This window comes from Cinclus cinclus, chromosome 1 (assembly GCF_963662255.1).
Source record: "Cinclus cinclus chromosome 1, bCinCin1.1, whole genome shotgun sequence".
In the NCBI taxonomy this organism is placed as follows: Eukaryota; Metazoa; Chordata; class Aves; order Passeriformes; family Cinclidae; genus Cinclus; species Cinclus cinclus.
The window spans coordinates 77,682,752-77,754,840 of record NC_085046.1 but is presented as its reverse complement, the minus strand read 5'-3'; the positions used below and the strand labels follow the sequence as shown (position 1 = coordinate 77,754,840).

General features: G+C 41.0%; 1 protein-coding gene across 2 annotated transcripts; it reads left to right on the top strand.

Annotated features, from left to right (window-relative positions):
- Window positions 1–20,775: 20,775 nt before the first annotated feature.
- BASP1 (brain abundant membrane attached signal protein 1) lies at window positions 20,776–71,608 on the top strand. Of its 2 annotated transcripts, none has more exons than XM_062499600.1 (2): window positions 20,776–20,918; window positions 70,036–71,608. In XM_062499600.1, exon 2 carries the CDS (start codon window positions 70,045–70,047, stop codon window positions 70,774–70,776), a length of 732 nt encoding a protein of 243 aa, XP_062355584.1. In that variant the 5' UTR covers window positions 20,776–20,918; window positions 70,036–70,044; the 3' UTR covers window positions 70,777–71,608. The 2 variants fall into 2 exon arrangements, with proteins under 2 accessions (XP_062355584.1, XP_062355593.1); XM_062499609.1 differs by lacking the exon at window positions 20,776–20,918 and adding an exon at window positions 26,864–26,975.
- The last annotated feature ends 481 nt before the right edge of the window (window positions 71,609–72,089 follow it).

The window sequence follows — 72,089 nt, the reverse complement described above, 5'->3', positions numbered from 1 at the left end:
AATAATCTGATGACATAAAATTGAAAAATAATCCAAATCCTGCATGTGGGATTGTAGGAGAGACTAAAGGCAAAGGCAGGTGCTGAGAACATGCCACTCTGCAGACAGTGTGTTCTGCTGGTTTCTTTCTCTGCCTCCTGACACAATATTGGCCACAGTACTGGAACCCTTGGGCTGCAGAGCAGATCTGTATCATCAAACAGACTACATTTACTCTTTAATACAATACAGGATCATAGGATAATTCAGGCAGGGAGGATTTCAGGAGATCTATATTTCCATCTTCTGTTACAAGCAGGGGCATCTGTGAGATCAGACCAAATTTTATAAGGCTTTATTCAGTGTGGTCCTGAAATTTTCCAGGAATGGAGAGAGACACTACAACCTCTCTGGGCACCCTATTTGATCCTTTTCCCAGTTCTTTTTCAAGTTCTTTTACAATTTTCCATCCTAAATATCTCTTGTTTCATATTATGCTCACGGAATGTGTTCTCTTACACTCTGCTTTGAAAAGTCTGGATTCACTTCCTTGATTCCCTCATTGCAGGTTCAGGCAGGCTGCTGCTGGGTCCCCTCAAAGCCATCTCTTCTCCAGGCTGAATGAGCATTGAACCTCGGTTTCCCCCACAAGGCAAGACCCTGGGCAGCTCAGTGTCCTCCACTGAACTTGCTCCAGTTTGTTAATGTTGTTCTTGTATTGGATTGTAGCCAAAAGTGGGTGCAGTATTTGAGATGTGCTTTAATACATGCTGAGAAGAGAAGGATAAACCCTCCCCTCGATGTCCTGGCCATTGACACAGCCGAGGGTGCAGCTGGCTGTCCACCCAGCTGGTGCCAGGTCCCTTCTTGCAGAGCTGTTGCCAGTCAGGCTGGCATCATCCTGTGTCCTTGCACCAGGTTGTCTTTCCTGTCCAGGGGCAGCGCTTGGTATTAGCCCTTGACAAATTCAGCTGGTTCCTCCTGTCCCGTTCTTCCAACCTCTATAGCTCCCTATTGATTACACCCCTAAATTCTACACCCCGAATGTATCAAAAATTGCCCCCAAATTTGGCAGTATTTCCCAGCTGGATGAAAGTGCAGTCAGGCTATTGATAAAGCTGTGAAGCAGGACAGGTTGCAGGAAAAGACCCAGAGTACTCCATTTGTAACTGGCTTCCAGATAAAACATGATCCACTAACCCCTACCCTTATGAGCCTCATGAATAAGTTTTTAGATTGATAGCTGCCCATACATCCAAACCATGACATTCTAACTTGGGTACAAGAATATTATGCAGGACTGTGCTGAAAGCCTTGACTAAGTCAAGATGAATGACATGCAGTACACTGCCTTTGCCTAGAAATGGAGATCTTGATCACGGCAGGAAATCAGGTGCGTCAGGCCTAATTCACACTTAGAAAATCCATGCTTAATTTTCCCCCTAAAAAACATTAAAGTGGGACAGATTACCTGTACTTCTTTGGGTTGACCTTTTGCCATTTCTTCTTTTAAAAATACGAACGGTTTTTGCCTGTCTTTAGCCATCAAGCATTTCCTCTTGATCTCCAGGGGTACAGCTCTAGATAGTCCTTGAGAGAGAGGCTTTGCCTGGTAGTGTCCTTGCCCTGTCTTCCCTTCAGACTCTTTGTTTGCATGAACAAAGTTCAGTTGGAACAGAAAGCAGTGTGTTGCTTCGTCTTTCCCTTTTTAGCACAATGGTAAACTTCCATCAAGCAGAGAGGAAACCTAAACTGTGCTGCTGTCAGCACAGACAGCATAGAGGAAAAGAAAGGAAAGAAGTCCTTTACTTGTGTGCCCGTATGCACTTATGGGTAAAATGTCAGTGTGTGGCTGTAGAACTCGGGAAAAGTAGGAGATAGGATGCTGGGTTAGGAAACTGCTGCTGTACGTAAGGTGACAAAATTTCCCATTCTAAACTTCTCCTTCTGAAAAGACTTGAGAAACTTTCTTTATTGGTCTCTACAAATTATTATTTTAAAAAGGCTCTATATTTTCCCTCTATTTATATATGGTCAGAGCATTTGACAGAGGCTTTCCACACTTGAATCATTCAAAATTGGCTCAAAAGATTTTGCTCAGATGTCCAATGTAATCACTTTTGGGCTGAGGTTGAGTGTGGAAAATTGAAGCTAAAAGGAATTTGAATTATGAGCAATGGGAAAAGGGTTAGGGAGGCAGGAGAGCAGCTGGATTTCTAACTACATCACAAAGAGCCTCACAGCTACAACTGCTTTCCTATTCTAATTCCACATGAATGGACACCACATATTTGTATGGATAACACGAGAATGAATTTCAAAGTCGCAAGGGAAAGTGGTCTGCAAACACCAAAACATCAGACAGTGTTTGCCTGTGTGTAACCAATCACTTAGGAGTGGAGAAGGGGAAAAATAAATCTTTTGACGTGGTTGACTCAATAAGTGGATGCAGAAAGTTTATATACAGAAAGTTTGTTCATGAGCTGGAGCAAACGGCATCCTCTAGAAAATTATTTACCAAGGTCGGCTGAGAAATAGGGGTTGAGGATGTGGCACAGCATGCGTTATCTCAGTGTCTATCCATGGACTTGTGAATGGATGATGCCATACTGAAGTGACAATTTACCCTACAAAAAGCCAGATTGGTTTTTGAGAAGGAATAAATAAGTGGGAGGGAAAGCCAACTCGTCTCTGAGTATTTCAGCATAGGCTGAAGCATGCCACTTCAAAATATTCTGGATTCCCTGTGTGAAGAAAGATTCATGAACTCACATAACAGCAAAGCAAGCACTAATGTCTTTGTAAAAGCTGATGCTCCCTGTTCCTCTGGTGGTACGTCTCTCTACACCTAGCAGGCAAAACCTGGTCACATTTAAGTGATCTCTGATGACTAAAACCAGCTGCCTTCCCCTTCTGTCTCAGAAAATCTTAGACTTGCCATTGCTTTAAAAAGCTTCTTGGCAGCTGTTTGGATGAGTTTGAAGGACAGCTTGGAAAGCTGAATTAGAGCATTTTCTGGAACAGCAGTGACAGGCAGCCTCAGACAGTACCTCAGCTAAGTGTGATATGCTCAGTTTTGTGTTTGGGTCCCAGAGACAGGCCAGACTAGAATTTCCCATTGAGCAAAGTGAGAGTCTCATCACTTCCACAGGAGCCTTCGGGAAGTTAATCTTTTCCACTGATACAGACAAAACCTCTCAACACTTTTTATGTAGTGAGACAAATGAAAATGATGTTATAAATAAAACACAAGAACCTACGGACTTAATCCAGTGAGAGTGTTGTAAGAAGATGCCGTGTGCTACCTTTCAGCTAAGCCCAGAGGGCTGCTTTTAGCAACAGGAAGGCAGGAACTTCAGTTTACCCAAGTAGTGACTCTGAGGAAAGAAATGAAAGCAGCACAAAAGCCCAGGTCAGGAAAAAAAGCATGAAGTAAAAGGTGCCATTTCTGTCCAACCTCAGGGAGTTATGATCTAGTGCAGTGGTTCAGTCTTGAAATGTGCTTATTCAAAATATAGATGACTAATTTAAAATATGATCCAGCTGAAATTCAAGCTTTGTGTAGACTAGACATTTAAATATATTTCTAAAGCAATGCAGTGAATTTTAATTAGTGAAATTTTATACAAGCTTTTATAATTATATATGTGTATATAAATATACAAAAATGAAATGCACATGCAAATAAACACAACAAAATCCAAAGCACATCCACTCTTCCAGTAAAATTTAAGGTTTCAAATTTGAACAAAACAGAAACGTCTATTTCTGTTTTGAAAAGAGAGTTCTATATTAAAAAAAAAAGAAAAACAGAGAAGAAGAAAATAAAACTGTTCAACTTTTTCCAGGGAAAACATATTTTCAAATGTGCAGACAGAAATCAATGTACTGAAATGAGCTACAACTCATTTCTAGTGCTGTGCACTTTGGGCATTATTAAGAAAATAACGTGTTGCATACGGAGGAAAAGAAAGTATAATTTGTCATGTTGAAACCAAGGCGTTCCTGAAAAAATATTTTATTCACTTTTCACAGTGTCATTTCCAGAATGAGTTACTCCTGCACCTTCTGAGGCTGCATTACTGATAGGAAAATCAGAGAAAATGGTTGGAGCTATTGGATCCATTCTGGCCCAAGCCAGCTGAATACTCAAGTGCCTGTCAATTTGGAATGGCCATGGCTCAGAAGCAGCTTCAATGCAACATGGTCAGAGCAGCTGTTTGGTCCTCTGTTCCCTCAAACCATAAGCCTCGAGAAAATTCTCAGTTTATTAATGATAGCATTTGTGAAAGCAATTAATGCTGCATTATGTGGATATTTTTGTTGTCTAGGCTGTCAAATCCCATTGTCAGATTACCAAACTGTAGCAGAACACAAATTTTATAATTTCTCTTCTTATATGTTGAAAAGAGCTGAAGAACAATTTGACTGAAGACCTACCACGTTTTCTGTCATTTGGCTTGTGAAAGGTTTGAAGATATTATGTCAATTTCCCTGCAATGAGCACGGCTTATTACCTTTAGGATTAAGATTTCATGAATGCCAACCTCCTTACAGCATGTTTTTTCCATTGGAAGGAATTCAAGGCTCTAAAATGTCACCACCCTTCTACAAATAGTTCATGCAGGACCTGCATTAACTTGTTGCATTTCATCCTTATTTCACAATTTCATATGAAATTATACTGTCTGGAGTTAAATTTATCATTTCTTTGCTATCAAGGACAGTCCTTGAACATGTTTTATGTATAAAAATCCGACATCACTTTTCCAAGAGCAAATATTTCCAAAGAAACCTAGAATTTCCAGAGATAACAGTGACTCATGAGGTCTGAAGCTTTGACTGATGTAAATAAGTAGAGAAATAATAAATGAGGTTATATCATCTCATCAGCTGAAGATGTCTTACCACACAGCCCTGAGAAATTTGCTGAAGACCCATTTTAAGACCTCACTAATGGATCATGCAGTCTATTACAGATGTGCTTTTTTACTCATTCCTTTCTGGGTTTACTTGAAAGCTGCAGCATCTATGGGCCACAAACAAAAGACCAAAATAGTGAAGCAGCTATCTGCTAGCTGCTTGTGCATGATCATAAGCTAGACCAGAACATTTTTCAAGAAAGTTGCTTTAAAGTCATGAGGGTTTCCAAAGTGAAAACAATGGCATGTTCTGGACTAAGACTCTTTCCAGAAACTAAACAGTAAGTTACAAAATAGGCTGGTTTTCAAGCATTTTTAAATGACAACAGTTCAAGATTTTTGTGGTGAAAGCATAACCTTTGAAACTGTTATTTCACAAACAAACGGCAAGCTCTGTCCTTCACACAAACAGAAGATTTGATTGTCTCTTTAAAAACTGTCCCCAAAGCATTTCCTTTGGCTGGTGTGGAATGCTGACTATTCATTAAATCAGGCACAGAAAGAAAATTTGTTGGCCCTTACGAACTTTTGAAGCTTTGGGTGCTAGCAGCTCCTTATCTTGTGAATGGAATTTCCTGCTTATACCTTTCTAGCCTATTTGTTCACTAGAAGCCCTACAAATGTCAACAAAAATAACACTCTGTGTCCCAATACTTTTAAATACAATTGAGAAATCTCACCTATTTTACACTTCTCAAATAGAACTGTATACTATTAATGAAGGTACTATTATGACTTTACTCAGATCTTACTTAATTCTGGTGGTTGCTACCTGGGTTGAAATTATAAAGATGTTGAGGGACTGACTGACCATAACACCATGTTCTTGTAGCATAAAATGCACTTCCAATGGCAGTGACAGCCATCATTTTAGGAAAGACTAAATAATTTTACTTGTTAAAAAATGTCCCTTTCCATGCTCTGAGAGTCTGATTCATATTAAATCTGCTATTTATGTAGAACTGAAGGATAAATTAAACACTCTACTCCCTCAAAAGTTCATTCAAATTGTAAATAGTTGAAATGAGTCTTTTCCCTCTGATCAAAACCAGCCTTAAGGGGATCCTGCTTGATTTTTGGATTGGTAATTGTGCAGAAACATTAAGCTTTCTGATAATGTCATTTCTAGCAATGGCTGCTGCATAGAATGGAGCTGATCTACTGTCTCCAAGGTTATCTGTTACCAGCATTAAATGAGCTGGGCAGATCCCCAGTTTCTAATGGAGCAGGACACAAAGTGCAGCAAATAGTGCTGCTCATCTTATTCCCAGGGAGGCAGTCTGAAAGCTATGCCTGATTTTTCAAAGCACGGACCAGTCACATAACAAATCATTTATTTTACTTAAGGCACTACTGAAGAGGGTTTACACACTGCAGAAAGACAAGAGTCTAGGAAGACCACCCACCATCCTGGACTTAAAACTGCATTGCCTTTGAACTCCTTTGACAGCAGTGGGTGATATTTGCAGCACACAAGTTTGTGGTGCTCTGTGATCCCTGCTAAAAGGCAGGAGCCCATTGGGAAGCTATGAGAATTATGCACTACAGAGCTTCACAGCGTTTGAAGGAAATGATCCTCCGGCTGGCCTTGCTAGATTTGAAGTATCAAGAGAAACAGCTTTGTGCAAGGAAACAAGGAGCTCTGTGAGCAATTGAAGTTACTGTAACAAGTGGAAGTTTGTTTTCCAGATCCCTGTGGCTGGTGTCCAGTGTCTACCACACACACACACATGTTGTGCTACATGTGCACACAGCAACTGCAAAGCACGTGTGCAGTAAAATCAGACCATCCAACATCTGCACAGCACATCTGGTCTTGCTTATGTGAGATGCTGACTTGCTATGTACGTGTGACTTAAGAAAAATATTTTAATGTGCCTTTTATAACTTTTTGCCTCCTGACTCAATTGTCTGTCTAAAGATGTGTCCAAATATTTTCCTAAACCCAAGGCATTCAGGATGCTCATATCAATATTTTCTGATGTTCTTGAGGTGCAAATTGACATAAAAACCTTTCCCTAATGTGGAGCAAAACTAGAGTCCCTCCAGAAACAAGCATGATAGCTTTTCATGTGAGATTTCTGTTGTCAGTGTTGGATAAAACTGCACAATAGGTTCAAAGCCATGAAGGGGATGGGGGAAAACAAAGTTCAGATTTTACATTTCTGTTTGCAAACATTTCATTTTCCATACCGTCCTTCATATGGAACATCAACAGTGGCACTGTCAACACTATCCTGTAACCTGGAGCCCAGAAAGCTCTTTGTCTTGTCAGCAAATAGCAAATGCAGAAAACATGAATTCTCCACAACTGGCATTTGCCTTAAGATTGAGGCAACAAAACCAAAGTAATCTAAAATGCCGTTTCATTGACATTAATGATTCGTAATATTTCAGGGCGTATCTGCTTATTCACACGTACCTTTTCCATTAGGAAGCTGCATTCCTAAGTCCATTAGTAAGGAAACTTGTTTGGCATGAGAAATTCAAGAGGCATACACAAGCCACATACAGTCTTACTTAGAGCTTATTATATGGATTGCAAGTATAATTTTCCTTATTTTTAGCTGAAACACATTTTATAAATGATCAGGCATATAATGAAATCCACACAAATTTTTGAAGGTGGCTCTGGATTCTTACTCAGAAGTTCTACAGACCAAGCCTGTACAGTGTTTCCCATGTGAAAGGAGACAGACAGCCTTTCCTAAGGATGCTTCCTTTCATTGAGTGCATGGCACTCAACTGTTTTGGGTTATGAAGAATTGCTTCATTGTGTTCATTAGCATTTCAAAAGCATTTAGCTTGGCTGGAGCTCTATAAAAGATTACTGTGAACTATATCACTGTATGTATATAGACACTACTGAATACAATAGGAAATAGGATATATTTACATTTTTATGAGAGTTTCCTGAGTTAAGGGAATGTGCTGACTACTTTGAAGCTGAGACCAAGTTCTCTTCTTCTTTTCCTCAGCCTGAATGTTCTTATGTGCAGCATAACTGTAGTATCACAGTGTAGGCAAAGTCATCATTATTTTAACCATTCTTGCATTTTCAAGGGTGCAAATGCAGGTGTGGGTAGAAAACTGAATCTGAGTGCTGGGGCTTGCCTGAAGATTAATTTCACACATGGTCTGTTGTTGTGAAACATGTTACAGGGAAAAACTGCGTTGTACCCTGTCAGATCACAACTACATCTACCGCTGAGTGCAGAAGGGTAAAAGGGACAGGTCCTAGAATTTTATTCACTCCAAAATATGAAGCATTTAACATAGCAAGTTTTGCATAACTTGTTGAAATGAACAGGTAGTTAGCTGGAAACAGGCTTCAAGGTTGAACAACATCAATATAGATACTGTATTCCCTCCTTGCACAACATAAATCCCTGCTGAACAGTAACTAAAAGGCCATGATCAGACAGGAGTAAAGGCATGCCTTGTAGGAAGGATGAGCAGGGAAAAAGAGGGGACAAGCAAAGAAGAAGAGAGTTATCAAGAGTCAGATTTTCCAGTGTTTCAGAATAAAGCTGGAGGAAGTGCTGAGCATGTCCATATGTCAAGAGGAGGAGGGTACACTGAGTCTGTAAGAGCTACCTGACCAAGAAGACATAGAAGATGAGGTTTTCTGAAATTAGTAAAGGTTTCTTGGTTATATGCTCTCACCCTTGTGCTTTTCAACCCTCTAGAAGTCAACAACATGGCAACACCCCAGGAAACCCCTAAACTACACTGTGATAATTTCACAATACACACACTAGAGGCTCAACCACAGGTTGAGCACTACCAGACCTATTGCTAATAAACTGTGAAGATCTAGTGGAAAATGCAGTCATGTTGGCAGCTTGGGCTGCAGTAGCCACAGGATGATAGAGCTCAGGATCTGAAGGAGGGCTGGAAAGAATAGCAGCAGGATTTGGATTTTGTATTTCAGGAAAGCAGACTTGAGTTTATTTTTAGGGAATTGCTAGGCAGAGTGCCCTGGGAAGCAGCCATGAAGAGGAAAAATGCCCAGGAAAGCTGGCTAATTTTTAAAGAAAACTTCAGAGCTCAGGAACAAACCATCCTGTTGGACAGGAAGATTGAGAATTCTGGCAGAAGGCTGGTTTGGCTAAGTCAGGAATTTCTCAATGAACTAAAATACACACAAAGAAAGGAGTGCACAAGAAGTGGGAACAAAGAAAGACAATGGAATAATTGTGTAACAATATTGCTGAGCAATGCATTAGGACAAATTTTATAGAGACAAAATCAGGACGGTCAAAAACAGGAGGTGGGTCTGGAGCTAAAGCTGGCCACAGTCAGAAAGGGCAATATGAGATGTTGCAGGTTAACGTTAGCTAAAAATGAAGCTCAGAGAAAAGGTAGGTCAGTAGATGAATGAGGAGAGGGTCTAGTAACAAACATGGAAATTATTGAAATACTGAAATTATAAATCCTTTTTCCTTTACAGACAAAACCTGTTCTCAGAGCCCTGTGTGTACTAGCATATATTTGGAAAGAGGTGGTGAGTAGGGGAGCACAACACATTAGAAGAAGTATTCAGTTCGTGGGAGGAGATGGATGCTGACAGAGATGGTTGATGTGACTGTGGTACCTCTGTCCAGAGAAAATAACAATCAAGTGAGATAGCTGAGGACTGTGTCCTCTGGACATTTCCAAACCCAAGGACAAGAAGGCAATGAAGGCTAGTCAACAGTTCCAAAGGGTTAATCCTCTTTGCTGGCCAATTACCTTCTCTGACAAAATGACTGACTATGAAAGCAAGGGCAGATTGATAGCTATAATATATCTGACTTCAGTAAAGAACTTGACATCACCTTCTACTGTAACCTAAATCTCTCCTAGAGGCTCAGGAAGTCTGGACTTGACTAGAGTAGAAATTTGGGCTCATAGGATGGAATTCAATGGCTTGAGGTCTGACTGCTAACTTGTGGAGTTCTTCAGAGGGCAGCACTACAATCCACATTATCCTGTGTTTCACCCACAGTCTTAATGATGCAAATTTGTGGATGATGTTAAATTAGGGGGCAGCTACTGACCGCTTAAATGGCAGAACTTTACAACTCTTCACAGGTTTACAGTGACCTGAGAAAATGGGACTCAGTAATGACAAGCACACCTGGGACAGAATAACCCAATGTATCAGGACTAGCAGGGAACTGCCTGGAAGAACAGCAGCCTCACTGATAAAAATCTGGGACTACAGGAGTTATTTGGTGTGACAGCAGATGGCAGATCAAGGGAGGTTACACCTCGTTTTAATCTGCTGCTTGGGAGACCATGGTTGGACTAAGGTGTCTGGCTCTGGGACACACTTCACGAGGGAGATAGTCTTGCAGAAGGTTACCAAGGCGGCAAGAGACACAGAACACATAAGCTGTGAAGTAAAATTTAGGGAGCTGGGCTTGTTTAGTTTTGTAAAGAAGAGACAACAGGGAGATTGAACCGTCTACAACCACACAAAGGGAAGTCATGAAGATGACAAAGTCAGATTTCTTTTTACAGAGTCTCAAACTTTAGAGATTTTCAAGACTTCTCCAGACAAAGCCACGGCTGGCCTAATACAGTATTAATGATTGCCCTGATTTGAGTGAAAATCATAATTATATATTTCCTTGAAGCAGCTCTTGTAATATGCTGTACTGTGTCTCTAGTCTTATAATCTGGCATTTCAAGGAGTTAATTTTGCTACTGGGCTGTGTATCAGGGAAGGATATACAATTCAGATTGTCAAGGAAAACTTCTTGGTAAGGAAGTAATTTCAGTTTATGGTCTTGTTCCTTCTCCTTTATCTCAAAGCAGATATTTTTTAGAGTTGTTTGTTTGGAGAGAGAAGAGGAAATATTATATTCAAGTACTTTATTTTGAAAGGTCTCAGTAATCAATAAAATTGGATTGCACATAAATCCAGAAACTGATAATTAAGCAATCAAACGGAAAGCAACCAGTAGTCAAACTGCTGACATGTAATTTTTCTTTACAATATCAACTTTAGCATACCATGGTAAAAAAGAGTCTAGTCCAGCCTTTCTACCATAACAGAACAGGAGCTTGCAGTGAGTTTTTCCCATGATTCCTTACAGGACAATGACCTTGTAGTGAACTCAACATTCCTGCTGTTGACTGAGGTAAATCTAGTTCTGTCTTCAGCAGCAGGCTGGAAGTGAGGGCAAAACTTCAGCGTCTGTCACTCATCACATGGTATTGGGAGTAAGATGTAGCAGCTTCAAGTGCCTTTGCACTTTGTGCTGAAAGCAGCTCTACAAATGTCGGTGGTTACAGGGAACTGGAAAAGTCAGCCTTCCTTCAAGCTTCCCATTTCTTTGTCTGGTGGGGTATCTTATGGCTTTTGTGACTAAATTACTTCATGGCTATAAAATCAATTGTTGGCTACAGGCTTGTTCCTCCTTAAGAAAGGCTTACTGTGTAACTGGTAATTTTTCAAATAATTTCAAATTTTCAAAATTTCCAAAATGCCATATAAAAGGCTAGCAAATATTTGCTTCTTTAGATAGAAGAAAGCAGTTGAGAAAGCAACATGGGAAAGCTTAAATTTTGTCCTCTACTATTGAGTTTAATCTGTGCTCAGAGGCCTAATTATTTAGGTCAGGATATACTTTTTCTTAAAAACAGGCTTTTAAAAAATAATACGCAAAGAAAGAAGGCAAGAGGATTTGCTTTGTTATGTAACCAACTTCAGCATACAAAATAAAGAGACATTGAGTAAAAGTGGCAGAATAAGAAAACCAGATGTAGATTGTAGACTGAACAAGATTGGAGCTTCAGAATATGCACATGCCTATGCATACATTACACATCACTGCATGAAATCCTCAAAAGTAAGCCTGTTACATCTGTTCTGGAAAACCAATATTCTCTCAGAACATGACTGACCCAAAATGCCATGGTCAGCTTTTCTTTCTATGTGCAACAGTAAGGATTTTTATTTTTAGTATTGGTGGCTTCCATGACAAAAATTGTAGATTAGCTTCTTCCTGAACTGATCTGATAACCCCTCCAATGGCCTTCTTGTCTTCTGCAAGGAGGAAATCATCTGCTCTAGGTGCAGTTCTGGCAGCAGCATTTCCTCCCTGGTGCATCATTTCAGCCATCTGGCTATTTGGGACCAGCAGCAGGAGGTGACTGAGCCAACATTACAGCCATTAGCTACCAATACAAAAGAGGGATACAGCCCCACTAAGTCTGCCTTGTTGCCTCTTAGGCTCTTTCATTCCCACTACAGGAGTATCACCCATGCTTATGCTGTTTATGATCCTCACACCGTGGAGCAGATTAGAGAGCACCTCAGCCTTACTGCTCCACTTGCCTTGGTTAGCACCTACAGCACACGGGTGTGTTTGGCCAGGAAATGTGGCCCCACACTGCAACAGGACAGACTGTGCAGATGGAAGGCTGAAAAGCAAGATGACTGTGGCTTGATTTTTCAGTCAATTTTGACTCAATTTTACTTACATTATTAATTCCTGTAGATCCCTTACACTCCCTGTGCGTTGGTGAAAAATGGTTTAAACCCCTACTTCTGCCAAGGAGCCAAAGTGCTGGTTTGTAAGGGTAGGAAGTGGAGAGAGTGGAGAGAGAGAGTACAAAGAGGAGATAAAACATCTCTTAAACACTATAATTCATTGTTCACTGGCCACTGTTTCATGCCCTCATTTCCCAGTTCACTTTCTCGGTTCAAACAAATAGCTGCCTGAAAGACCTCCTGCTAATGCAGTGGTTACCATATTTGGAGCAAAAACCCTTTAATGATTTGAATAGTAACCTTTGCTTGTTAACAGCTCTGGCCCAAGATTATGGAGCTCATGGAACCCAAGACACCTTTACTAAACTGGCATTTAACTCCAGATGTGGGATTAGCCTTGCTATCCTGACTGGTGAATTAAAACACACAAGTTTGCTTAAGAGAGCAAAGAGCAGTTGGGGTCAATACAAGCTGGAATTTGTGAACTTGACTGACCAGAAGTAAAACCATATTCCTCTTCACAAAATCCCATGTTGAGGAAGTCTAGACTTCCATGGACTGCTGGTCACAGCTCTTCTGGAAGGTGCTTGGGGACTTTTACCATCTTGGAAATGATGGTGTTCCACGAAGAACACTTGCAAAATAGTTGCAGAAAGTTAAAACTTTCCATTCCAACAGGTAGCTTGTCCTCTTAGTTTTGTGTCAGACCTACCAGCAGTGAGGCTTCCTCTAGTGGTTTTGATGAGAAAAGATTATGCCCTCCTTGTCCCATTGGAAAGTAATCAGCTTTTTAACTCACTAAATAGAAGCTGGAGGTGCTGTTTGCATGGTCTGAGTGGTTGTTACTGAAATTAACTGATCATCAGTCAAGGACAGAATGGCAGTGTGGTGGCAACAGCAGCCGTACCTGTCACCAAGGCTGTTTACCAATCTGCAAACAAATAGGAGCTGCTGGGCAAGGAAAAGCATCATCTGCTTCTACTACATGAACTTGTCCAGTTACACTGGTCAGTGAACTGTGGCTGATAAAGCAGGCAATGTCTGATACTTCTGTGCTGGGGTAGTCAGTTATCTGCTTCTCCATCTCCACAGATCCCACTGGCCTTCATCTTTTTCCTTCAGAAGTTTATCAGTAAAGCTTGAACCATTTTGTGTGTGTAAGTAAGTGTTAGATTTATGTACTGTGACAACCTTGATCCTACCATATGTCAGGAATCCCCACATGCTCTTTCATTTGTAGCATCCGCAAGATTCATCCAATAAAGTCAAAAGGTACAGCCTGGCTGCAGACCCTCTGTCATTCAGCTACAAACAGCTGGTAGTGCACATTACAAGGCTTATTTAAAGCTCAAGTACTTTCACCCATCCTCTCTTGTAACTAAACTTGGCATGTAAAAATGTGAAAATAAAAATATCAGTGTAGTATAGCATTTCAAAGAAGCATTCAGGAAGCAGACAGCCTGTCTTGCTCCAACATGGAGAATGCCCTGGCTGAATATATGGCTCATGCTCTGAGAATGTACCTGTATCTCATGTGAAAAGACAGGTCCTCTAGGTGTGAGGTGTGTAACTTACCATGTAGCTGCTCTCATTTGCTCTTGGTAGTCTGAAGCACTGCGTTCCTTGTGCGACCATCTACTGCTGACATGTTGATTTCAGACGAATCTCCACGACTGGCTCTTGATTGGAAGCAAAGAGTAGTGTTTTTGCACACAGAAGTGTTCTCAACAACTCTATGGACATGTTGCTAGTTGAGGAATAACGGGTTAGAGGCACAAGTACAATCTGACTCTTTTTTGGGGAGCCACTTCCTTCTCAGCGTTTACAAATATTTTTAGCTTTAGCCTCAATAACTGTAGTTGTTTGACTCTTCACAAGCCATTTGCAGCTTGCTCTTGGCACAAATAGCACAATAAAGAAACAGCATTAATTCTAGTGCCTCCAAAGTTGAAGGAATAAAGGGGACTGAGCAAGGTGGCTGTATAGGTGTAGGAGAAGGCCTGCTGATCATTTATCAAGGTTTAAACTCTTTTCCATGCCCACTTCACTCACCATAGAACACCTCATTTCAGTCAACTCCTGATCTAGAGATACCCTTCATTATGAGAGGGTGGGAGAGGACAGGCAAGGTACACAAAATAAGTTTACAAGCAGTAGGAAGACAGAAGAAAGAAAACCAAATGATCCTATACATTATCTCCTACAATGAGTCCCCAGGGTTTCCCACAGTCAGCTTCCAGGATGAGAGTGGTGTCAACAGATGTCACAGCAGCAGCAACAGCTGGCTGTCAGGAATATTAGCCCCATCATAAAATATTGTCTATCTTTTTCTTTCTCTGCTTTGACTCTGGGGTAATCTTGGCACTGTTAGGAGGGTTTTAATTATAAGACTGTGATTGCAATAGCACAGATGTAGGTGATCCTCAAGTGGCCCCATGGGAATCCAAAATCTGAGCTGTGGTACTAGTGTCAGGAGTGCCTTCACTAAGGAGCAGTATGCCAGGTAAACAAAATGGCTTAAGCTGGAGTTGCCTCAAGGAACTGCATGTTCCTGTCCTTACGCAGCTAATTGAAGTGCCAGCAGGCCCTTGTGACAAACTGGATAGTGCAGAGCATCAAGCACAGGGCTAATCCACAAGGGAGGAGGAGCCAGGAGCTGAGAGAGGGGCAAGATAAGGAGATAAACCAGACTCACTTGTCCATCCAGAAGCTTAAGTCAGAAGAAGTAGAAGATTAGGTCAGAGATAGCGATGGGACCAAGGACAAGAGTGGTGTAACTGGGATGGGGATTGATGGCTTGGGCTGAGCTGGAATGGGGTACTGGGTCATGGACAGGGGTGGGGGAAGTCCCAGGGGAGTCTTGGCAGGGCAGTCACAGCTAACAGTGCCTTTGGGGCCATGCTGCTGGAGTTCACAACCAGAAGTTCTCTCTCAAAGTAGTAATCCAAAAACTGTGTTTCAGACAGGATAATGTTTTAGTTCAATAAGTAAAGTATGTAAGCATTGTTGCAGAAATCAGAACACCAAGTACTGGAGCAAAGAGTTATACTTTTCTTCTCTGAGGGTATTTGACACTCTTTTCTGCCTTTTATGAGGTGCATCACAGGTAGCTGTCACAACTCTTTGATCATCCAGTCAGGTGTGCATTTGCTCCTGGATTACTGGCATTCTCGTAGCTGAATGAGAACAGAATAAAATACTACTAAAGAAGCCAATTCTGATCACTATCAAGATATTGATATGGTCACTTCAGCTGTTGACTGAAAGACATTTTTGTGGACATAGAAGCCAAAAAGAAAATACCTTATTCAGCTATTTCTTTGGCGAAACTTGCCAGTGAAAATGGAGCAAAGAGTCCAAGATCTAACCTGTAGATGGTTGTGGAGAAGCCTGGAATGAATAAATCATAAGGGAAGCTTATGGTAGTTGAACACATTTGCTTCTTTTGCACATAAGTAACTCTAACTCTTCAGGGTAACTGGGGTAAGAGGCAGAAAAAACACAGATAACCATACTGTCAGAACAGCAAATATATCCATCTTTGGGAAAACTTGCATGCAGACTTCATTGGAGCAGAGAAGCCTTTTAAAATCGATGGTTAGTGCAGGACCTCCTGGGAGGCACATATGCTTTGTGTTATAGATTGAGCTGAAGCCAAAAATGTTGGGGTAAAGCAGGGTTCACAACCCACATATCCCTACCTGGCTATAGGCACAAAACACTGCTTCTTATAGTATAAACAGAACCAGTCTAGTAAAACTAGAGTCAGATACACCTACCACCGTAGGACTTTGATTGTCCAGATTAAAATTGTTATCAGAGGCTTGCATCTATCTTTATGTCAGAACTTAAATTTGGATTGAGGTGTTCCAGTAGTGACTTAAGAAAGTTGTTATTTTGGGATTTGATCAAAGCTCTTTATTTTATGCTCTTTGCCTACAAATTTATGAAATGATACCCTGTGAATGCCTATGCCATTGCAGTCAGTTTTTGAAATTTATATAGCTAGTAGTTATACAGGAGACGAGAATGATATCCACTACAAATAGAAAATTTTAGATATGTCTTACACTAGCATCTTGCATTTGCCCCAGAATAAATGACTGTATAACCAAGAGAATCATCAGGGAATTAAATTGTAACTGTAGTTTAGATATTAATTATAAAATGTACTTTACATGAATAGCAATGTTAAGAAATACTTAAAATTTGCATAGCATGGTGAAAGAAAAAAACCCCATTATTACGAAAATGCTTGTGGGGTAGCGGGCTTGGGAAAATGGCTACATACGGGAAACTGCTGTTGTTCCCTTCGCCTGGATAACGGGAATGCCAGGTTCTGCCAATAAACTGAACAAAATGCTCCCTCTCGTGGTGTAAACTCGAAAATAGGAGAGCACAGGGCAGCAGTTGGATACCGGGGGCTGGGGGCGGCTGTTCCTGCAGCTGCAGCCGGAGCTGGCAGGTTTGGGAAGTCCTCTGAGCTTCGAGAAGCCTGGATTTGCTTCTTTTGTTGTGACTGTAAGTGCGAGGAAGACGGTGTTTCATTTGCAAGGCTGAAAGAAGTGCACAGGTGAGGGTTTTAACCTGTTGGGGTTTTTTTTATTTGCTTTTCTTCTTGTTTTCTGGTCATCTCTCTCTTCCTATGGAGTAGAATGGAAAGCTCCCCCCGCTACCCCAGCATAGGTACCCCTTACTGATCCTAGCTTCTTCTGAGGAAAAAGTCCAAAGAGTGATCAGACTCAAGAATGGAATTGTGGGTGATAGGGATGGAGACAGAGGGGTGGAAGGAGATGGAAGGTGGAATTGTGAGTATTTTGCACTTGCACTGTAGAAATGCTGGGCTAAGAGACGTGCCTTGTGGCTCTTGTCAGACCTAATATAATCACCGATTATTAATTGGAAGAACAAAGAATAAAAAATAAAGACGAAGAAAGAATATTTAGGATTGGATTTGTCCCCTGGAAAAGGTGGAAACATGACAGCAGGTGACACCTGTGAGAGAGACAGGACTGAACAAGGCTGGGCCTGAAATGTTGAAGCTGGAGGGAAGAACGGTAAGTGGCAATAGGTGACAGGAAGAGCTGGCTGAGAAGATGGAGGTAGCTTGGGTATTTGTCAAAGCCGAGAAACACTGTGGATTTCAGAAAAGCAACTGTTAATTATTCAAAAGGGCCTAGACTTGCCTGTTTCCACAACAGACCTGGTTACTCATCTTTTTTGCAGATGTCTCTGTTCTGCACTTTTTCTTCTTCCAGATACCATTTTTTTCATTTCTGAAGAAAAAGGAGAGGATATCTTACACACCCTCTGTTAAGACAAAGATATTCAAAGGCTGTTTAGAATACCCATTTGCCTAAAATTATCACTTTTATTAAAAAAAAAAAATCAGATATGTATCTTACCTTGATGCAGCTCAGTAACTGAAATGAGCATTTGATGAATTTTGAATTTGGCTCTTCTGAGATACCTAATTTAGCATGTAGGTGTATTTAAAAGAATACTAGCTGGTAAACTATGGTTACTGTCTCAGCCCTCTAGCTGCCAAAAACAGTAAAAGGAGCAAACCCCCTCACAAACTGATAGCAGCAATGACTATTTCTGTGCCATTTTTAGTTGTACAGGCTTTTCCAAGCAAATGACTCAGAACACGCTTTTATTTCTGAGATATGTTGTGAACCCTTTGTAACTTGTAATTCAGCTACAAAGTCTGTTGGTGCTCAGTTTCATGCAGGTGAGCATTCATTGCCTAAGCCCACATTTAAACACAAGCTTAAATATAACAGCCTCTTTCTTTCCTTCTAATGTTGCTTCACACTAATTTTGGTGGTTGGGCAATTTTGTAAGACACTCTCGACAGTCTGAATGTCATGACTTCATGGGCACTGTTAGCTTTGATCGTCCCGGCCCAGCCTAACCTGGGGCTCACTCTGAGCCCTACCCATGGTCCAGGACTGATTTCAGCCCAGCCCAAGCCCTCGGCCCCTCACTGAGCCGTTCTGCGGACATGCTGCTGTGCTCTGCCCGCTTCTGCTTTACTCCGTGGCTAAATGTTGGACCTATCTTGCCTCTCACTTCCCGCCAGTCCTGCCTCACAAATACTCTTGGCTCAGAGATAAAACCGAGGAGAGAGATTTTCTCCCTTGACCTTGCAGCACGCCACCGCCGGGCAGGCGCCGGTGTTACTGCTGCCTCTACAGGGATGCTCCCGGGAAAGCGGGCGGGCGGACCCGCTCTCCCCCGGGCTACGCGGAGGTGTACGTGGAGAGCAGCTACCTCCTTCTCCGACGGACGAGAACGTGTCAGGGCGGGTCCCCCTCCCTTTCTTCTTTTTCCTCGATTACCCAGTTTAACGCTGGCTGCTACATGCCTCACCCGTGCGGCGCGGCCGCCCCGCCCGAGCACGGTTACCGTGAGCGCAGAGAGAGCGCGACCGGGGCCGCGGGAGAAATGGCCCCGCCTGCCCTCCCCCAGCTGCGGCAGGGCTCAGCCAGCCCGCGCCACGCCTCGGGAAGGTGGGATGCTGCATCGGGGCAGGTGTGGCATGCAGAGCTCTGCGCCCCGGCGGCTGCAGAGCGACGGTTAAGACACCAGGAAAACGCGGAGATGGGAAGGAGAACTAGGAAAATAAAACCTCATAAAATAAAAACCAAGGAAAAGACTGGCTTGCGAACGCTTTCACAAAAATAGAAGGAATTGTCCTTGTCTGCTGAACCCGCCGTGTCCGTGCTCCTCCTTTCTTCCCTTCCTCCCTTCACGCCCGGGGCTTTTGTGCCACCGCGGGGGGACAACGGGGGCTCCCACCGCGCTACCAGGTCCCCCCTGAGCCTTTCCTCTCGCGTTTCGGACCGGCTCCCCGCCCCGGCAGCAGCTGGGTGGATGCTCGGCACAGCTACAGGTTGCAGGGTGCGGTGTGTGAAACACAAACTCAAACGCATTTTATTGCCCGATAGTTTTCCTTCACGGGAATGTCCGAGCAGCGTGACTCCTCGCACCACCCATCACACCGCACACCACGGCCCTCAGAAGAACATCCTGGCTGCCGGGCCCTCCCTCTCCACATGCCCTGCTCCTCTTTCGCTCTATATCCATCGAATATACAAACTGGACTCAATCTTATCCCGAGCCTGCTACGCGTCTCTCACTCGGTCCTTGTCCCCAGATAAATGGGAAACAGCTTCCATTGTTCTTGCTGGAAGATGGTGTGGCTGGCTTTGAAGCCCCGGCATAGCCGGATCGCGCCCCTTGAGCCAGAGGTTCCCCCAAGACGTGCCGGCACCGCGGTCCCTTCCCAGCGGCTCCGCTCCACCGGCTTGCCGGGCTGCGGGTACGGGGCCGGTCACCCGGCGGGGCCAGCGCCCAGCCCAGCCCAGCCCAGCCCGGTCCGGTCCGGCCCAGCCCAGCCCAGCCCGGTCTGGCCCGGCCGGCGCTCGGGGAGCAGAGGGCGCCCCAGCCCCGCACATCGCCCGCCGCCGCCGGGCTCCTGCAGCGTACAGCGGGCGCAGAGCAATGAGCAGGGCGGACCCGGCCCCCGCCACAGCCGGGCTGTGAATAGAGAGCGGTGGGAATGTGCGGGTAGCACCCTCGGTTGTGCTGTGGCGGCCTCAGGGATGCTTTGGAACAGGGGGAGAGCTGGAGGGATACCAGTCCTGATGCCCCAGCGACGTTCAGGCCAGCTCTTCAGCTGCAGGAGCTCCCGGGAGAGATCCATTCTCCTGAGATATGTGTTGCTTTCCTCTATTTTGCTGCCTTTTAGTGTTTAACCGGCAGACCCTCTCCTTACGCGTGCCAAGGGCATCCAGGGCAGGGAATTTTTAGCCTCTTCCCCCCTTGCCGCCCCTCTCCGCCGTGCAAGCGGCTTTCCCGCTCCCCGAGAGGGTTGCAGGTGTAGGCAGGCAGCCCGGCTTGCCCGCTCCCTCCGCCGTGCAGCATCCCGGCTCCGCCCCAAGGTGCACAGCCGCGGTTCGGGTGCGGAGGGTCGCGGAGCGCCCCGGAGCGCCCCGCACCTCGGCGTGCGGCCCCGCGCCGCGCCCGCTCTCCTCGGAGCAGGGAGGTTGGCCCTTCCCTTCCCTTTTTTTGAGGGATGTGGGGGGATAGTGTTGCAAGGTGCATTCGCGGACCCGCGATCCAGCCCCCCACGCCCACCCCCCCGGAGCCTGCACGGCTGATATTTAAACCTGGGGTCCGTGCGCCCCCTAAGCGCCAGCGCCGAGCAGCGCATCCCCCGCCCGCGAGCCCGGAAAATAAATAAATAAAGCGCGTGGCTTTTGAACTGCCCACAGACTGTCACAGGGAAGGGGGGAGGGAGGGAAAGAGGGAGGGGGAGAGAGTGAGAAATGCAGAGGCAGCAGCCGCGGTAGCGGCGGCAGTGCTCCAGCAGGCACTAGGCACTCCAGTCCCGGCGAGGGAGCGAGCGGGCGAGAGCCAGAGCGCTCCGAGCGAGGCGAGGGGGCTCTGGGCTACCTGGGACTCTCTTTGTGACACCCCAGCACACAAACACACCGACAGGGACAGAGGAAAAACACATAAAGGTAAGACGCGGTGTGTCTCACTTATACCATTTACACAGCAGCCAGCTAGAGCTTTGCCATTTTTATCATTTTCCCCCCTTCCGTTGCGTCTCGGTTGTGGGGAGAGGAGATGTGCGTGTGAATCGTTAAGAGCAGAGAGAGTGGAGCAGCCCAGGAGGCGCCTGCCCGGGCACATTTTAGGAATATTGCTGCGAGGAGCTCGATTCCTCGAGAGGGAACCACCTGGGAGCGGGATCGAGGCACACAACGGACCGAAGGCGATTCCGAGAGATTTAAATGCCCGGGAAGGATCTCTTGGGGAAGGGTGGGGGTAGCAGTGGGTGTGGTGGGAATAATAGTGGTTTATGCCGAATTTCTTTTCGGTGCTTTTAGCGTGTTTCTAAAGGGAGTCTGCTTAATTATTAATAACAATTTGAAATGAAAAAAAAAATTAAAAAAAATAAAAGGGAAGATGCCCCAAGCTCTCCATGAAAGGAAGCGCCGTGAGAAAAGCACGCAAGGCGCCAGGAAGATGGCAGGGAGGCTGGGCGGGGGGCGGTGGTGCTGCAGGGGGATCGCTGGGGGCCGGACGGCTGGTGGGGGGCTCCGCGGGGTGCGAGGGGCGTCGGGGCGGGTGAGGAGCCGGGAAGCGGCTCTTGCCCATTGTGGCCGGCGACAAGGAGATTGTCCCCGGCGAGGCAGCGCGGAAGCGGCACTGCCTCCGCGGTCACGCGTGCGTGTGGCCGCGCCGGCGGGTTTGAAGCGCTGCCCTCGGCGGGGCAGCACACGCCGGGGCTCGGGGGCTCGGCTGCCCGAGCAGGGGCTACGGACCCGCCGTCAAACACGACAGGGATCGCCGCTGCTGCCCTACACCCCGGTGCGCCTATTCTATGAATGTTCACCGGCTGCCGCCCTGCGCTTCCCACAGGTCCCCATCATCCCTGTGGCTTTCAATTTTTCCCCCACCAAAGAAAGCTACCATTCCCCTCGATCTTTTCTTTCTTTCCCCTCCCGACCCGTCGTGTCGCCTCTCCCCCACGCACACGCGTGGCTTTCAAACGCGGCTCCCGCAGGACGCTTTCCCCGCGCCTCAGCTGGGCGTGGCGGCTCACGCGGGGGAATGGGAGGAGGACACGCAGGCCCTCGGGACTCCCCCACCCTCCTGCCGCGCGGGGGGATGCGGAGCGGAGGGGGATGCGGACTGAAGGGGAGTGCGGAGCGGAGGGGGATGCGGACTGAAGGGGGGTGCGGAGCGGAGAGGGATGCGGGCTGAAGGGGCATGTTGAGTGGAGGGGGATGCGGGAAGCCCCCGCCTCCCTGCCCGCGCCTTTGTCTGTGCCCGACGCATGCGCGGAGGCGGCGGCGCGGATGGGGCCGGCGGCGGAACAAAGGCTCCGCGCTGCGCCGCGACCCCCGGGCGCTGCCCCCGGCCCGCCCTCCGCCAGCCCCGGCGTGATTCATCGGGGTGACCCAGGGTACCCCGGCACTCCTCCTTCCCCTCGCTGCGCCCGGCTTAACTTTGGCGTTTGTTACTGTGCGCGATGGCGGAGCGGATTCGTGTTCCCCCCCCCCCCCCCCTCACCTCAGCGACGAAAAATTTGGCATTTAGGAAGGGGAAAAGGCCGGCCGTGTTGCCCGCCCCCTCCCCGCCCGCAGCGGGTTTCGGTCGGCGGCGGGCGAGCGCCCGCGGGTGTCCCCAGAGCTCCCCCGCCTCGGGCTCCCACACCCGCCCCGCTCCTCTCGGCGGCCTTGGGGGGCAGAGGGTCCCTCTGCAGCGGAGTGGGGTCGTTCGTGGGTCGCTCGGAGCCAAGAGGGCGAGGCGGGTGCCGCGTACGTGCCGCAGTGGGAAGCCCCGCGGAGCAGCCACGCCGCAGGGATGCGCTCCCTGTCGGGCTCCCTCCAGGAGACACACGAGTGCTCCGCGCGCCCGGGAGGGCGGTCTCCTGAAGCATCTCCCTCTACCGAGGGGAAGCAATCTATCAAGAGGAAGATTGTGTGCTTGCGTGTTAGTGCGACATCTTGAGATCTCTTTTGTTCGAATTGTTGCGTCTTTACGCTGGCATTGGTGCCTGTTCCTTCTTCACCACTCTTCTTTCCCAACTCTTGTCCAAAATTCGGGTACATATCTCTCTTTAGAGGGACCATGCTTAAGCCTGTTTGGAATGGATACTTTTGTAAACTAATGACAGTTTCTGAACAGAAGACAACTGGTGCGTTAGTTAGGTTGGAGTTAAAGCTGACAAAAGAATATTGCCAGTGGGCTGCTAAACAGGTGATGGCAATGGATTTTTTTGCTTCTCCTTCGAGGGTGGTGAACATTCACTAGAAAACATACACCCCAAGACCCCTTTCCTAGCAATTACTTGATATTTACAGTGTTTCCAATCAAGATCTCTTCTGAAGAAGCCATCCGAGCACTTAAATATGTCTAAATGTCCCTTCTCTGCTTACCAGATGCTTGCCAGGCACCACCTAAACTGGTGGTCAGGCTTCAAACACTGAGAGATTTTTCCCTGTGTAGATGTTCCCCATTAAGCCAGGGAGAGTCTGGAGTGGGAGTGCCATACTGAAGGAAGACGCAGCATCTGCTGCTACTGTTCTCTCCAGGGGAAGATACTTTGTCCCACAAAATCCTTTTGTATTCAGGGTATTTCTGAGAATTCTGGACAATTTTAGGGATGAGGAAAAAAGATTAAGCAAGGACATGGCCAAAGGTTTCTGCACGTGATATCTACTCATTGTCTCACGGAATTTCTTGTGAGGGAGAGGCTTTGTTTTGTGATCTCCCTTGCTAGTGGATTGTATGCAGTGGGTATTTTATTTTTGTCTGTCTGTTTCAGTGTAGCCAGGGAGCATCGACTCTGATCTGTGGACAGAATAAACACAAAACATTGGGAAATTCATGATGGCTCTGTCTATTCTTGTATGCTTCATGTATGAAATAGCTGATTGTGTAATACAGGAAAATTGTATGTAGCGGCCAAAAAACAATAATGCAGCAGGTTTTTTTTTCTGTTGATTTGAACTTCTGAGTATATAATATCCAGCTAAAATCAACATTAAAAGGGTAAAAATGGTGAAATCACTGTTCAAGTTATTGTCTGAAGCAACAATCAGGTGAAATTTTTTTCTCCCTCCCCCACTCTCTTCCATACGTATTTGAAATACAACACCGTCTGAAGCAACGTGGTGTTACAAGGTTGATTTATTTCAGAAACTGGAATACCTTTGGCACATACCCTTACCCTAAGAGTACAGAGTATGCAACCTCCATAATTTCTGAACCATGTCTAGGGCAGTCTCCATTCCTTAAGTGTTTGTGTTTTGATCTTTCAAAATCAAGTCTGCGGAATAAATTGTATTTTCCGAGTGAAGCTTCGTCTGTTTGTGCTCTGTTCCACTGGTGGCTTTGCCCCATGCACTGAACCATGAAGTCCTGCAGCAGAACCTCCTGCGTACACGACGGATTCCATCTGAACAATGGTAAATTCTTCCCTTGTGCCAGCATCCACCCATGGCCCAATGGCGCACACTGAGCAGGGTACAAAAAAAAAAAAAATCTGGTTGCAGAGTAGAAACAAGCCTTCCCATGAAATCTTGGGAGAGTCCTGTGTGGTTACATTTTCAGACACTCAGCTACCACTGAGCTAGTAATTATTTGGAAATCTGCCATGGAAAGCTGATCTTGCACTAATTCTGAAAACAGGAATTTTGGAGGTTTTCTGTTTGCTTTTTTTTTGCTCCCCCCCATCCCCCCTTTTTTTTTTTTTTATTTTGTCTCATCACTATGAAGAGTATTCTTCAGGTTTTTTGTACACATTTGTGGACAAATCCTAGGTCTTGATTTAGGTGTGTAAGTGTAGTGTCCATGGGTGCAATGCAAATTTAATGGGCAAAATGTAGTTCTTCAATCAAGAAAACTGGATGATCTTCAAATACGTAATGAAGAGTATAATAATCAACCAATATTCAAGGCCTTACCTTCGTTCATACTAGGGTAGTAAAGGCAGGCCATTTTGAGATACGCTATAACAATATGGAGACTGTTAACTATATGCTGTAACTATAACTAAAGAAAGATACTTAGGAATGACTTGGGTTGCTGCTTCTGTGTCAATCAGGAATGAAAAGAATGAGGTATCAACCAGAGAAATCAAAGAAATTCCTGAAAGTATTATAGACTTGATAATAGAAACCATATGCAGCATAATGGGGGTTTCATGCATTAGTAGGAAATGCTTTCAAGATTAAAAAAATATGCAGGGGGAAGAAGAGGGGAAACCTCATACAGAATGGAAAGGACCTTAAAATCTTCCTTACAATATCTTGTATCTCACAGTTCTCTTCCCTAAAAGTGATGCCACCTAAGTGTATTACTTCAAGTTGGAGAAATGTGATTAATATAAACAAGCATCTATTGGTTATTTGGCGTGAGAATTAATACATTTAAAATAGAAATAGATTGATAGCAATGTGATTCCTCAAACATGCAAGGTTCCTGACTTGTCAAAATCTGAAAATAAATCCTTAGACTTTCTTCTGCACACCAATAAATGAAAAGAGATACTGATTTGTAACACATGTGGAATGGTCAGGTTTTGCCTGGGAGCAAGATGTGTAGTAATTCTGTTCTAAGTATGGTTAATGGAATTTAACTCTGAGGAAACAGTTTTATTAATAAAAACCTTCTGTCTTAGGATATAAGTCATCGACTGATCTCTTTTGATGTGTTTGGTATTGTCTTCTGCAGAATAGGAATGAAGTAGTCTGTATAGTTGCCTGACTTGTTGGGTATATACTGCCAAGTACCCCACCAGTGCGATAGTGTTGGGAAAGCCACATGCTTTTTAGTCACATGTTGCATAGTTTAGATTTTAGCCTGGTAAGTGGTGCCACATATGATTATGATCTGCTGATCCAGGTTTTTTTTTTTTACCTTTAGGAATTTGAACATCTTTTCAAAAGATTTTATTTTGTGTACACTGCCTTAGTAGTTGGCCAGAACAGCATGGCCTGGTACTTCACGTAAACCATAGTACTGATGGCAGGATCTTCATTTTGATTGGAGATTTTCTGTCCTTACAAAGGATACAATACTGAATGTATAAAAAGACTGGGCCTTAGCTACCAGCCTTGATGGATGATGTCATGATGGTGCTTGTAAAAATACTGATACCTTGGCATGATGAGGATATGAGTGCACTGCTGAAGCATAACCTTTTCCTTCAGGCAAAAGCCTAATAGTTATAATGACAGAGTTTCCCAATAATTAATTTTAATGACAGAAATCTAGGCCATCATGACTTTGTGTGACAAATGGAAGCTAGTTCTGTACAAGTAGTGAAATTGGGGGCTTCTGGCTATCTACTGTTTCAATAGTCTTTGAATACTCAAAGGGATGCAGAACATAACCCCTGCAGAAGGACAGAGCTTGGTTATAGTTTCTGACCTTATTTTCTGCTATTATGGTATTTCTTGTGTGCTTGGTTGGTGATTGAGGGCTCATATTCAAAATTACATCTTGATGTTATTAATTGTTTTAGGATGAAGTAGATGGTCACATAGAGGGATCCTATAGATGTGCATCTACTAGACAAATTTAAGTTGATTGCTGAGCTGTGGAGAAGAAATGAAGCAAAGTTAGATAAAACAAAGAATGGATCAACAATGATAGAACCTATGCAAGTTTCTCTCATCTTCCTACCTTGAAAAAAATATGCCAAATGTGCACAAATCAGAATGTAGAAAACAGTGAAAACCCAATTACAAACATAGTCAACATGGAAGAGTTACACCATGTGAAATGTTTCCATATGTATTTGTCTGAGATAGACTGGAGCCACAGAATTGCTACATCAGCTTCCTGTAATCATCCTTCTTCAAGGCAGTGAAGCACGTCATTAGTGGAGAATGAAAACAAAAACAAAAACAGGATAGGGGTGGTATAAAATTAAGAGTCTGGAAAAGGACAGGGTGAAACCTGTCACCTCTGCATGAGGTGTTCAGATTATTTCTACGTTTCCCTTTCATACACAAAGTTTCCAGTAACGCAAGGTTGCTGTATTTTGGCCAGTGCTGGTAAGTGCATGATTGACTTTTGCTGATAATTAGGCAGATCTGGTGGGAGGAGGCAAATTCAGTGAGATCTGAGGTGGTGAAAACAGTTCTTAGGGGCTTCTTGCTATCACTAGAAAAACTGAAGCAAATGAGGAAGATGTGCTAACTGCTTTGACCAACATTTCCTAACTAGATGTGCTGAGACAGTGAGGCTCATTTTCCTCCAGTAGCATCACTCAGCCCTGCATGTAAACTCTGCACCAAGTGAACGTATAGTGTGCACTGGGAATACCTGTGTCACTGAAGAAAGGGTGAAAGATGCTTGTTAGCCGCTGCTTTTCTTTTCAGATCTACAGGCCTTGCAAAGCAAGGGAGACAGAAATTCTCCAGAGGATAAAATTCAAAATCAGGCAAGATTTTCCAGGCTCTTCCACTCCACATTTTGCTGGAGATGCAGGAGAGTACTGTTGGTTTGTAACTTTATTTCGCTTGGAGCTTTCACTGTGAGGCTTCTGTAGGGTACCTGAGTACTCAGGATAGCCCCTGAGCCTGTAATTCAAATGCTTAAATTAGTAGAACAAAGCAAATGTGAAAATGTGGAAACCTTTGTCTTGTTTGCACTCCACACAGCTGTGTAACTCCAGCAAGCATAGCTAAGAGCTTTCTGATAGCTCTAGAATGCTGTAGGATGTGAGAGTTCAAGGAGAGTGACAAGTTGAAGATATCTTCTTTCTTTCTTTTTTTTTTTTTTTTTTTTTTTTTTTTTTTTTTTTTTTTTTTCCCTGAGGGATCTGGTATTACTCACAGAAGAGAATTTTACTAAGAGGAATTTATCTATTCCCTGTTGTTCCCTTTTCTCATTTCCTACCCTCAGAGATCTTCATCTGGAAAAAATCCTCCAGTGAAGAGATACCAGCAGAAACCTTTTAAGCTGCTTGTAGCCATCTGATGTTCCAACAGTATTGTGCATTTTAATGATTTATTCAGTACTAGTTTCCCTAGTGATATCTAGAAGAACATTCAGCTTTCTGCCTAGTGGTCCATCCTTTCCATCCAGTTGCCTTGAATGGATGGCATTACCGTAATGAATAATACTTTTAGAGCCAAGCTAAGTAAGAGCAGCCATGGGCACTGAAATATGATAGTTCACCAGAGTTCACTATCTTCCTGTTCTTGTAATAGTGAATAGAAGCCTCAACAGAGCTCAAAAAACCTAATGTTACAGTATTTTTTTCTGAGCCCTAGAATGATTATTAGGTCACTGAAAGTTCAGCTGTCATTCTCTTCTGTGGATGGGTCAGTGACTGACAGATTCACGAAGAAATTATTGGCGCTGCCAGCGATAGGAATGTGGCACTCTTTATGGTGTCTCATTTCCTGACTGAACAGCACACTGCATTGACAATCCACTGGTCCACAATGTATTGAAAGAGGCCTTAAGTGCTGAGATACCTTTTGTTTCCAAGGGTCCAAACTGGACTGCAAATCACCTACAGGTGTTCTTGCAAACATCTCTTGGAATGTCACTGTTGTCAAGACATTAAGGAGAAGAGCAAACATATCAGTTAACAGATGACAAATGCTTGACGAAGGATAAGTATTGTATATTTAAATACTTGCCACGTGTGTTCTGAGTTGGAGTTGATGTATGCAGTATGGTGTTGAGGGAAATGAGCTGGTGTTGTATGCTCTCCCACAGAGATTGACCCTATGAGGAACATCCGAGTGCCTCATCATCTGAAACACAGAGGTGATAGAGAGCGAAGGAAATTCTGCACTGACAGATTTGTAGTTCAGAAAAAAATGTCTGTCCAGGAGTTTTCTGTCGAACAATGACAGTAAATTTGATGACAGGCTGAGAATAGAAATATTTATCTCAGCAGCTTTTATTTCCTTTCTACTTAAAAAACTAATTATTTGGCACATTTTCTAATGTCTGAAGAAGCTATTTGAAATGCTACTTGTTAGAAACTGTATCCTAACCTGTTGGGATATACCCTATTTTATCTGTCTGTATTTGTAAGTGTATCCATTAAAAAAGTTTTGTTATCTTCAAACTAATTTTTCATCTAGCTTTGGCTCTCTGCCCTTCCTTACCATGTTACTGTAGCTCACTTATCTGTATTTAAATTAAATTAGCATGGTGGCTATGTAGCCATTTCCCTTGCTTATCCTTTCTAGAAGTCCGTATCTTCAGCCATGAACTAACTCAGCCTATTTCGGGGAACACCTTGATAATCACACAGTAACATGCAGTGTGTGCACTAGCAGACATGTAGAACACAGGAAGATCTGTGTCATCAGCTTAATTGTGTGCTGGCATTCATACGTAGTGAGCGGAGGTACGAGTCCAGAAACACTTCTTGTAAAACTTTAATTTTAAACTCTATAATTCATGCTACTAGACCCCAACGGTTTGCATGCATACGGCTCCCAAATCTAGATGTTCACTAAAGTGAGATGGTATCAACATGAGAACTTGGTCTCAAACAAAGTTTCATGCAAATCCTTGTAACAATATGGAAAACTTGGAGCTCTGCCAGCTGAAAGCATTCAACAGTTTTAAACTTCTTACCAGCTGAAGAAATGTTAATGTGATTTCTTCTGCTGACTGAAAGAGGAAACATTTTTTCCTTTTTACACAATGTTTTAGTTTTAAACAAAAGTGACTCTTGACTGAATGGAAAAAAAATCTACCAGCAAACACAACCCTTCTGTGATAGCTTGAATTGTCAGTCTCATTTTCATGAAGAACTAGATTTGATTCCTGTAGAAAATTAAATTGCTGCAAACTCATAATTAGACTGCATTAGTGAGCTGAAAAACCTTCCAGAACACAGTTTTAGGAGAAACATTTGCTATTATAAAAGACAAAGCTTCTCTGTCAAGCTGTGGCTGTGCTGGGTTGCATATTGCATAAAGGCCAGTAGCTGTCACAGTCATACTGGCCTGGACTTCTTTTATAGACAACCAATCTTTGGATCCACTTCTAATTGCTCTAGGGGTTTTTTTTTGTTTTTGTTTTTTTGGTTTTTTTTGTTTTGTTTTTTGGTTTTTTTTGTGTGTGTGTGTGTTTAAATAAAGCATAACTTCTATGAATGACGGAGACAACAGACAACAACATGATTGCTGTGAACATTGTGTATGATGCTGTCAAGGTGAGGACCCAGCTCAGGCCATGGTTCATGATGACAATATATGTTTTTTATTCTGAAGGACAACTTTGTAGCTGCAGGGTGAAGATGCAGAATAGGCTTTGGTCTCTCTGGAGGGTCCCCAGGCAGGCAGCTGGGGAATTGAAGGATATTGATTCAGAACAACTGCTGTACCTTGTGCTCTCCCCGCCCCCCTCCCTCCCCCCAAAGGACATTATTTTCATTGGAATTAGAGCTAGTCATCTCAGTTAATTGACTCCATACACACAGAAAACTTACAGTGTTGATAGAGCCAAAACAATAGACAAATATAAGTTTTATTCACAGCCTGATCTCCACCCACAAGCCCTTTCAAGTTTTGAATATTAATGCTTGTTTCAAGTATACAGAAGTTTTGTGCATTGGAATGAAAAACTAGAGTCGTCCCTAGTCCTGAGCTTTCTTTTCAACACCCTTGCAATTTGACTGCATGTCTACTACCTGGCCCTCAGCATTTCAAGTTTTTTTTTTCCTGAGCTTCTAGTTCCTGACTTGAATTTCTCGCCTGTCTCACCCTGCTGTCTTTGGAAACCTCTCCTTAGGGCTTCCAACAGGGAAGGAGCTCCCTTGGTCTTCTTAAAGCAAACAAATAAAATCAGACTGTCCAAGGGTGCCTTCTGGGCTTCCTTGCAAAAACAGTGGCTTTGGTGAGACTGCATCCTGATTGGAAGTGCCAATCATTGGCTGTGGCACTAGTGATGTTCATTGGCTCCCTGCTCTGGAAGGAAGACCAAAGAGGTGACTTAATTGTTACAAATGCCCTGTTTTATCTAATCAATCTAGCCATATGATCCTGGTCCCCTGATCAAATTAGATAGAGAGATAGTTAAATATAACTTCATGTATCTAGGCACATTTAGCTATTTGTGGTTAAATCTGTTCACGGTTCCTAAGAGACTGTATTTCAAAGTTACAGAGTCACAGCCAGGAATACCTTCATATAAAGTAAAAAATAGAGAGTTCATCTTAACTAACACAGTGGAATATTTTTTAAACTTAGCACTACACCTCACAGCTTGCAATCACATTAAAACCTTTAATGGAAACGAAATCATCTTTCTGTGATCTGTCACTTAGAACAGGCGAGTAACTGAGCTGTACACAAGAAATGGGATTTCTACTGTTCACATAGATAACTTTGGACTGCTTGAGGAAAACTGTTGCTCTTTACACTGTAAGAGATGACAGATGATCAGTAAACTGAGTTAAAATTATTTAAATAATTTTAATGAATAAATTGTAGTAAAAATTCCTTGTCCGTGGAATCATTTCTAATAAAGACAGTATGTGGTAGTTAGGAATATGTGGTCAGAATTACCATAAAGAAGATTTTGTTTATGAGAAAGGGAAAATAGGGAAAACAGAGGTCCATTCCTTAGTTGTGTTAAGTGTTTAGAACCAGAATAGAATAAATTACCTTTTAACTATCCTAAAATGGACATTGAAGGATATCTTTTTTCATATCATGCTTTGAACTTTTAAAGATAATGCTTGCGTGGGTCATATGCCACATAAAAGAGAGCTACTGTTCAAGTGGATGTACATGTAAGCAATCAGAATAATCAAATAGGACCTATGAAAGGGAGAAATGAACACATTAGTTTAGTGCAGTGTAAATAACTGAATGATTCTTTTAAGACTAGGTAAGAAATAACCACTGAGAGATGACTTAAATATGACTCATTCTGCCTTGGGGCAAGGAGAGGGAATATCTTGACTTCTCTTGAGGTATCTTTCAGTCTTATGGCTTGTGCGATCAGGGACATGGGGAGCCTTTGAAGTGAGCTAGTTTTTGAGTGCAGAGAAATTAGTTCATTTGAAACAAAATCCTTCCCAAGTGTACTGATTTATGGGCAGTGTGTCTGAGCTCTGTTAATATTGAGATCCAAAGATGAACCCTCTGCTAAGATGCTTTTTTGGACATGGTATATGTTGGAAATAAATACACAAATAAGGCTTTTCTAGAGCTGGCAAGAGGCTATTTAGTTTACTGATGCTGAACAGCATATGCTGTTAAAGGGAGATTTCTCACAGCACTTTTGACACAATTCTTTAAATGGGCTGTAAGTTTGAAGCTATTTTTCAAAATGGTGCTGTGGTGCAAGAAGGGGAGTAAAGCTTAAAAAAATGATTGAGGCTTTTCAGTTCCTAAGTTTTATTTCAAGAGAGTGATAAGTAATTGTGTGTGTTTGAAAATGTTACTCTTCAATCCCAGAATGAAATTGTATGACTGCATCTGAGGACAGTTGCGTACTTCTGATTGATAGGACATTAGGATGTCTTTTGTTACTTTATTTATAGGCTGCAGGAACGTTTGCTGTGTTGTTCCACAGATGAGTGGAGAAAGCTATTCAAGTTTTCAACACAAGGTGACTGAAACTTAATGGTATAACAACAATAGCTTGGAAAGTGATATAATTTCTAAAGAAATCCTTGATGTATTCACAAATGATTTTGAATAAACATAATATTTAGTTGAACAAATATCTTTGTGCAATTTATCTTTTGTGTGGAGGTGGGCAGCTGCCACTGAAGTTCCTGGTTCAATACCAGGGGCTACCCATGCTTTGGACTGTGTGTTTGAAATCAATCAATCAATCAATCAATCAATCAATCTTTTCCTACCTGAGGGCAACCTAAGAGGCATTTTAGTTTCCATATGTGCTTACTGGAAATAGTATGCTCTCAAGAAGCACTTGCAGATTTTGCCTGTGTTTTTCTATTTAATGTGCCAGATTCTTGGCTAGCTGCCCATGTCTTGGTGTTATTAGAGATAAGGGAATGCTCACCTTCATTTAGCTGCTAATTGTTAGATTATTCAGCAACACAGTGTGTTGGCACTTTTTGAAGTGAACCTTTCCAAGAAGGAGGCCTGTTTAGGAGCATAACTAGAGCGGTAGGCTTGATTCTGGTATTAATCATGTTGATCAGTGAGTATCTGATTTGAATCTAATTGAGTTGTACTAATAAAGTCAGAGCTGTGAGGCACTAGAATTTCACTGTAATTTGGATCGTTGAGTGGGCACTGCTGATTTGGACTGATGTTCAGATATATATATAGATATGTAAATATAAAACGCTTATATTTGCAATCGTAATACAAAAGAATTTACCAGAATACTAAATCCCAGTGTTCTGTCATCTGTCTGCTTTTCTGCCTGTCTTTATTCTTGCTTCCTTTGAGGAACCAGTGGTAGGTTAATTTGAATAATATCGATTGTGAAGGTGAGTTTTCTACTGCATGAAGAGGAAGAAGCATTATCTTTTTAATCTGTGCAAGGTAAGTGTGTGCAGCAGTGCAGTTTTTATTGAGAAAATTTTCATTTCTTTTTCATTTTCATTTCTTCATTGAGAAGGTAGGTCAGAAAACAATATGTCTTAGGTTAGAATAATTAAATCCCTGGTATTAGTCTTGTTAATATTAATAAAGTCATATAAACTGACACAAAGTACTGCAAAGTGGAAATTTTTTTCCCAGTTCATGGGCCTGTACATGGGAAAGAGCACACCTAGTAATTATGGCAGTGAGAAAAATGAATGTGCCCTAGACAAACTGGGTTTTGCAAGTGTGCACTGCTATGCAGTAGCATGTACTACGGTAGGTAGGGAGCATGTAGTAGCGTAGACACAGGCAGTGCCCACTTCTCTGCAGGAGATCTCTGCGTGGGAGCTATTGAATGAGGCTTGTGGGTTAGAGTGGTTGTGGGGATTTCACTGCTTGTCCTGGGTTTGAGTCAGCATCCTGCATCAGAGCTGCCTCCAGGTGTGTTTTGGTGGTTAATCTGGTTTTGTTAAAACAGTTCACAAGTTATCCAACCAAGCCTGTTTCATCAGCTGCCTTCATCAGGTCTGCAGGGTAAGCAAGAGGTAAGCAAGATGAAGGACTAAAAATGACATGTTGGTACTTAATTTACAGGTTGATTCTAGAAAACAGCTTCTGTCTTTAAGTATTATGTGCATGCTGATGCTGAAACTCAGAGCTGGTCTGATTTGTCATAGAGAAATATCTCACAGGTATCAGTCAGAGATGGCTGACACAATTAGTAACTTTAACAGAAATCTTTTCTACTGAACAGAAAAATAAACATGAATTTTCAAATCAACACTCAAGTTTGTATTTCATGACTAGAGTATGTTTTTGAGACTACTATCTGCAACATCCTCTGCTATGAGGACAAGCTGAGAAAGTTGGGGCTGTTGAGGCTGAAGAAGAGACAGCTACAGGAAGACCTTAGAGCAGCCTTTCTGTACCTGAAGTGTCCTATAAGTAAGTAGGAGAGGGTTTTCTGCAAGGACATGTAGGGCTAGGACAAGGGGGAATGGCTTTAAACTAAAAGGGTAGATTTAGATTAGATATTAGGAAGTAATTCTTCACAGTAAGAGAGGTGAGGCACTGTAACACATTGCCCAGAGAAGCTTGGATGCCCCAGCCCTTGATCCTGTAGAAGGTGTCCTTTCCCATGGCAGGGAGTTTGGAATTAGATCATCTTTTAAGGTATCTTCTGACTTAAACCATTCTGTGATAGTGTGAACATTTCCATTATCTACTGTAAGTTAACTAGCCAGTTAATAAAGAGTACAATTCATAAGAGTTTCTAGGTTTAAGACCTAAACCATGAAATATGACCCAAAGCCTATGGACTAATTAGTGTTAATTAAAGAAATACATGTTTAACATGGACAGTCAGGATGCAAACTCTTGCTCTTGCTGACTTCAGCTGGGGTATTAATCTTGTCTCCTATAAAACATATTCAGCAGACTATTGTTTTGGCTGGGTCAGGCTCAGCCTCTACTGATAGAGCTGACTATTCTGTGCTATACAAAATACCAACTGGCAAGAGAATATCTCTGGTCTGAGCCCTCACTGAGGTGTTGAAAGCTCAGGTTCAAGTCTAAAATCGGCAGGGGAGAATTGAAACATGCTCTTTTACAGAAGAAGTGACCCTCTTTAAGTAAAGGGGAGCTAAATTTTTGCCTGTTTGACTGTGAAAGCTTATATGAAAATGGCATAAATGCCAATCTTTTGGGGGACAGTTTTTACCATGTAGTTCTACTATAAAGAAAATGTCTTTGTTTGAATTCATAATTAAATATGTACTCCTTATGCAGTATTTTATTTGTAGGAGTTACTGGGAAGATGTTCAAGTCCCCAGCTGCCAATTAAATGCCTGGCATGAATCTTACCCACAGAGTTGTCCCATTACTTTATATTAAAGACAAAAAACATAGTGCGAAAATTTAAAATTTACATTACCATGTCTGTGATTTTTTTCCTTATTTGAGAACTAATCCTACCTATGGTGTTAGATACTTCCACCCCAAGGGTGCAGGTATGACAGCTGACCTGAAACAGCAGCTCCATGGCATGGGCTGGCTTCATGCTCTCCCTTGTTTGTTGTGTTTTTCTTCTAGCTGGGCTCCTTTCCTCACAGCTCAGTGAACTGAATCACCTCACACAAGGCTCAGCTAAGAGCCAGACCAGGTCTAAGGGAAGAGGAGCTGGCAGTGGCTGTCCCACTTGACAGCAAACTATTTAATTTGGCTTAGCTGTATCACCTAAATACACCTTCATTCCAAGACTGTAAAGATTTTTAATGTTATTCATCTATGCATGTTTTTCATCTAAACCCACATTTGTAAGATGATTCATCTTATAGCTAGAACATGGAAACATCAAATTATGAAATTTAAAAAAATAATTGTACCTTAAACCCAATTGTGAAGTCTTCCAATAAAATGCATTTTCTTTAAAATATAGTAAGTGAATTACTTCAGTCACAAAGGGCTAAATATGCCCAAAGAACACTGTATGTCTTGCAAGGGAGTTCCAGTGTGGGAGATCAGACTGTGACCTTTAATGACTGTCTGCATCTCTTACTTCCATTATTTTGTGTAAATGAAGACTGACTCAAATCTTAAAATCTTAAGCTTGCTTCTTCTTCTTGTTTTTTTTCCCCTCTTGTTGTTGTTGTTTAAAGTACTTTCCTGTTAAAGCAAGAAATAACACTTATGGTTTATCATGCAATCCTTTTGGTTACATCTGAGTGAAGATTGATGTGTAAAACTCGGGGATGAGCAAACTGGTATGGTGAGTGAAGGGATGCCTCTGACCATTCAACACTTTGGTGTCTTGGCCAGGAGCCAGACCATTCAAGGGATACTGTGATCCTGGCATTGCAATAGAGTTGAAGAAGGCTCACTAAACTCTTATTTTATGTTGCCTTTTAATTTGAATAATTAAAATAGTGAGTAGGTTGTTATTATAAAACTGTTATGTTGAACTGGAAATTTGGGTTCATACTTTCAAGTTTCTGAGTGTTTGTTTAATACTGGCTGGAGGGAGATTGGGGGGATTTCCATCAGTTTTAATCAAGGGGCCCATATTTTAATTACTAATACATATTTATGATCACTTCAAATGAGTTTTGGGGCTTTTGTTTCAGCTTTTTGTTTAATGTAAGACTCACTTCTGGTTTGCTTCAAAAGATAAAGGGTATTTCAGCTTGACAGTTCCATCTGCAGTTCTTGATTCCCACTACAAAACAGGTCGTTCAGACTACAGGCTGTACTCCTTGATAAAATTAGTTCAGTAAAGGAGCAATGAAAACATGTTGCACATAACAAATTGCTACACCAGTGCTGGTTTAAGAAATCCTTTTTACTGTAAACAGGAACTTAGCACTTTTTCTGAAATGTCTTAGCCTGTGGAAAGCTGCTTACCATAATTTATGATTTCTCACTTAGCGTATTTATGAAACATCTGTAAATCTGCACTTCATTTTGTACAGGGGTTTTGTATTTATGTCTACTCTGTCAGCCATTTGGCTCCAGGAAAACAGTACCACTTGCTCAAGGGAGGGGAATTTAGCACTGTTAGCCAAAAATGAGACAGTTTGTCAGGACAGCAAGGTAAGTGTGCTATTCTTGTGTAAAGTTGTGTTTTATGAGGTGAGCCCAGCAATCATATTGTCTTTTCATGCAGTAACTCATTGGACACTTCCTGCCTACTGAAACTCCCAACTCCCGGAGAAGTCTTTTCTACCATGTCCTGAGGCAATGCAGTAAAAAGAAAGGCCTATTTATGGGGTTTTTGAGAAACCAACTGCAAGTAAATGCATTTTCTGATTTTATCTGGAAGTGGAGAATAGTTGGACCAGCCTCACCCATCAGATCTACAGCTTTCTGCTTGTTTATATTGCAGCCATAAAAGTGGGAGTCTGTCCATCATGCATTTGGTAGCTTTAGAAGTGCAGGAGCTGGCTCTGTTCACAGCAGCACCATAGCCACATTCACGAGGAAGCACTGTGGGAGCTAATTTTATCCCTCTGAGAATTTTAACCACCTCCTGTAGAATTTCACATGCATTTTGCCTTGCTGCTTCCACTAGCATGGACAGCAGTATGCTATACTTCTCTGTGCCCCATAGTTCTGCCTTCCAACTGCATGTTTCAGTACCACTTTCAGTATTGTTTTGCATAGAGTAAGTATCCTTGTTCCATTCTTTTCAGTTCAATTACACTGAATAAAAGTAACATATTAAAAAATCAGTGGTAATCATACCAGTTTTATCTTTCATTATAAAACTTTTATGCACATGCAGCATTTCAGAAATGCTTGTAAAATCTGACAGACCCTCTTTAGTCTTAAAAAACTGAGTAATTACCAAATGGCATCATGAAATAGGACAGTAATGATAGAGATCCTGCTGCCTGACATTTGTACTCTTCTACACGTGAATGGCACTGCAGAGACTGAAACAATCCTACAAGTGTTAATGGGTCCAGTGTCATTCCTTCAGCACATATAGTCAGCATAAATGCAGGATAAAGCACACTAGTGCTCACTCTGTTAAAGGGAGCAAGACACTGTCCCCTGATTTCTAGTGGTTTTGCTTCTGTAAAGCAAACTCACACTGAGTAAAAGAATGGAGCTTCTGTAAATTGTGATGTAACTTAGATAACAAATGTATGGCTAGCATATCATCCCTGATAAAAAAAATACTAAAAGTCATCAAGGAGAACAGACTGAAAAAGAAAGCAGTTTTTGACTAAAGTGAAGCTGTGTTCTCACAAAGGTTTCTGACCTGACCACCCCTGGGTGATGCCCCGTGGCTTCTTGGTTGGGAAGCTTCCCAGCATTGGGGGTGTGAGGAACGCTGCCTGAGAGCTTACCCAATGCTCCTGCTGGGCAAGCTGCACAGCTGTGCTGCTGCTGCATCAAAAACTTCTTCCTTCTCCTTCTGCCTGTGAATTGCTTTGCTCATCTACACTGCTGGTGCTGCCGGGACGTCTCTGTGATGCACCAGTGGTGTTGAGTTAGCTCAAGGTGCACGCTAGAGCTGCATGGCAGCGCAGGGCTCAGCAATCTGCAGAAACCACACAAGCAGCACCACAAATGCACAAAAAGTTAGCCCAGGCTGTGCTGTGGGTAGCCACATGACCACCACCACCTGCTGTAGCTGGTGTTAAAGCCAGGCACCAAGCCTTGGCGCTGCAGGCTGTCTTGTGCGAGCCTGTGCCTGATGAGGACTTGGAACACTCCAGCTCCTTACCTGCATTAGCATGTCTGATTGAAAAGCTGTCTCTTCAAAAGACTCCAGTAGGTAGAAAAGCTCCTGCCTCTGAGAGGAAGAAGGGTGACTTTTTGAGAACTTCTTCTCCAAAAGGAAGAATATGAATTTTTATCTGAAACTCAAGTGCTAATAATACGTAATCACTGCAAAAATCTAGTCTGAATATTAACAGCTCCCTCTGCTCTTTTGCGAGGACAAATATTTCTTTCTAAATCTCAACAAAGCAATCTTTTAATGTGGGTCAAATGGAAATCCTGTTTATTAAAAAGCTGCTAAAGACAACTAGATTTTTAATTTCAATGGAAGAGGCTTCTCTGTGACCCTTAAAGGCATGCCAGTGGAGTCTTCCAGAACATGCCTCAGTAAACAACAAATGAATCACTGAGGTGCTCTAACAAGGATTGATGTGTCCACCCAATTAGAGGGATATAAAGAGCTCTCCCTTGAAATTCTGGGTTCATTTGGGTTGCTCTGCCATTTCCGCAGTCTAGCGCTGAAGCACTGCTTCAGGGGTATTGTTAGCCTCAACAACTGGCTTGTGTGCATTGTCCTAGCTAACAAGTACAATTTTTGCACAGATATTTCCCCTCTGAAGTACTACAGCAGAGAAATAAAAAAAAATAGCGCTGAATGTCAAAGACAAATCCCTCACTAATATCTGTTTAAGCTAAAAGCGAGATCCAAATTTAGCACTGTTAATCAGAGTGATTGATAAGACTCCTTAATCACCTGTTTTCAGGGGCTTGAAATTTCTTAACTTACATGGGTTTAATTTTCTTTTTCATATTTTGTCTAAAATATTCACAGTTTGGGGAGGTGAGAAGGTGTTGTGTGTGTTGTATGGTGTGAGTAATGCAACTGGTCAGATGAAGCAATGCATGGAAAATTCATTAAGTATTCTGAGGCTGTTTCCTCTTTCTCTTGGAACAATGTTTCTCTTTTTCCATTTCAGCTGTACATGTAATTTGTACTGCTTCAGAAATATTTTCCTCACATCATCTTAAAAGAAAACTAAAAATTAAAACATTTTTTCACTCTACAGAGAATTTCTATTTCATATGGCTTTTTTTTGGCACAGAACGACACACAAAGTAGCCTTAAGAAGGATATAATACACATCAAGAATAAAGCAAAGATGAGAGGATGTTTTGTTTATCTACTAGCTGCTACCTCAACAATTGTGGGGCACTACAAGACTGCACAGGGTATCTTGTAGGTGCTAATTAAGGATTCCCTCTGACAAAGTGAGGTGGCAATTTTCAATTCTCTTACCATGCTTCTAGGAAAAGTGTATCATGTTATTACATCTGAAGACAGCTACATACTGACACCTGAAATTTCATTTTTCCTAGACCGCAAATGAAACCTTGACTTTTTTGTTTAATTGCCTTGGCTAAGCAACAAATCATTACAAAGCATCTGGTTAAGATATTCAACAGACTGTTATAGAAGATGCTTTAACTCCCACCTTTTTGTTGCTTCTTTTTATGTCTTTAGGGTGACCTGGGTCTCAGCAGAGGATTGTAAGTAGCTGTGGTTAGCAGGTATTTGAATTCAGTTACAGTGACATGCCTGGGTTAGGTGGTATTTTGAAGCCTTGATTCATCATCTGTGAAGCTCCTTGCACCAAAGGCTAGTGCTCTGATGCACATTGTTACATAAAAGATTTTGCTGTGTTCTTCACGTTTTACAAAAAAATGAAAATGTAGCATGGCAGTTCTTGCCAAATATCTTAAGAAGCAAACTTAAATGCCTAAATGAGAAGTCTTGACATCTACCATTGGTGGAGAAAGTCACATTCATCAGTACTCCTAATTACCCACTGAAGATAATTTGCTGACCATTTTTGGACATGTTTATCATAACTCAGATATGACAGCAATGAAAATGATCTGAGGATTTATTTGAAGCAAAGATGAGAAGTGTGAGTTAGAAACAAATTCTCTAAGTTACTGCCTTTCCTCTGTACAGCCAGCATCCTAAATACCAGGTGTTTAGTAAAGCTAATCATGTTTCAAAAAGCTGTAGATAATGAAAATTCATTTAAGCAAGATCTACTGGACCCAGTAACTTTAAATTTGGGTTTGTGCTGTCTTTTAAGCCCAGAACCTTCCCAGATTATCTTTTGCCAATTCCTGATTTTTCATATGCAAGAAGACTTTCATTTATTAAGAGATTGGCTGTGTTGGGGATTGTTTGATCTCTTATTTCCACTATTTATGTAATCAAGTCACTGACCCACTGTGAAAATTCAGTGGCAGGCAGTTGTGATACAGAGTGTATGTGCCTTATGTTATTGGCCTTTGTGTCCATAAACCTAAAAGCTGCTGCCTGGCCATTCCTCTGCTTGAAAAATCTTACTGTTTGCCAAGTCCTTGAGGACATAAAAAAATTGACATACTTTCTTAAAATTGAGTCATGCATGCATGTGTGCACGTGTGTGTGTGTCTGTATTTCCCATTTGAGTGAAAAAAAGAATAAAAAGCAGCAAGGTAAAAATATCCTGGAATTAATTAAAAAAATATCCCCCTACAGTATGAGTGAGAGCTCTTTATTTAAAATAGCCTTAATAGAATTAAATACTAGAGTGAATAGAAAAACAGATTAACCCTCTGCTTATATTTAATCCATTGCTCTCTGCCAGTATGTGTGTTTTTTGCTGGAAATTGTTTCACCTCTGTTCCTCTTGGGCAACTGCTTAGGGACTGGACCAGCACAATGGACAAATCTTCATTAGCTCAGATAATGGGAAAGAAGAAAACACAGATGGGAAACTCTTGGTAGAGAGGAATTGGATTGTACAAAACTCCATGGTTTTAACTCCTGTTCAATACCAGACCCAATCTAGCTGTTTCCAGGACCTCGTGAATCTTTGCAAGGCAGCAAGAAGTCACAAGCACTTATTCTTGTTTTCTCTGGAGTTTGGAAACGCAGACCAAAATTTGTTTGTCTGAATCAAGGATTGGCTTCCTACCTTGAAAACTTTCCTTCCTCTTTTATATTCTTTCCCCTTGAGCCCCTCCACCTCCCAATTTCCAAACCAAAAGAAAGCAGGTAAGACTGTACTCACCCAGGGGTTCTCAGGCTAGAACTTCATCTCCTCTCGTCCCTTAACAGGGTGATTTTCCCCTGTCTGGGGTTCCTGTGTTTCTGCTCTGTGGACATTGTCCTTACAATTTGTCACAGTTGTCCTATTCCTTATCACAGCAGCAGCTTCTTTCAAATACATTGCTTTATTGTGCTGAACCCTCTCTAGTGAACTACTGACACAGACATTTCTGCCATTAGGAATCCTTCTTGTGCCATTTCCTCAACTTTCTCCCAAGTCCTGCATGTCTTTGGATCTTAGGGCTTTTCTTGCCATCAGTTCCAATTTAAGTTCTACTTTTTCTCCCACGTGGTGCAAGGTAGTCCCAGACCCCTGACTGACCATGGGCTTCCTTTTGTGCTCATCTGTTCTCCTTCAACCCCTCTCCCTGTGTTCACTCCTGCCTGGATGCAGATTAGGTGAGAGACTGCCTGGTGCTGCCCAGGCGTATGGGAAACATACTTCCAATAGACATTGCAAAGCTTGGCAAAGTCTTCTGCCAGGGCACAGGATAGTTTATTCTGGCAGGCTGTATGGTTACCAGCCTGCCAGCTGGCAGTAATTTTTTTGTGTATTAGCAGCATGTCAAAAAAATACTGTTCTTTCCTTACTTTTGGTTTCTTCCAAATACTCTCTTACATGTCTTAAATTCTATGGGATCAGCTTTTCCACAGTGGGCTATAGGAATGCATGGAGCCCAGGAGGCACACACTAAGCATACAAGTACAGCACATCCCTGAGCAAGGAGCTCCTTTTGTTCCTTGACCATCAGCCATATCTTCAGCTGCACTGAGTTGAAATCCTCTCATGGGGTAAGAAATTCTCTGTGATAATTTCCACCCCCACAACCTCCCCCAACAAGTGGGAGGTACAAAAATGAGTACCTCAAAGCAGAAGTATCTGTCTCTGGATTACTTCCTTTGCTGGAGAAAATAATTACTTTTAGCAAGCAACTGCATTCATTTGGATACAGATAAAATATCCTGTGTGCTTGGTATGTTGGAAGTAGTGAATAATTGAGGTATGTAGAATGGAAAGAACTTACATAACACAGTTTCACAGACCTGTGGGGAGACCTGAATATACTCAGCCCTGCTCTGCTGCATGAAGCTCTCTAGTTTTTACCTTGTAAATACTGATTAAGCATAGAAAGTGTATCAGCCCAGTCATCTCTTGATAGCTTCCAGATCTGTTATGATCTTTTCCCACTGTCATTTCTTAGGATGCTTTTCACTCTCTAATGAACAATTTCAGCTATCACTTTTGCATCTCGCCTTTTGGAATATGTTCTTATACATGAATGACTTCACCCATATCAGCAACTCCTAATTATTTTCCTTTCCATTCCTGGAACACCTCATGGCTACCACTGTCAACACTGAGTAATAATGAGTTTTCCTGAAGTCACTTCAGACCGCTCACTGTAAACAGCTTCTATTTGCATCCATTTGACTCTTCAAAGACTTTCTATTCTAATCTGTTGGTACACACAAAAAGAAAAATACATAAAATGGAGATGTCTGAATAAAGTTGTTTTTTTGCCTTGACAAAAAGTCTGATTCCTTCAAAATAATACTGATTAAATATTGTCCACATCACTGTTCTGCTTTTAAAATTTTACTTTCTTTATTGAAGACACAAGAAGGCCAAATAACTTAAAATTGCAAACTTTTTTAGAACTGTGTCACAGCTACTGGGATGGCCTCTGGGATGGTCCTCCATACTGCCTCTCTCACTTGCAGATTCCTTACCAGAATACTGATTAATTCTCTTGCTAGTTTTACTGGATGGGTGCAGATCACCTGCTCTTTGTACTTGAATTTGCATTTCCATTTATGCAAGCTTTATTTTTGTCACATAAATCAGAAGATGACAATTTCTTGCTTGAGAAGGTGTGAAAATAGTTATCAAATAATGACATGGCTATGATGTAAAACAACTTTTGTAAAACACCTTTCTCCTACCACAAGTAGACTGGAGTAAGTTACTGCATTTCTTAAAATAAATGCAGGATGGAAGTCATAGGGTTGACTGTTTCTGTTAGGTGTTACTTTCTTTTTCATTCAGATTATTGTGCTGAGTCTCTATTGCTGCAATAGAAGTCCACTGCACTGTGAGAAATCCCTGCTTAATTCTGAACACACCAGAATGTGTAATTCAGATAGGTGGGACAACTTCAAACCATGCCAGGAATCAGTGTCTAAAGTTTAAGGAATAAATTTTATGAAGAACAGAAGAAATACTATCCTCGATATGGCATTTTTATTGTGTACAGTGGAATAATCACCTCAGAAGCAGAATAAACTGCTTTTAATAGTAAGACTGGTGCCTCTATGCGAAAGTGACAGTTTAGGTTCTCCTGGATTTCTTTTTCTTAATTTATTTTATATTACACAAAACTAATATTTGGTAGTGTTGAGTTGTGAGGATACCGACAGTTTATAGTTTATTCCTTATTGTTTGTCTCCATACGGGTATTCTAGCATTGAAATACAATTTATTGCAGTTATTTCCATCTCTCTTTCAGAAAGAAATGATACTTCTTTCTTTTAGCATGTCCAGGGCAATCCCACAGCAAATAATTTTGCAACTTTGCACTTCGCTTTTACAAGGCTTGTCACTATATTGAAAAGGTTATATTTATTTGGAGTTCTGTCTATCCCCTTGCAGTGGCTGGTGTGCAGGAAGGAGCTTTCTTTGGAGTTGTGGCTTGCTTTCTGTCATATGGGGATTTTTTGTGTCAAGTTCTTTTTAAGGCAATAAAGAAAGCCAAATCCAGGTGAGTTAGACCCAGTTCCTTATAATGTAGTTGTTGGCTTCATGGAATAACTTGAAGAAGTCCTGGTCATCCAGATCACTGATTCTCAGATAATCTGATGTTAAAATTGAGGTGAAAACCTGTTTGTGTTTAGGTCAGGAAGAATCAGAGTTCCTTCTGAATCGTCTTTTCTCCTTGCTTAGGCTTGTACCAGACATGCTTCACAATATCGTGGTATGCAGGTAGAATCTCAAATGTTGAAAGAAAATACTGATGATCTCCTACTCTTTCCTTTTGGCCTCAGAACTGTTACTTTTAGGGTGGTGGAAAACACTTCTGTGCCTTAGGAAGCCTTTCCTGGTTCTGATTGAAATTCCAATGATGCCTGAGTGCCTGCTTGTATTCAGGTCTTGTATGGAGCAGCCTATCTCCAGCTCTGCTGTTAATTAGTTCAGAGCCTACAATCATCCTAAATTTGTAGATATTGAGAAGTCTGCCAGCACAACTTCATAGCTGGCCTTAGATGTTTAAATTAGTTTTGCTGCAGTACTTCAAAGGTATTACAACACCGGGGTTAGAGATGACCTGGTGACCTACAAGGTCCTCATTTTATTAGAGTGCCCAAAGCTCATAAAGTTCTTCTCATAAAGAAAACAAAACAAAAAATCAACCAAAAAAAGGAGAGATATTATTTGTAAATTCTCTTTACAAAACATAATACATGTGTAATATCAACCATTTTGGCTACCTGTAAAGTGATTCAAAACTCCATAAATTCTTTGCTCTGAGATTTTCTCTCTCTCATTGCATGAACCCAATCAGATCTACTTTTTTTCTTTCCTTCCAGCTACATGATATCTGTATTCAGCCGTATATTTGAAAACTTGTGAACTTATGGTAGTTTCACTTCCTCCACCATTTCTGCTGTCCCAGTCTAGTGTGTGGTATGCCGGCGCCTGTTGTGAAACTTTCCTCTTTCAGAAGCTGTGCCCTGGGGTGTGGGAAAGATGTGTTGTAATGCTGGGGAGGAGGGAAAAAGCACTCATCTACAAAATGGTCATTTCTCAGAACCTGTGTGGCCATCTTCTCCCCTGAAAATGCTGAAAACTGTTGTGTATTTTTTTCTTTTTTTTTTTTTTTTTGTTTTTTTTTTGTTTTCATGGAAGACTGTCAACTAATAACACTGCTGATGGAATAGCTTTGCATACCTGTGCTACCTGTTCTGTTCCTTTTCAGACAGAAAATAGGTTATTCTGACATTAACTGAATGTCTCTGGAAGGTTTAGCAATTCTGACTTGACAGAAAGACAGAGCATGAAAAAAATGCTCTGCAGTATTTACATGAGCCTTCCTTCTGTCCACAAAAACCAAAATTAGCAATGTCAGTGTAGATGTTGGGTAGTTATGCCATTAGTTATGGATTTATGGGCTTGCCTAAACATCTAGTTATTAAAAGTTTAAATATTTACACTGACAATCTGCTGCCTTATGGACTCTTGTGAGATTATTTCTAAACAGTGAGGATTTTTTTTCTAATTGAGAATATTCTAAAGTTGACTTTAACATAAAACTGCTTTTGTGCTCTTCTAATCAACAGTTACAGATTAATTTATACTAAATCAGGGCTTAAATGTTCCTTAATCCTTTTAGAGTTCTAGCAAAGACTGACCACTTGACTAAGATTATGTAGCTTAAAAAAACCCCCAGTTTGAAACAGGACATTGAAGCAAATTAGGTAGAGCTCAGAGTGCTGGCTTTTTCTGGTATTTTCACATTGGTGTTTTGCAATGATAAGGCATATTTTTGTATGGGATCCTTAGGAAATCAAGGCTTGTGCTGTGTATTCCTCTATGGACCCAGTATAAATCCCCCTAGGTGAGACTCCTTGTTTTTGGTGAATCTTGAATTGGAGTACTAAAGCAGAAATCATTATACTGGGTTGAACTTTAAACTATTTTCTGTTTAGTTGTACATACATATAACAAAATATGCCCTTGGCTTGCCAAATATTATCCAGCTGGCAATCACATGGCAAACAACATGCTGAAGATTAAAAGACTGTGCTTTAAACAACTTTCTGTGCTTGATGTAATATTTCACTTTTTATGTTGGGACTTAGCACTGTTAAGTGGAAGCAATTAATTGCTATGAAAAAGTGCAGAATTTCTGAGTAGAAGTTCATCTTCAAAATCATAGTGGGTGGTGGGAGATAAGAAACAACCAAATATACCCAGTGGAAACATTGGCTTATAAGTGACTCTGGGGTTCACTTGAATATAGTGGAACCTGGAGGAGCTGCAGACTGCCAAACATCACCCATTAAAGAAGACAGAGACAGCTCTCTTGTAGCAAAAAAAAAAAAGCAATGGTCTTCAGTCAGTGTGAAGAGGGGATTCATGGGATGAGGCAATTTGTGTCAGGGAGGCGTGTTCTAGCACCAGTTGTCTGCAGCGGATCTTTTAATTCTAATATTTTTAGCAAAGCTTTAATTCATTCAAAGAACAAGATAATCCTATCTTTTTCCTCTTTTAGAAGTTTGCAGGGAGGTAAAAGAAGGATTAAGTAATGACTTAGGAATTTTACACTGAACATGGATGTTGGCTCTGTTGCTGTAGCTACATCGTCCATCTCAACATACAGTAGCTATGGGAACAGAGCTATTGGACCTTGCAAAAGGAATGCAAACATTTCACTGCTGGTTTGCCATTTGTCAGAGTCCTTTTCTCAGAAGTCTTAACATAATTTCTATTCCAGTCTTAGCTCATTCAAGCCTAAAATTCTAACCATGGCATCTCCCTCCTAAAGAGTCAGTCTCAAAGCAAAAAGGTCTTTTTTCTCTATATTCTTACTAGTCTTTCTATCAAATTCTACTTTTTTGGCTGAGCTAGGACACTGAGTAAAATATAGCTGTAGACAACAGGGGAAAACAAATGGGCATGGAAAAGCATGACAAATAACTTGACTGCTTAGGACACACCTGAAGTCGGACAGTTAAATCACAGAATCCCATGGGTATTGCAAATCTAAATGTTCTGGTACTACTGGATCTCAGGGGATATGGTGGTAGTGAGCATTTTAAAAATGCTTGATAGACAAGCTTGTCAAAAACAGTAACAATGAACTTGTTTGAGAAAATGTTGCAATCAGCTGCAAGGAGTTATAATACTATAATTTAAATATAAATAGTGCTTTTTTTTCTCCCTACACAGCACCCTGACATATCCAGCAAAACTTCTGCTCTTTCCTGGCTGAAGAATCAACAAAATTAGGTATATCTCTATTAGGCTACTTTACCCAAGAACTCTTAAATGTTGGTGGCCTTGGGAAGGAACAGAAGTACCATAAATGTTCCTCTGTCAGAAAGATACAGGAAAAGAAACAGGGCAGCTAAAGTAAGATACTTATGTTGATTAAATGAATGTCCACAGAATGACTCTGTCAAAACTTGGCTTAGTACATTATAAGCAATTTACCTAAGAGAACTGGTATATTCAAGATAAAGACAGCCACAGTGTCCTGGTATTCGAGAGTGGAATATAGTCGAGTTTGAACCTCAGGAACTTGACCCAGGCTTAAAATTTTTCGCTTCAAATCAAACCAGTAACATTCTACTTCCTAGGAGATGAACTAAAATAAATCATCCCTGAAGCCTGATTCTGTTCCTTGCTTCTATCTATTCTACTGCAAGTAAGATTTCTTATTAAAATCACCATGGATACATGATCCTTATAATCCTGTGAGTCTTTTTCTGATTGTCTGCTTAGCTGCAGAAAGTTAACTAATGCTGTGCTTAAAAGAATTGAGCTGCTGCCCCTCTCCCAAAATCCTACATCCAAGCAGCTCACTTTTAAATTGGCCACGAACATATTGACCTGGTTTCACCATAGCAGATGCGTTTGACAATGCTTCACATCCATCCAAATGGGATCTGGGCTATGTGCCCTGTGCTTGATGGTCTTTTGCAGTAACAGAGAAATAAAACATATGTGTGAAGCTGCTTAGGCATTTTTGGGATGAGTGGGGTAGCAGTTCAGGAGCAATTGACCTGACACAGAGGTATGTGCACACTGCAGACAATAAACTGCCTTTATTCAACAGCCAGTACGATTGCTATGGACCAGCTGGTTATTGCTGGTAAATGGTAAATCAGTATTCTGATTTCTATGTTCTTACTGTGAAAATGTGAATGTGCAATCTCTGATCTTCTATCCTACTGCTTATATGCATGAATTTGAGTCCCTTAAACTTGGTGACATACAGTGCATTGAGCAACCTGGTGGTCATTGAGAGCATCTCCTGGCTGCTGGACGGGCAGTGGTCAGAAAGTGAGGACAAGGACTGCAGGTCCTGCTTTTAGTAACTGCAGCAATATTTTGTACATAATCATTCTGCCATCATCACCTTCTACTGGTATGGGCATTAAGTAAAAGGTAGCACAAATTACTTACTCTGTACATGTTGTTTCTGGGCAGCAGTGATGTGGTGTCATTATGTGCTTCTCAGAGAAAGCAGATGAATTAAAAACAACTTCTGTTGCTGTTTAATGTACTGCAGCAAATGCTCTGTAGATCTGTAAATCAAGACATTTGTTCTTCATTTTTAGCAATGCCCTTTCCCTGAACTCATTTAATGAGACAGTTGTAAGATGTTTGTATGTTCTCCAGCTGGACTGGGTGCACAATTCTTGAACTCAATCTTTTACTACATTTTCATTTTAAAGCATCCCATGTCAATAGATAGTGGCAGCTATACACTTAAGGCAGCCTTGTTCCAGAAAACACCACTCTGCCGTTGTAATAGAAAGTGTATTAGACAGGAAGATGCTTGAGAGTGAGAGAAATTGGGAATTTCTTCATTACGGAAGATCTTGACAGCTGTGTTTTATAAAAGTGAAAGGGCACTGTAAGTAAAAGGAGAGGGTGTATTACAAAAGGTACTGTACAGACCAAAATGTGACATACAGCATGAGGTGACAGTGAAGAACAGAAGATTGTTGTTTATTATCCCTGCTTGTCACAGAAAACATGCACGGAAATCACTTCCAGCATATAAATGAACTTTATGCAACTATAGCAATATGAACGATTATAAAAGTAGTTTTAGAAATGTAGATTATTGCCTCTAATTTAATCTATCTCTTAAAATTAGAAATAAAAATTTATGTTGCTAAGTAACTCTACTATTTTCTATCTTCTCTAGATTAAACTGAAGGTGAGGATTTTTTCAAAGCATTTAACAATTTCCTGCCCCTTTCCTGGTCAATGTTATGGCAAACATAGATTGCTCAGGTTCCTGGTTCAGCCCTACATCTCAACCTAAGTGCACTGAAGAGCCATTTGCCAAGAACGGGTTACATAGAGCGCTTTTCTCCATACACTTTGCTTTGATTTCACTTGATGCTTTTCTGGGCCTAGCCTTGTGCATAGAAACTGTACCACTTCCCTGATGACAGCGGGCACTTGGGCAAACCAGCCTTGTGTCCAAACAGGTGCCAAGCTCCATTGCCAGAGATGCTACTACTGGTCTGAGAGAGCTTTGGTTCTTTCCTGGTTTGCTATTTTGTTTTGGTGTTCTGCTAAAGCTGTACCTTACTTATCTAGTCCAGAGCATTATCTTAGACCTGTGTGCAACAGCGAGTGTATCTAACTTCCGCTTATGGCAGTGGGGAGAACTTTTTGTTTGCAAAGATCTTGCGGAAAAACAAATGAAGGTTTAGCTTGTTTTAGCACATACTTGGTCTTCCTGAACATGTGAAGAACATAGATTTTTTATATATCCTTTTGTTCAGCTTTTTATTCTCTCTTTTGTATCTATCCCAGCCTCCCTCCCAGAGTAAAAGTGTGCATTTACTTCTGGCAATTCCAAATTTTCATGGGATCTTTTGCTACATGCTAGTGAAGAGGAAGCAGGAAGATGTTAAATGGCACTAGGAAAAGGAAAACAGGGCACATCTGTGCTGAACATGCACAGGACAACTTGAAGCTGAGGTGCTCTGTCATGGTAATAGAGAATGTTATGAACCGTACTGACCCTGTGTACAAGCTGATTTGGGTTTTTGGTTAGAAAAGAAGACATCTTGCCTTCTCTGTGTGACAGTCTATATCACCTTGCATGCTAGAATAATTTGCTAGATATTTCTGCGGTATGGAACATGGTAAAAAACCAGAGGAAACACAGTGAGAGGGAGGTGACCTTCCATTTTCCAATGTCCAATTAAAAGATGATATAAGACATTCTTTCTTCAGAAATGCTCTGAGGGGAAAGGGTTATGCTTTTGTCCTTTCTCCTTCTTTCGTAAACTCGGATGTAAAAGCAATTTCATTCTTTAACATTTACACAGAATGACCTCAAAAATAATAAGTGGCATCCTAAAATGACTGTTAATCCTGGGGGCTGCAGAGATGTCTGCCATTTGTCAAAAACTTACACAACATTTGAATTATCAGAAAAGCATAAAACAGATTTAGTAACCTTTCCCTGTCACTGTGTTAAGCATATCCTATTAGACCATGCTTAGTATGGACAGTATCATCAAGTAATTTAGTTTTCTGACTTACAATCATAACTCATGCTTCAGTACCTTATGTTCTGGCTTGTAGTCTCAGTTTAAATCTGTGGTTTAACTTTCCTCTGTACCTTTAATTTACAGATTCTACAGAAGAGCTTTCCTTGGGAACTATGCTTGTAATGTCCAGATTAGTGCTCTAATTCCTTAATAATTTTGAGATCTAAAACACTGCTATAGAAAAGACTTTAAACATAGCCTGGAATGAAAGAACTATTTAACAGAGGTTATATCCCATTTCTATGGAATGCATTAGCCAAGTAAAGGTTGTTCAGGCTTCTAGGTCTCCTGTGCAGTAGTGACCTCATGATACCAAATCCAGATGAGATGCAAAGTTCCATGTCTTCTTGGGGAGAAAAAATGTAGAAGGATAGTATATATTTTATTTTCTTCTTGCATTTAAAGTAGAGTTGAAATTTAGGAGGATTTAGGTGAACAAGTATATCAGCCTCCATGAATCTATAATACTGAATTTATGGTAATATCTGAGAGAAATGTGTCTCCTTAGTGCTACAGAAACCTCTCAGCAATATTTTTCTCCACGTACAAAAGTATGGCTTAGAGTTGTTCATACAATATTTCTGTGGAAGTATGTTCATGTACACATTATTGTTTCAGGATGTGATTGTTTATTCATTCCATAGTGCTTATAAATCTGCCCAGAGCCCTGGAATGCTGGTGGTCTCTCAAACCTTAGCAAGATCAGCTGTGGACCATGCACCCTTACAGAGCTGCAAGATTTCCATATGAGGTGTGAAAGGGAAAATAAACATTTCAGTGATGCATTCCTATTTTCTGTGGGTAACCATTGATTCGGAATAAGCACAGCCTGACAGACTCAATGAAGTCCCCACATCTGAATGGGAATGGAGAGTGGTAACATTTAACATTTACTCTTTTTTTTTTCTTTTTTTTTTTATCTCTACCTTTCCAGTACCAAAGGAAGGGGAAAAAACACTCTTTTCTCAGATCTTATTGCCTCTTTACAAACTCTAAACTTTGTTTCCTGGAAAATTTAATTGCAATCATGCTCTAATGTCTCTCTTTACCCATACAAAAAATGGGTACGTGTACAAAATTGTTCTCCAGTTGCTCTCTTCTCCTGTCTACTTATTAGCAGAGCTGTAAAGTGGTTGATCATGTCACATGAGGGACGACTGGCCTTTATATATTCTTAGACATAAGTCGAAGGTAGAGTTACAGAGGGCTAATGGAAACTCAGGCTTTTAATTTCATCCTTCTGTAGTTAAATATTTAATTAATTGTTGAATGTTTTTGCAGCTGAGCATTGAATCTTTTGTTCCATGTGTTTAATTCCATGTGCTGAGCTTTCATAGGCTCTTTGGTGCATTCTGCTACTCAACATCATGCTGAGGTGCTAGTCAAGGGGAGGCTGAAAATCTCAGCAATTTACAGTGCAGAAATGGTGGTGTATCTTGCAAGTGTAAAAAATTTGCCTCCAATAACTTTCTAAACATTTTTTGAAAGTCATTACAGTGATCTGAGGAGAGTGTCATTCAGTTGAGAAGAGACTTAATTGCTTTGAATCTATATAGGCAGGTGGTCATGTAGAGCTGCAATATTTCTTTTCTCTGGCTATTAGCTTGCAGATACTGATATCCACCCAGGTTTACCATTGAGATTAATGTTTTCCAGCTGCTGCTTGCTAGTAGGAGCATGTTTCTGGCAACTGAGCACTGCATTGGAGTAACTGGATGCCACACAGTTGGGCTGAATATGAAGCACTTGATTTTTGAAAAAAATTGTTGAATTTTAGGTTCAACAAAGCCAACTGGCTTTAAAGCCTCGGGTTAAGAATTCTTTGCTCCACCTTATAACTTCATTCACAGAACAAGCAAACAGTGCTGGAGTATTTCTATCTCATTGTTTTTTTTAACTGAGAATTGTAGTAGTAAATATTGGAGATGAGATAGAAGATCCCAGTTAAATTCCACCTTCCTAAATGTAAAACTTAGTTTTTTAAATACTTATTTGTGTACTGAATTACATTTATTGCAGATTACTTTTGTTTAACATTTCTAAGTATTATTTTGTAGTTGAGTCAAACTGTAAAATTGTTCTTAATGATGATGGTATTTTGTAAAGACTGACTTCTTGCTTTACACTGTTATCTACAGTTAACTTTGAGGAAAAGATTATAAGGAAAAACTCTCAACACCACTCAACTAAATTTTGGAAATATAACTCATGAAAATAAAATCTGGAACTTAAAAAATGTGGAACCCCTCATCTCTTCAGCAATCTGAAATTGCACACTGATTTATATTTGAATTACCACATTACTCTGAACAAGTTTTAGAACTGCTCTTTTAATCTGGTCTGATACCGAATAGTTATTTTCCAGTTGCTAAAAATAAGAATGAGATAAAAAAAAAGATGTTCAAAAATATCCAGGAAAAACAGTTGAAATGGCCTAATAGGCAGCCAGGTGAAATTCCAGTATTTTCATTTATGGATTAATTTAATCTAAAAATAAAATTAATGAAATTCAGTGATTGTTATAGTGTTCCATCTGGAAAACCACTCAAGAGCACCAAAACTAAAAAAAAAAATTAGTTAAGTGTAAACAATCAAAGGAATTTATGTCAGAATGCTCAGCAACTGGAGAGTTAATGGCATAGATTGTCTTACAGTAATTCACTATATCTAGCTTGTAGATGACAAAATTATTCTCGACTTTTTAAAGTTAATTTAATATTTTTAAGGCAACTTTGGATTTTATGTGTAGGTTTGAAATGAAAAAATTCCTGAGATATCTTCTTTCACTACCTGTGCTGATTTTGACAGTCCTATCTCTGTTCTCCTGACATACTAGTTAGCAGAGACTCAGTTCTCTACATTCCATCTACAATTCTTCTGTCTTCTCTATGGCCTTGCTATACAGTCCTTTATCTGGTTTGTTTCAAATGGTGCTGCATCTCTTGGCTTCTGAGTACATAAGGTTAACTTGTCAGAACAAAGCATGCTAAGAGCACTCCCACAAATTTAAAAATAAATTTGAAGGACTCTTGTGTTTCTTGATGTTATCTGAATACTAGCCTAACTGGTATGAATGATTGAAATAAATTGACATCCATTTTTAAAATGAATGTTTCACATACTTTCCTTGCAAGCATGTAGTATTGCCAGGCATAAACATCTATAATGAATGATGTAAGAAATCATGAGACAAAAATTGCCTTATGGTTTAGGACTCTTTCAAGACTTTTCTTGCTTAAGCCAAGATTAGAAGTGAAATCTAGATTACTTTTGCAATCAGTACTAGAGCTGATGCTTTAGAAAAAAATTCAAATGCTTTGAGTTTATGATAAAATTTTGAGCTGGCAACTTACAAGTACAAGAGTTGGTAGAAACTCAGTAAATTTGAAGCTGAGTGTCATTTGGTTATGATCCCATATTTTTTATTTACTTTAAGTTCTCTTCTTTCTCAGGCTAGAATCTCTAATGCCTTTTGGCACGCATGAATGTTTTCCTGACTGGTCTCTGACAAATATGATAATGAAAGTAGTTTTCTTTCAGTTTTAAAGGAAAAAAAGCCTTTTAATTTTTTCTTTCTTCCTTTTTAACTTTTGAACTTTTTACATGGAAAGTATGTTTTCAAAAGACTTGTGTTTATGCAATGCAAGTGCTCTGACATAACCTGCAGAAACATAGACTCATAGAAACATTTAGGCTGGAAAAGACCTCTGAGATCATTGAGTCCAACCCTTAGCCCAGCACTGCAAAGTCCAGCACTAAACCATGTCCCTCAGTGCCACATAATCTACTCATAATGAAAAAAAAGCAAATCAAAATGTACAAAGTTAGTGGTTCACAAATTCAGTCTGTGACTCTGAGCCAGGTCTGCAGGTACTAAGAACTGAGAGCTCTGGGGCTGTTCTTCATTCCCTTGATAGTGACCTGGTCAAATTTCTACTGCTGATCTTGATTTCCTTTCCCAGACATCTGAAATTCCAGAGTAGAAACTAGTTTGAGTGCCATGGTAGAGGGGAATATACCTAATTTTGTCGTCCTTCAAATCCCTGATTTCTGCCATTTCTTTCAGATGATCCTTTCATATCCCACTCTGTTGAATTTCATCCCCAGCCCTGCTGTGTTGCTGCGTCTACTTGATGCTTAATCAGGCTTTGAAGGAGGACACTTCCTACTTTCATTGCCTTCTACAACAGTAACAATGTAATTGCTACAGCTCAGATCTGTGGGTAGAAAAGGAAGCTTCTCTAGAATGTGACCAATAGAACTCAAAATTTTCAAACTTGTGTAATCTTTAAAAAGGTCTTGGAAACTTAGTGAACCAATTTAGAACTTCCTCTTGCATCTGTTCAAATTTGAATAATCACTCCTAAAAGACAGAGGCATGCATCTAATTGATGAACATTAAATAAATATAGCGGTGACCAGAATGTGCCCAGTGCCCAGGAACCTAATGAAAGCTAATTTAAATGGGCTTATGGTTGCTTTTCAAAGATTCAGAATTTTCTGTTTAAGAAAAAATGACTTTGTTTTCTTACATCTGTCTTCAATAAAGCACTAAAATGGCTGCCAAGCAGTAGCTTCATCTTCATCCAGCTGGATACAGTGGAGCTTTCTCAGCTTGAGAAAAAATCCTTCTCAGCAAGTCATCCGAAACTGAGAGAAATGTGCATATTTGGAACTATAAATCAAAATGTTCATTTACAGATGTTCTCAGCCTAGAGGCATAAAGGTGAAGGAGCTTGGGTCCAGAAGGACTTTTCAGCAATACCTGAAAGTGATCAGAGATGCTTTACAGTTGCCTGTTGCAATATTGACATAGTACTGTAAAATCACCATGAGGGACTTGCTTATTATGCCGTTCTCATACGTGGTATAGTGGGAAGCTTCAGAGAGGGCAACTCAGTACAGGCCAATATGCAGAAAAACAGCCTTCTCTAAGAGAGAGTTGGGGTGAAGGACACATATGGGATGGGCTTGCTTTTTAAAATGAGGAGAAATACCTCCAAGCCCTTACAGCACCTGTTGGCATTAGGCAGAGCTTATCTTAGAATGAAAAGGGATATTATGCCATTTTCCAAATGGGGAAATTGGGCAGAAAATTAGATGGCCTTCCATGCAAGAGCAACTGGGAAAGATTGAGTAGGTTTTGGATTCTTGCCTCCTCGACCCCAGGCTGCTGTGTGCACCTGAAAATAGAATGAGGGAGAGATGTAGTCTTATGACTTTGTGATGTGTTATAGTTTTAGTGCAGCGATTTGTGTCTGCTTTGAAAGGGAAAATCTCAGCTGTCAATTTTACCATGGTACACTTTTCTACTATGACAGGTCCCAGAGGCTTAAACCAAAGAATATTGTCCCACTGCTCTTTGAGGGCTGTTTCACCTTGAGAATCAGATAACTCCTACTGTAAATGAGCATGGTGTGATTGTAGGGAGAATGTGATGGGGTGGTTGTTGTTTTGCATTATTTGTCTAAGTTGTTCTGAGTAAGGAGAGCAATTACTTCTGGTTCTGATACCTGTTTTGGAATGAAGTAGGTCATGTCACATCCTGTGGGAAGTTTGTGAAATGTGTAAAGTTTGCTGTCACTGGCAAACAACATAAAAGTATCCCACTTTTTAGACTCATATATTCACACAGAGTATATTTGAAAAGAAAACTTTTTTTTAAATCACCATGTTGCAAAAGCTAATAAATACTTGAATAGAAGTTTTGTCCAGTTATGGTGAAGAATTGCTGAGCTGAAAGTGGACAGGGAAACTGGCCATTTCTTGAAAAAAATGATTTTATTTTGGTTTATGCATAAATCATAGAATAACCTTACCTGTGGTATTGCTTACCAGTCATCTGTGATTTTAAAAAAAAGAAATACAGAAAGTAAGAGACTGTGGTAGGTAAGAAACTTAAATGAATGTATTTGGGGATGCAAATATTCTTAAAATAGGTGTTTCTTGTGACATATTTCTTGAAACTGGCTCACTTAGAATTTTTTGAGATAGCATGAGAGCATTGAAAGTAATATTTCCGAATATGGATAAAAGACTTTTATGCACTTGAATCACATTTCAACCCAGCCCCCTTGTTTGGGATGTGTGAATTTTGTGCTCAACTTGTGCATATGGGGGGATACCTAGAAAACTGCAGTGAGTAGAACTGTGAACATGATTTCTGCAGAGCTAAATGCCTCTTGGCTCCTGACAGCCAACATCTTAAAGTTTATGAAGTGCAGCTCCCTCTCCCCAGTGCCCAAGCAAATGATTTGCCAAACCCTGAGAGCCAGAGCTGAGGCAGCATGGCAGAGGCATAAACTCAGTTCACATTTCTTGATGTGATCTCTCAGGGGAATGCAGGGACCCTGTCCCACCAGCTGACCTGCTAGAGCAGAAAGGGAAAAACCCCAAACTGAAGTGTTGGCCAGTCTGACCACTGCTACCTCACCAGCCAGGAAAACTGATTATTAAAAAGACTCTAGAAAAGCCAGTTACTGTTGGGACTTGTAGCATCTGTGTTCTGTTAATGGAATTCAAACACATTTCTATCCTCTTTCTCCTACAAAATGGGCTTCCTGGGGCACAGATGGGTTCCATGTATCTGCTAGCATGGGGGACAAAGAAATGGAACTGCAGTGCTGGTTTGAAACATGGGCTACTACTGAAGTATATTGGTGCTGAAACAGCTAACAGGAATTTTCTAGTGGTGTTTTTCTTTTTATTTATGGCTCTGTCTTGAAAGATGAAAACCAATTTTCTGTATTTCTGAAGTCTCCATTGCTTTGATAAACTTCTCTCATTTAAATCCTGAAATAGCTCAGCTATACTTTTATATTGATGTCTGCTTACCTTCTGTGGTTAGAATAAATAATTTTTCACATAACCATGGGCTGAAAACTTCTTAAACTCAAGGAATGATTGTAAGAATTCTCTATAAAAAGTATTTGGGCATTGGAAAGTAAGCTTTTTTTCTGTTATATTATATGAAGTGACCAAAATGGCAGATTGACCTACATAGCCTCCAGCCCTGATGGAGGTCTATCTAAGAGCTATATCATCAAAGACAATTGGTATGGGTTCTGAACTGGTAAAATTGAGTTGTGGCCATATTGGGTATTACACTAAATTCAGTGACATAAAATGCAAGTTAGTGCTCAGGTGAGGGGGTGGAGAAGGGACTGCATCCAACTCCGCAGCCATCCCTGCAAAGTTATTTTTCCTTTCATTTAGTGAGTTTAAATTTGCTAGCTCTTATGGACAGATTTCCTACTGATGCTTAAATAAAAATGTAAACCAAGATGTTTTACTGAGAGGAGATATGCATCTGATCATCTTTCCTGATTTCTAGTTTTCATTGCTACTGCAATGTTTGTTCTTCTTTTTGGGTAGTTGCTAGCTTGGAATGGTTCTAGCTGAGTAATTATTAAATTGGATTTTTGCCTTTTCTGGTTTGAACATAAATCTCTTAGTGCAATTCAAGGATTGCACTAGCTGCTCACTTCATATCTTGCCAAATGGACTTGTTAGCCTCTGGTCTTATGTAATCTTCCCCTCTAGCAGAGCTGATCAGAGATCCCAATATAACTCAAACCAAAACAAAAAGAAAAGAGAAAGTACACTCAGCGAAGATTTCAGAAAGAAATTTAGGAAATAAGTCTAGGCCTGGGAGTTTTGAATCCAAGCTGAAGTCTAATGGCTTAAAATGTGACATGGTACAGCTTACTGCCTGCCATGACTCTTACTTTGGTATGAATAGAAACACTATGTTTTTAAAGTGAATTTTTTAAAGATGAACATTATCCTGTTGGATCAGGAGACGAAACTCTCTAACAGATGTTGGTTTTGTTCTGCAGTTCCCACTGTCATCTTGCACCACTGAAATCAAAAAAGCAAACTGTTTCTTTCCTCTCAGCCCTCTGGCACACACAGAATACGCTTTACCTTATTACCATGATGTGGCATTGAAGCAGGGTAAAAGGCTCCACTGACAGTGCCCATTGATGCATACCTCTGGTTCTCCCTCTGTGTCAGGAAATACAGCTCTCATTTCTCAAGTTTTGGAGAATATTGTGAGTCTTAATTAAAGATTGCTTAAGATGTCTTGGTATTTTTAATAGCCATTAGAGGAGTGCAAATGAATAGTGATGGAAAAGATAGAGAGGGGTGAGAGACAAATAAAAATTAGTTGGTCAATGCTCTTTTCTTTCAGTGTTTTTTGAGTACCTGTTCCATATTGTTTTGATAAACCTCCCTCAGTGACTAAAGTGAAACTGATAACCCAGCTTGAATGTAATGTTTTGTTTAAAAAGAGGTGGGGGGGGGGAAGAAAAAAGTCAAAATGCAGTATTAAACATGCATTCTAAATAAGATCAAAAAGAAAGTCTGGAATATGAGATTTTCTTTTGTCTTAATGTATGCAGGTTAAAAAAAAAAAACAACAAAAAACCACAAAAAACCCCACACATATTGTGCTAGTGTGAGAACCAGGAAGTGAGAGAGGCTGAAGTGAAAACTTAATATAATAGACCAAGCTGCAGTCTGGTAGAAAATGTATATGGCAGAAATGAGTGCTCAGGAACACAAATATAGAACATTTTCCAAGGTGCTGAGCATTCACTCTTCCATTTTCCTGATTTCTTTTGAACACATCCTTACTAGAAGACATTATTACAACAGGGCTGTGGGCAGCTGAGAGCTGATAAGCTCCTAACACTGATACTGTGATCACGAGGAAAAATTTTTCTTAGACACATGAGAAATACTTGTAATTCAGCCCCAAGTCTCACAGGTTTAATTATAGGTAGTTTTAATGTTACGCAAGGCATGACTTGACTTGAATACATTGACTTCAGTACAACATTTTTTGTTTAAAGTGAAACTTTGTGCACAGGATTGAAAGTCAGAAATTTTTATTCCAAGGAGAAATGCAGCAGCTCTTCAGGGAGTTGGTGTAAAATACCCTGCAAGTGCTGCTGAGGTGGTGAGTAGGTTTTGTGCTGGTGCTTGCAGGAGGTTAAGTTCCACCAGAGGCATGATGCGTAACACTATCCTAAAGACGTGAGCATGCTCAGCTTTCTAATGCCATGTTAGACGTACAGGTGTTTTTGGAATAATGTTTCAATTACTAATTTATCTATCATTAGCAATTGTGTACCAACTGGAGGATGAAATTGGTTTTATCCTGAGATTCCTGCATATGCCTTAATTTGTGAGGAATGCTGTTGCCGTGTTCAGGGCTGAAGTTATCAGGAGGGTGGGCATATCATCAATGACTGAAGTAGATGCATGTTCTTTGGGAGAAAAGAGCTGTCAGTGCTCTTTTAAAATCAGCCAACCTCTTCTAATACCTAAACCCAAAAACATGGTACATCCAAGAGCATCAAGTGGATGTGCAATCATTTCCTTTTGAGGAAAAAGAGAGAAAAGCTACTCCTGCAGCTTTATATAGAGCTAAAACAGATAAAAGCAGGCAAGGAATATGTTAACTAGATACTAAATCTTAAAATACTTAAATAAGTATGTTATGGAATAAAGGAGTCGTCAATAAATACTTCATTTACATTTCTATTTTTTTGTTTTGCTGGGTGAACTAAATACTGTGTATTTTGGAAGGAAGAACTCGCAGTGCATTGACACCGTGATATGCACAGCAGCAGCAGGCACTGCAATATTTCAGCGGTGGCTGGTCTTGGTTCCCTGTTTTCCTGCTTTCAGTGGTGCAATTGTGAAGTCGTGTGCAGCAGTCAGAAATGTTGTGTTGCAGACCATGTGCCTCATATTTAAAAATAAAAAACAAAACTGAGAGATGGATTTGGTTTGTAAGTGTATATGGGGTTTCATTCCTTGCAGTGAGGGTGTAAAGAAGGAAATTACGTAGTCTAAGGATTGCCATGACCTATCTTAGGTCTGAGCTGTCTGTTAAAAGTTCTGTTCCTAGGTATAGGATGCTTTCTTGCAGCCAACATTTAAGAATGGTTTTTTTCAGCCATTGCTTTTTTTCAGTGAACAGCACCATGAGATAGAAAACAAAAATGAAGAAGAATTTAGCAATGACTTGGAGAATCCATTTTCAAAGCAAAACTGGTAGTTCCTAGATTTCAAAGCTAATGTATCTATTTCTGACAGTGTACTGTACTTTATATTCTAAGGACTCTTTGAAGTTTAATTAAAACTAGTTTGACCATGTAAATGAGCATTAAAGTAATAGAGGTGTTTTTGAATGCGGAATGTTAGACAAATAAAATATAAATATAGATCGCCATAAATAGCTTTCTCAAGAGAGAGTTGCCTAGTTAAATACCTTATTCAAATTGTGGCTCTCCATGGCTATTTTAAGAAATGACAGGTAAGTATACTATTTATACAAACAGTAACCAAGAACTTCTGCTATTGAAGAAAACATGTAAATTAGGATCATATAATTCCTTTTTTAGTATAGAAAGCATGAGTTTCAATTCTCTTCATGTTTCCTGAACTGTTTGTTCTTTGTTCAGGAGGAGTCTAAAACAATGTAAGCTATAGGTGTTAAACTTGCTTCCCTTTTCCAGTGTGAAGTCACTCCAGGAATGAGGTCTTCCCACCACTGCTCTTCAGTAGGACTGTGGTGTGGACGAGGATAATGTTTTCATTGCTTGCTAGCATTTGAATGTTACATTTTTAATGTAGCCTTTGGAGGTACCCAAAGGAGGAACTGTTCCTGGGTGTACAATCCAAGCATATTTGTGGTGTTGAGATCCATGGTAGAGATTGCACTGGAGGGACAGAATTCAAGGAAAATATGATTTGAAAGGAAACCATGCAATTATCTAGGCTTTTATCACCTTGTGTGTTTTTGTAATTATACATGGTGGTGGTGTCTTAGGTGTTTGAGGGAGGCAAAAAGTGGCTGGCCATAATTGGAATAATATGTGTGGAATCTCACCTCTCCCTCAGTGTTGCATGTCCTGGGACCTAAACAGCTTCAAAGATGTGGGTAATAACCACCTCTGAAATCTGCATAATTTTCTACTTAAGAACTTGATTCTAGAATACAGCTTAGAAAACTGACCAGTACAAAACATTTATTAAACAGGCTGTTGAGGAGACGTGCACAAACCCCAAAATGGTGAGGCAATTTAGAAAGAGCAAGGAGACGGCATATGCTTATATATCTTGGTGTAGTCTTTCAGGTTATTTGAATCCTGCAAGCTGTTTCTACAAGAGGTGTTCTTGTAAGGTTAATTTCAGTCTCTGCAAAGCAGGTGTTTACAGCAGAGTTTCCTTTCCCAACCATGTGCCTAACAATAGCGTGATTAAGATCTCACTCTGGGGCAGGCTGCCTTTTGGCTGCATGTGTGTGCCTGCACGAGCATGTCTGCAAGCTGCTTTTATTATTCAACAAAAAAAGAACATATGCAGTTAATCTGAATATAGGAGAAATGCTTTGAATGGGCCTTGAATCTGTAAGAAGACTGGTAAACAGAATGGAGCAGATGAGGCAAATAAATAGAAATTGATGGCAGCATTTTTAATTTAAGCAATCAGAGTATCAGGTGAACTGAATGCAAAGCTGAGTAATATATCCACCACAGTGTAAAAAGAATATATTTTATGCTGCTTCTGTTTTGCTCAGTTTTTAATATGACTTGGTTTTGTTATACACAATGCAAAACAGCCTTGGATTTGCTGCCAGGGATGAAACTGAACGTGCTGGAAGCTGTAACTGCACTGCTGGGCAAAGCAGTACTGTAGTGGATCAGTGAAAAAAGCCCACACATGGCAAAACACTGCAATTCTGCTTTGAAATCAGCAATAGGAAAGTAATGAAGAAAATTAACACAAAAATATGTCAGATGTAGACAATTGTCTAAGGACAGCAGGGGTGCTTTTATCTCTATCCCTGTTAGGTGATCTAATAAAAGACATTATCTCTGCCTTCAAAGCACAGCCTTGCCTGGGGTGAGTAGGGAATTTGGGCACAGCAGAACATTACTTCCATGCTGCTCATTGACTCAGGAAGGCAAGAATGGCCCATGTTTTCAGCTTATGTTTTCTGCAAGATGGCTCTGTATCTGGAGAGGCTACTTGTGTGTTGTGGAAATGAATATTTGGGAACCTGCTCCTACGGAGTGACTGCAGCACACAGGTCAGTGCTTCACTCAAGTGTCTCTCACACGGAGTGGCACACACCCAGACAGCATAAGGCAGTGCTGTCATGCACTTTTCTCACAGACCCTCCTACAGCAAAAGGAGTACTGGTGTCTGACCATGTCAGGCTGAGTAGTAGTCACTCTTGTGCATCCAGGTTCATCTGTAGGGCCCTCCAAGTCACAAGGATGCAAGTCTAGAATATCCCACATTGGCTGTCAAAGTAACCCATAAAATCTTCATCACTCTTTGATCAAATAATGGACAAATTTTACTTTTATTCAGGAATTTATTCAACTACCTTTTTTTCACACAGGGTACAATGTTGGATTACACGTGTGAAGTACTATGGTTTCAGGTTGATGCTCTATGAATTGTTAATTCTGACAAAACCTTTTCCTGTTATGAAACTGCTGACCATCACCCTTCATCTGTTCTTGGAAAATTTGGTTCCTACTTGATTAATTAATACACGCCTCTGGCCACAGTTGCATAAATCTTAGCAGTATCTCAGGTACAATTTTTTAATTTGCTCTCAAGTAATTGTCATGTGATTCTTCACTTTTCTGATAACTTGCTGTATTAGTAGCAGTTACTCTTCTCAAATGAAGCAATTTTTCATGTACAAGTTCTTAAATAGACAGAGATAATTTTATATCAGTCTGCAGTGTGCCTAAATTATTATAACTCTCATAATTGGAGTCTAATACCAACAATAATGATTTAGATATATTAATAACAAATGGCTCATATTAAAAGTCATGCTTCCCATTTTTATGTGGTGTACATGCCCCTGAGAAATTTAAAGCAATATAAAAATTGAAGTTCCTTTTTTTTCTAAGAAATTTGCATTAAATGTATTCCACTGCTCACCAGAGAAAACTAGAATTGAAATATGACAGAGAATTAAGCACTTAAACTTGGCAGTATTATTTCCTAGAATTCCTTTATTGTCTGTGTTTTAAAAGAAAACAAATAGGTCCCAAAATCAGAATTGGCTTCTTTTAAGACTAGGCTAGGAAATCAAGTGAGCATAATTTCTGTATTTTAAACAGTCGCTCTTCTTTTACTCTATACCCATTTTCAAAATCCTGAGATTCACAAGGCTTTGGAAGAAGGAAAGGAGATGCAGTATTAACAGGACTGTGCAGATGTTGAGGGAGGGATTAAAAATTTTCTGTGGTTCGTGAAGAAAACAGTACAAGTGCCAGGCTGAGATGTTCCCAGTTTGTTGTGTCTCACAGCACAAAACACACAAAATTGTATGGTGCTAAGGAACAACCTTATTTTTTTGTGTGCACCTCATGTCCAAGCACCTTGCTGCTCGGGGGTCTGTGCAGGTGATGCTCACATCCCCACAGGTGCAGATTTCCATGATGGGCTTGGACTCCCCTGGCACAGCTTTGTGCCAGCCCAGCATCTCCTCAGAAGAGGGTAGGGTAGGAGGAGAGGAGAGGAGAGGAGAGGAGAGGAGAGGAGAGGAGAGGAGAGGAGAGGAGAGGAGAGGAGAGGAGAGGAGAGGAGAGGAGAGGAGAGGAGAGGAGAGGAGAGGAGAGGAGAGGAGAGGAGAGGAGAGGAGAGGAGAGGAGAGGAGAGGAGAGGAGAGGAGAGGAGAGGAGAGGAGAGGAGAGGAGAGGAGAGTCACTGATTCTGAGGTTTGAAAAGGCTTGAATGTGAATGAGACCTATCATTTCTGTTCTGTTAATTCCAAGGAAAATCGTATGAAAAGGAAGATGAGTGAAGATAATGGAGAAAGAACCAAAAAACATGGCTTTGTTGATAAAAGGCAAGGCAAGGCTAGCAAGTCTAATTCTATCTAGGGGTATGCTAACAGATATTTTCCAACATTAACCTGGAAAACTGACAGATAAGAATGTCTGAATGTGTGTGTGTATATGTATGTGTAATGGGGGGCATGAAATTCTATTGCGTATTTTGAGAAGTAGTAAGTTTTGGGTGTTTTTGTTCATTAAAATTTCAGAAAATCTTTCAAAAACAGCATTTGCATACCCATTGTTTCTTTCAGTTCCCTTATGTGTCCCTTAATTAAAACTTTTTGCCCTTTAATTTTACTTTTTTTTTAAAATGAAGGTGTAGGGTGAATCATGAGATACAGAGATGTAATAGTTTCTTCAAGATGTTTCCATTTCTTTTGAGCACCTGGGGGGTGGGGCAGTTTCTGGGATTTTATTTGATTTGGAGTGTTGAAACTCTGCCTTGCGGGGGATGTGCATTTTACAGCACTTGTCTCTAGGCAGTGTGAGCTAACCCATGCCTGGGAAATGACTTGTTCAAGGGCTACTTTGGCCTGACCCACTGCACGTGTCTGCCCTGTGCTGGAGGCAGTGGAATTTCAGGAGGTACCTATTGTGCTCCTGAACTGGTTTTTCTGCTGATGGACTGAACTCCGCACACTCTTCATGCAGTCGAACAGGAGCTCTGGAAGTTTAGCTCTGGCAGTCAGATCAGAGGTAACATCAGGTGCAATCTGTGTGTTTGTCCTTTCCTGTTGCCCTGCTGGCAGTACTGGGAGGGAGGGTGATAGCAAGCCCGTTCTTGTAACAGTCAGACTCTTTAATGGCGTGTTAAAGCCTATGCTAAAAGAAATGTTTAGAAGTTTATAAGCACATAAAACTAATTGGGCAGACAAGCATTTACTGACAAAAGAGATAGTAAGAGTCTAATTCTAGGGACTTTTTCAATATCGAAGTACAATTTGGAATATAAAGCTTCAAAATACAAACTGTACAAATGTGTGCTGTCCATGTTCCAGGGACTCATGTCTGTGAGTCTTCAGATGGAAAATTTTAAATGTTCCATGAGTTCTTCCTACTGCATTATAGTCTTATGGACACTGAATCTTTTGAGTACTGATTATCACAAATATGCAAATTTCAAAGTGCTTGACATTCTCCAAGTGACCTGTACACCTTATATTTTTCAATCTAAATAATCCACTCCAGAGATTATTTCTACTATACAATAAGAAAGATAACTATGCAAGCTCTCTAGTTCTGTTCCTTCTTCCTGCAGGAGAATGAAAACTTCAGGATGTGCAAAATGCATAGCAGCTTCTATAAACTGAAGAAATCCTTGCTCCTGTTGCAAAGAGTAGCTCTTCTATAGTCAGACCCAGTTATCTCTGGATTGGTTTCTTTTTCCATAAAAAGAGCATTGCAAAGAATACTGAGCAGCCTGGGAAGCAGACAAAGTCTATTGTAGCTTCCAAGTGTTATATTTTACCTCACTCTTCTGAAGTAATGCTCTGCAGAGTTGTTCACCAAAGTTCCTTGAAAATTACTGACAGATTGCAACTTCTTATATAAAATTGGCTTCTGGACTCTCTCTCTAGAACCTTTTCTTTCTAGCAGTAAGGAGGCACAGCCTTTGATTTATAGAAATGGAGTTCAGCACCAAAATTTTCAAGGATCTTCATTTGGGATGTGCTTGCTACAAAGAGCTTTAAGTTCAGCTGGCAGCTGTTCAAGATAGCTCAAAACCTGTACCTGTCAGTGGAAGTGCAAATAACTGAAGACATACTGGTATTCAGCTTGTACATAGTGGTCAGTAGTTAGCAAAACTTTGGTCCTGGACCGATCATTCACAAGGTGAATGCAATGATTATGGGTTTAGGGAGGGGCAGGGGTAGTGGAAGAGGCTGAGCAGTGAAGCCAGGACCCCAGTCTCACTGGGACAGAGGGTGCATCCTCTTTATTTTTTCTCATAATCTAGTCCTTTTGTGGGGGTGGGAAAGATATCTGTACTCTTTCAAGTGTTAACATGTAGGTAGTAACACAGAGTGGGTTTAACAGTGTATGAATTCACATCTCAATGACTTTTTGCACTTTTATTCACTTGGGAGACATTTCACTGACATTCACTTTTGTTTAGTACCAGGCAGGATTATCCCCACAAAAATATCCAGCACAATCACAGAGATGCTTAGGTCTAGTGGTCCACATGCTGGTCTTCTTGCAGGTAGAGCTGGTTGTAATTTTAAAATACTTTTAAAGGCCTTCTTTGTGTCTGCCACACCTTTGGACTCTGCACTGGATGGTTCAGAGCTGTGCCTCAGGCTGGGGCAGGGACAAGATCAGCATCTGTTCAAAGGAGTGGAGCATGTGGAGCTGTTTCTGAAAAAGGTTACAGGGAAGCCCAGATGTGTTATCAGAAGCCTGGGGACAGGAGGAATGTTTGTAAATCAGATCTAGGGAAAAAGGGACCTCAGAGCATTGCTACCTGGGTGATGACCCCAATGATTGCTCTGCTTTTGCATCATAGCCTGGCACAGCTGTTCTCACGATGATCTAGGCAGCTTTTTAACAGGGAGATAGGAGATTCAGTGTCCCAAAGAGTGAATTTATTCTGTTATAAAGTAGTTGAAACTATGCTGGAAAATGGCAGTCCATTTGCAAGTGTAAGTATTTGTTAACAGACCATCTCTGTAGTCTCTGAACCTCTCCTCCATCTTCTGCTCCAGCCTCTTGAGCCAGCTGGCTGTGATGCCAGCTGAGACACAGAGATTTCACAGCAAAAGCCCTCCAAGCAAAGACTGTGTGTGTTTCTTTTCTTAGTTTGGGAGCACATTTCTTGTATGCATGTTTCTCTACTTTTTAAAGGTCCTTTGGCATAAACATTCTGTATCCAACTGTAACTGAGGTCAAAAGACTGTTTTGGAAGGAAATATAAATTGTGGTGTGTTGCTGCTATCCATAAAATAGAAAAATCTAGAAAAATCTAGAAGACACAACAAATGAAACTCAGTTCAGTAATTAGGTTTTGCTGGAAAACAAATAAATGCTTAATTAGGGATTACAAATTGGGATACATGCATGGCTTCAATATAAATCCCCCTTCTGACTGACTTTCAAAGTGTTTGGTCGTAACTGCACATAAACAATAATCAGGGCAATATTTATGGAGTAATCAAGAAGGCTATACATTTGTCAGATAACAAACTAATGTCCACAGCCTGTCCTAAATACTTAAAAACCTGATAACTCTGTCATGAAGGTAGAGATTAGACTGCTCAGATGTGACTCTGTGGAAGTTAATCCTTTTATTGTTGTTCCTGTAAAATTTCAGACAATAAAGCAGTGTTTCAGTAACATCATGTTACCATTTTGCAGGCCTGTGTGATAATATTTCAACAGTATTAGCAAATTGTTACTCTCTGAAAGCTGAAGTCTGAAGTATCTCTGCTGACCATAGTATCTCAGTTTTGCCCAAGAAATGGCTATTTGGCTGCCGGGCTCTGCCTGGGGCTTGTATCTGTGGTAGCAGATAATCTACTGAGAGTTCTCAGTTGTATGTAATGTTACTTTATATTCAACTTGCTATGAAAAATCTAATGAATTTTTACTAATTTTTATTCACAGTTTTAGCAAGTGTGTGAAAAATATACAGCCTATAATTATATCTACCTGTGCAAAACAGAAGATTAGAATGATTCATCTTCCTTGGAGAAGTTCTTACATTAAGCATTTGACAGTTCTTTGCAAAAGGTCAGCTTCTCCTATTTTCAAATAGTAGGAAACAGAGAAATATTTTTTCTTAACCTTCTATTAATCATGAATTAAATATTTCCTTTAATACTAGAAATATAATTTTTTCTCCATTCATAGAGGTTTTTGTTTTTATCAATGACACAATATATCTGTGTCTCCTTCTGTTTTCATAGACAGTTTGCTTTGAAGTACTGTGAAAGCTTTTGTATATTTTTATTTAAGATTCCCACATAAAGGCTGTATAAACATTGACATGGTTACACACGTGGTCATCTTCTTTTAAGTAACTGAACAGTGTTCCTGATTGCTTGTCGTGCTTGAACACTGGGAGCAGAAGCTACAAATATGCCCCTCTCTTCTCCCATTTTTTATTGCATCATATCACGTGCCATGTGTAAGCTCATGGTGAGAAGTACCTGTGTTTGTTTCTTTTGTCTTATGGAGAGGTCACAGTCCTGCTGTGCTTCAGGTTCTGCGTCTCCCATCCTGCTGAGTGTGGGAATGCAGGGCTTTGGTGGGCAATCCCTGTGGAAGCTGCAAAGCTGGGTGGGACTCTGTGTGTGGGAGCTGTTCCTCCTTCTGGGGCAGCCAGATGTGGGTGCCCACATGCCTCTGGGTGAGGGAAGCCCATGATCCTGCCTCCTGGTACCACCAGCCCTCCACAAAAGCTGTACATCCTAGGGAAGCTGGCCATGAGGGTAACAGGCTGTGAGGTGCAGGGAGTAGATGCAGTCTTCTACGTTAGCCTTCTCAGTGACTCTGGGCTTCCTCTGATTTCTCCAAACCTTAATGAAAAGGTGGTTCACAGCCTTTGCTAAAATGATGGTGGACTGACTCAATGTTAGCCAACAGTGGATGCCGTGATTGACAGTCAAAATCTGATCATTCCCAAACTGAATATAAGTATGTCCTTTTTCTACTTCCACTCTTTCTCAGGCCACAAAACTTTGTGGTTGTGTGTTAGTGCTCCATCATCTCGCTATTTCTTGCTACTCTGTTCCCTTCCCTCCTGCTGACCTGTAACCGGGGTTGGAGGTGTTTGGAGGACTGTTTGTATGTGGCAGGAGGGTGTTTGCTGACTGAAATTCTGCAGGGCTGAGCAGGACAGAAGCTCAGTGGCAGTGGTGCTCTGCAGAACTGTTACATTCATCTGACTACATCTTACCAAACTTCATGTGGTCTTCTTTTCAGGAGCCAGAATCAATTTTTCCTTTGCACTCTGTTGCTTCTCTTAGTGATGAATACTGGGCTCTGAGTAATCAACCCTTTCTCTTTTCTGTTACAGAACGCCAACATGGGAGGCAAACTGAGCAAGAAGAAGAAGGGATACAGTGTCAATGATGAAAAAGCTAAAGACAAAGACAAGAAGGCAGAAGGAGCAGCAACTGAGGAAGAGGAGACTCCAAAGGAGGCTGAGGATGCCCAGAAAACCACAGAGACCACAGAAGTGAAGGAGAACAACAAGGAGGAGAAGGGAGAAAAGGATACTCAGGTCACTGCCAATAAGACAGAAGAAAAAGAAGGGGAGAAGGAGAAAACAGTGACCCAGGAAGAAACCCAGAAAACAGAACCTGAGAAGTCGGAGGCTGTTGTCGATGCAAAAGTAGAGCCACAGAAGAACACTGAACAGGCACCCAAGCAAGAGGAGCCGACTGCTGCCTCTGCTCCTGCTGCCAGTAGCGAAGCACCCAAACCCTCTGAGCCTAGCACCGACGCAAAAGCTTCCCAGCCTTCAGAAGCCACAGCTCCCAGTAAAGCAGATGACAAGAGCAAAGAGGAAGGGGAAGCCAAAAAGACTGAGGCTCCCGCAACGCCTGCAGCCCAAGAAACTAAAAGTGAAGTGGCCCCAGCTTCAGACTCAAAACCTAGCAGCAACGAGGCTGCTCCTTCCTCCAAGGAGCCCGCGGCAACAGCAGCACCTAGTTCCACTGCTAAGGCCTCGGACCCTGCAGCCCCTCCAGAGGAAGCGAAACCTTCTGAAGTTCCAGCGACTAATTCGGATCAAACCATAGCAGTGCAAGATTGAATTGGACAGCCTGTTGAAACAACCACTTAAAACAACCTGTGTCTTTTTTTTATTTTTTCAGCTATACTAACTCGTTTCAGATCTGAAATAACAAATATGTATTGCCCAGAAAAGAAGGAGAAAAAAAAAAAGGAGAAAAAATGAAAAGGATGTCCCATCAAGTTGGGAGGGAGGGAGGGGGGAGAATCCAAATAGTATTTTTGTGGGGAAATATCTAATATACTTTCTGCCAACTTGACACAAGTCCTGGATTAAAATAAAAAAATAAATAAATGGATGTCTGAAAGTACAGCACATCTTTTGTATCTGAACTGCTGTAAATGCACTCCACCAGTGTATCAAAATCTTCTTTTTGTTCTGTAATGGGGTTTGGGAGTGATGCATTTGATTCTGCCCACAAGGTTTGTGCCAAGGCAATCAGATCTTTATGAAAGCAGTATTTTCTGTGTTTTTTTTTTTTTTTTTTTATTTACAGCCTTTCTTATTTTGATATTTTTTTTATGCAGTGGATGAATGCCAACTTTCAGACAAAACCCACTTAGCTGTCCACATATTTCTCAATGCCAATCCTCCAATTCTTCCTCTCCAAATATTTTTTGGGAGTAAAAAGCATTCTCATCCTACTTAGCCTACCTAGATTTCTCATGACGAGTTAATGCATGTCCGTGGTTGGGTGCACCTGTAGTTCTGTTTATTGGTCAGTGGAAATGAAAAAGTCTGCGTTCATTGCAGTTCCAGTTTCTCTTCCATTCTGTGTCACAGACACCAACACACACTCATTGGAAAACAAATGAAAAAACAAAATGTACAATGGATGCATTGAAATTATATGTAATTGTATAAATGGTGCAACAGTAATAAAAGTTAAATAATTTAAAAAATATATAAGTGTAAAGACTGATTAAATCTTCACTTTCAACCCTTGAGAACTGGGCAAAAGATGTTCTTACACTTAGAGAAGAAGTATTATTTCTGGGGTTGTTTACTTTCTTATAAATAGCCACTCTCCAGCAGCCACAAGTGTTTTTAGGTGAGGTTGGAAGAAGTGGCCAATGAACAGTGCATCTCATATGCTTTATCCCAGTCAAAGTAGAAATGGCTTTTGCCTGCCCCAACATGTGAAAAAAAAGTTCTATTGTTATTTTGAAGAGCCACAGGCATGCTGAGTTTTAATTGGGACTAAGACAGTGGATTTCATAAACTGATCGTTTAAAATGAGGTAATTAAATTTAATCCTAGTCCTACTAAAGTATTTCTAGTGCTGATACGCTTTGTTCTTTTCCCCATTACTACTGTGTAGGAGATAAACCACT

Excerpts from the sequence above, each read along its gene's own strand:
- BASP1 (XM_062499600.1), top strand. The coding sequence starts at position 70,045 with ATGGGAGGCAAACTGAGCAAGAAGAAGAAGGGATACAGTGTCAATGAT.